This window comes from Oratosquilla oratoria, chromosome 16 (genome assembly GCF_046742065.1).
Source record: "Oratosquilla oratoria isolate Oo_2021 chromosome 16, ASM4674206v1, whole genome shotgun sequence".
In the NCBI taxonomy this organism is placed as follows: domain Eukaryota; kingdom Metazoa; phylum Arthropoda; class Malacostraca; order Stomatopoda; family Squillidae; genus Oratosquilla; species Oratosquilla oratoria.
This window is the reverse complement of record NC_134792.1, coordinates 285,272-345,000: the sequence shown is the minus strand read 5'-3', so window position 1 is coordinate 345,000 and position 59,729 is coordinate 285,272. Positions and strand designations below refer to the sequence as shown.

The following is a 59,729-nucleotide window of genomic DNA, read 5'->3' as shown; positions in this document are numbered from 1 at the left end:
ATATATATATATATATATATATATATATATATATATATATATATATATATATATATATATAATTATATATAAATACATATATACATATATATATGTATATATATGTATAATCACACACATATATATATATATATATATATATATATATATATATACACATATTGATTTTCTTGGAAAGCATTACAATAAACATTCAGTTATGTTGTCATATTCTCATAAGAATGTGTATCTAAAAATCTAATGATAAAGGAAATTTTATATATGAAGTTAACGAACTATTAACGAAAAGTTAAAGGTAATCCGTTAATGAGAAAACCTACTTCGTTAATTAACGATTAACGGATTAACATTTCTAAATAGAGGTAAATAAAATTAGTATATATTTATAATTAATGTTTCGTTGTAAAATATAGCATTTAGATTAGTTCCAACGTGTCCCTATAGGTGTTTCTGTGGATCTATGGCGCAGCGACGAGTCAGACCGACAGTTAGTCCAGTTTTGTCTTTACTCTGAATTATGGATTTGGTAACTGACTTAATTTTACAGCTGCGTCTATCAGCCGAACCTTCCCAAAATTCACCCTAGGTTAGCTGTAAAAGTCACTAATAATTGAGGATGCTTTTTACCTAAATGCCAACAAAAAAATTTCCCCATTCACGCCTGCAATGACCATTTTGTCAACAAAATATTCTAAGTTGTTCTTTCATATACGTTATCACTACGTGCCGGTCAAAGAAACATCCAAGTCTTCTTAGTCTCTTATATTCACAGTTTATACACCTTACAGTCATTGCCCGAAGTCTCTCATTCGCAAGACTGGCGATCCTCCGACCGGCCTGGGTGTCCAAAGTCAAACTGCTGACCTGGCATTTCGGGTTGCATGGGTGCCAGGTTTCCATCCACTATCAATATAAATCCTATTACATCTTTGCCTCAGCCGTGGCAGAGGTTTACATCTTATTAATAAATGTGTGTGGTTGTGTTTGGTGTGAAGCCACGTATATATATATATATATATATATATTCATATTATTTATATATTTATATATACATATATATATATATTCATATTATATATATTATCATATATATATATATTCTCTTGTAAACAAACGAGGTTGAAGGCTAAAGAGGATTCACTGTTGATTATTTTATTACGTGTAGCTTCGATACAACGTACAATCTTTTTGTCTTCAAATTTGACGTATCTTAGTAGTTGTCCTATTGTGGCCGACGTTTCGGAACTTCCTAGTTCCATCTTCTGGGCGATCTGATGTGCAGTGTCTGTGGATGTCGTATTTATTCATGGAGTTGGGATCATAAGGCTTCTTGCAGGAAGAGGTCTCCTCTGATTGGTTGCATCTGCCCTGTGTTGCAAGATGATTGAATATAATATTCAATCTATTATGTGTCCAGCGTGCACTCGCGCACGTATTTTAGCTATAGGACGTCAGATCACGACCTCTCCAGAAACTCCACGGGATCACATATTATGTCGGACCTCACCCGCGGTCAGTTTGGCTGAGAGCGAAAGGTATCTGCGTTCTCCATTACCAACTGTAAGTCACCATACGACCGATATCATTATTACAATGTTCAGCATTGTTTGTATATAAAAAGCGTACGAATACTGAGTGTCCATACTCAGTTCGTGTATTGTACATTGTAAAAGTAAATTAAGCAGTAGATAGTAGAGAATAAATAGTACATAACATTATAATTTGGCAATAACCACCATTTGAATATTGTATGTAAAATTGTACCATTGGCAACAGCCAGTGTTTTCCTCGTGTACTGATTTGATATGTAGATCAATCTAGTCACGCAGAGATTAAAGAGAACAAACCACAGTTTCGTTTGTCTCAACACCTCCAAACCCAATGTAGACAACAAAGAAGTCCACATTTTTTTTTTTTACATTGGGTTTATAGATTGATCTACATCTTAAATCAGCACACGAGGAAAACAATGGCGGTTGCCAATTGTACAATTTCACATACAATATTCAAATGGTGGCTGTTGCCAAATTATGTTATGTACAATTTATTCTTTACTATCTACTGCTTAACTTAATTCTACGATGTACAATACATGAATTGAGTATGGACAGTCAGTATTCACACATAGTTTTTTATATAAAAGCAATGATTAATGCATGATAGGATCCTTTCCCGTGCGTGTACACGTGATGACTATGCATCATGGTAATGCGTGGATGTGCATTTTATGTGTATAGTTGCAGTCCCATACGACTCGATCTCAGTATCCTCCAGCCTGTCAGCCATCTGCTGAATAAGATCTTACACAGTTGTGAGCTCTTCATCATTGGCCTCCAGATCTTCAACCATTTTCAAGAAGGCCTTCTCTCTGTCAATAGCAATAGGTCGCTCTTTTTTTTACTGATGAGTCCTTGTCACTGTCACCGTCACGTTGAAAACTTACGGAATTTGTCTGAATATTCTAAAGTTTGCACTATATAATTGGTGATAAACCGTATCAGCTGCATGTAAGTAGATAATGGGGAAAATTAATGCTCAGTAGCAGTTTTTGCCCATTTGGCACCTCGCTCTTCATATTTATTTCTTACATTGTCCTGGAAAACCATAGTTCGAACGGGAATGAGGATATGGTCTTTTTCTTTCCCTTGGTATTTGCCACCATTTCCACAGAACAGTATTCTTTAAATGAAAATGTTGGTTCACTTGAACGCAGATTTTGACAGGAGTCATCGGTTGATTTACGTTTATGTCTTTCGCCGCCTCTGTTATAATCCCTTCGACATTCTGTATACACATACTGCCCTGGTTGAACCCGTATATCATCATTGCACAAGGTACTGGTCTCCGTAATTGTGTTACCTTTTTGTTTCAACTAGGTCACCTGGGATCTATTAAGAAGCGATTCATCACAAAATACACATTCACCATCAAGTGTTCATGTTTTTTTTAAAGAGGGATATAAAATTTACACATGGACGAGGACCCAATTCTAGGTTTCTATGGTAAAGAATGAGAAGTTACATATGTGCGCTAATTCGAGGGTTCATTAGCCATGCAGAACCTTAAAATTCAGCCTTAGAAATCATATTGTTCCAATACTTGGACAGATTGTGATTTTTATATGTTATTTGCAATATTAATACACACTAAATACACGTGGTTTTATTTCTATCACAATTAAACTCTTCAATACGAGTCAAATTCGCATGCGCAGCATCGGATGCCTAATGTACGATGCATCACACTATTCGCGTTATAGAACATAAAGTCACTGCTGTATTACTCGTTTTCTTTCATTATGAATAATAGTAAACATATAAAATGTGATCAAACCAGTTCACAGAATTCGAGAGTCACTCAGCCACAACTGCCCACTCACACCTCATGACGCCTACGTAGGCGTCATCGTATCGATTGTGGGTTTGGCCATTTTTGCTCCAGATTGACTGGACTACTCTGGTTGGGAGTTTCTTTTATGTCTCTTCTACGGAATGTGCATCATAATCCAAGCAACCTAGACGGTACATTATGCATGTCTACCTTGTGGGTACTTCTTGGTCTCTGACTCAGGTTTGGCTGTGATGCAGGGTGTTGTGTGGTTTATGTACTTCTCTCGGAGTACCCCGGCCGTTACCTATGATGTACCTTTCATGTAGGGGACTGACAAATTTCCCTTCTAAGCTGTGCCCATGTGCGCGCACACACATGTTTTATAACTAGCGCACAAAGAAAAAAAATATGTGCGTACACAAGGTTTTCAAGGTGAAAATTAATCTTTTTAATCAAAGAAATTAATCGTATAATTTCGTAATAATGAATTGAAAACAAAGAAAGGTGTGATTTTGAGAATCTGTCAATGACCTTTGAAATGTAAATGTATAATTTCGTAATTTCACATGTAAATTTAGTTTTGAGATCGTTTGTAGTGTGTTCGGCGGTCATTCTTTACCAGCACTTGTTAAGTGAAATAAATCAAGAAGCATGTTATCAATTTCGACCCCTCAAATTAAACAGTCCTGATGGCCTGATAAATCTGAAAACTTGATTAAATTCCAGTGTTTTATCTTAAATATATCAAATTATATTTGGAATAGAAAAAATCGGTATAGTTTCGTAAATGAATAACAAAATGAGCAAAGAAGATAAAAGCGCAACACTGAAATAAAACCAAAGCAAAGACAGGAAGCCAAAAAGTATGATAAAAGAAAAGGGAGCCATTGGAAAGGTCCATTCCAACTTGCTACTTAACTTTACTAGAAAAGTTAACAATGAAAAACAAAACATGGCAACAACCACGGTCGGTAAATAGTCCAAATACTCTGTATTTTGTAACCATTTGTAGATTTACAAAACAATATATATATATATATATATATATATATATATATATATATATATATATATATATATATATATATATATATACACAAAGGGTTTCCCCCCCTTACAAGGGAGGTAGCCATGTCAAAGGGACGCACCAACTCCCACCCGTTCCACTCCCATCCACGACCTTTTCCCCTTTCTCATCTTAGCTTCTCATGGATGATGGGTCATCTCTGTATCCTGTCCACTACCCTGAATCAGAAGCAATGTAGCAAGACACAATACATCCACAGCAAGGCCGCTTCGTTTAATCGGCGACCACTCCTCTCCGTCCTCTCATGCAGTTTTTAAAGAGAAGACGGGGAGAAATCCCCTCGGGATACGTCAAAATATCATTCAGACAGAACAACCCCTCCCTTCCTTACCTAACATTATCATCTATACACAGCCACTCTCCACTCATCCTATCTCCTGCCTTCTCCCTTCCTTGATCAACAGACATTTCCCTCTTTCTCAACGCTCCCTTCACCCCATCCATCCAACTCATCCTCGGTCGTCCTCTCAAGTTCATTCCCCGCACCTCTGGCTTCTACACCTCTTTTACTAACCTTTCTTCTCTCATTCTTTCCATGTGTCCAAACCATCCCAGTACTCTTTCATCAGTCCTATCTGCCATCTCATTTTCCACTCCCGCTCTCCTCATTTCTCATTCTATCCAAGCTAGTAACCCTTACCATACTTCTCAGATATTTTATATAAAACACATTCGATTTTTTCCTCCCTTATGTTCCATGTTTCTGGCCCATATAAAGCCGTCGGCACGATCACCCCTTCATACAACTTCCTCTTTGCATCCATTCCCAGATGTCTATTTCTCATGACACTTTATTCCCCCAAGGTATTTACTTGCTTCTCTCAATTTACAATTTACCTCTACCTCCACTCTTCCTTTACCTGCCACATACGAACCCAAATACCTAAAGCTATCCACTTCCTCCAACCTCCCACCTTCAAGATTGACTTCCAACTCCCATCCTCTCTTTACATCTCATCACCTTGCTTTTACCCACATTTACTCTCAACTTTTTCCTATCGCATAACTTCCCAAACACCGTCACTAACTCCATTAACCCCCTCTGACCCTGCCACAAGGGCAGTTTCGTCACCAAATAGCAACATCACCTACAATTTTTCTCAGTTTTCTTTAACCATCTCCAGTGCCCTGCCCATTACTTTCTACTGTACCGTCGGCACTACCCCATCCATGTACACATTGAATAGCCACGGCGACATGACACATCCACTGACGCAGTCCTACCTTTACCTCAAACTAATCGCTCTCTCCATTTTTCAACCCTAACACAGGCTCTACTACTCTCGCAAAAACTCTTGACTGCTCTTAACAACTTTTCTCCAATCCCATATATGTACAGTACCTCCCAGAGTGCCTTCCTGTCTACCCTGCCATAAGCATTTTCTAAATCCATAAAGACCCACAAAAAAACATACTTACCTTTTCCTGAAACTTTCTCACATATCTACCTTATCACAAAAATCTGATCCACTTAACCTCTGCCTTTCCTAAACCCATACTGTTCCTCACCAATTACTCCCTCTGTTACTCTCATAATCCTCTCAATTAAAGCCGTCCCATAAGCCTTCCCAACTACACCCAACAAACTGATTCCAATGAAACTACTACATTCACATTTGTCCCCTTTTTTCCTTGTAAAGCGGAATTATACAGGCACTCCTTCAGTCCTCTGGCACTCTACCCTCCCTTAGACACACATTAAACAACCTCACTAGCCGGTTCACTAGTACTGTACCTCCCTTCTTCAGACATTGGATGACACCCATCTAACCCAGGTGCCTTACCTGTTCTCATAAATTTCAAAACTATTTGCTCCTCATATTTTCTTATTTCTCCTCCATTTCCTTCTCACATCACCACTTCCTCTTCCGTTAATATTTATCTACGCCTTAAACGTTTTCTTCTCTATTTGGTTCACTTCCCTTTCCTCTCTTAATTTCCTTCCAAAGCATTTTTCACTGCTTTCAAATGTGTCATGCTCCTCCCATTTTGCATCTGCTCTCACTTTTGCCTCCTTTAATTTTTGTTTTGCTTCTCTTTTTTTTTTATACCTCATATTTTTCTCTCGTACTACTTTGCGACCAATCCGTGAATGCTCACTTCTTTTCATCTACTACCTTCTTCACTTCATCATTCCACCACTTACTACCCTTCCTTTTATTCCCTCCCATCCTCCTTATTCCACATACCATCTTTGCGCACCTCGTCACTTCCTCCTTGAAATACCCCCATTCTTCTTCCACTCCTACCTCTATTCTATCCCTCATCACCTCCTGTAACCTGTAAAAGGTGTTTACATGTGGGGTAGTGCGAGCGGGCTCTTCGTATGGCATGGGTACTCTTGGACCACCGCTGCCGGCAATATGTAACCTGTAAAAGGTGTGGTTACACAATAGGATGTATTGACAGCGGTGTTCTATGAATGAATTCCTTAAAACGGGGTCGATGATGTCTTTAGTTTATTTTCAGGTACTAAAGGTAACAAAGGGGAAAGATCTCCCCTGGTGAGATAAGGGAGAGAATCTCCCCAGTCTCTCCTCCCAGGTGCCTGACCTAGGCTCCCTCTATGGCGAGCGCAGTCGCCTCATGTAGTAAGATTAGCCTAGTTAAGCATTTTTTGAGTAGTTGTCACACGGGAAACGTATTTGTGATAAAATGTACATTATACGGGTGTTAGTTTCATTGCATGGAGCTTAGTTATATCACTGGTGGATGCGGCTAGTTATGGCATATATATTGAAGTTACGATAATGTAGTTGGGGTCATTGAATTGTCTGGTGACATTAGGTACTTTCTTGTTGGGTAACGACGCGATGATATTGTTGTGATACATTGCATTCCTTGAGTCATGTGTTTTGTGATTGAGAAATGCGAGGTCAGCAAGATTGGAGGTCTTGGTAAAGATGAGTACCATACTGCATGCATGTGGATCACGTGTCAGCGTGTGGCCTATCATTATGTTAGTGTTAGTAATAGATTCACTCCCACACTTTTCTCGCCTTCTTGTACTTCTGCTCCTTTTCCTTCTCATTTAAACAGTTTGCTCTAAGCACCTCACTCCCTTCCATCTTTTCCCTCTTTCTCCACCTATCCTCCACTCTCAGCTTACTTCCCACCAGAAAATTACCTGATTTTCCCCCACTCTCTCCTCTTAGAACATGGACATTCAGAACTCTTTCTATTCTTCTTTTGGATGCCACTACATAGTCCATTAAAGCCTTGTCAGCCACTCTTCCATCCACCACCCTCTCCCATGTGTACTCCTGCTTGACTTTCTTCCTAAACAATGTGTTAGCTACCATCAACTCTCTAAACACATTTCCACCATCAACTCTCCACTATGATTTTTCCTGGCACTCCACACTTTACAACCACTCCATGTATTAGTTCATCCTCTACTCTAGCATTGAGATCTCCCAATACCACTGCATTGACATTCCTCCCAAAACTCTCTAGGCACCCATTTAATCCTTTCCAAAAAGCTTCTTGTCTACACTCTTCTCACTACCAGGCACCATGGAATTACGTAAAGCTCCGATGGAAACAAATCTATATTTCATATTATGTCTTCATATTTTTAGATATGTTACAAGAAATATATTTTCAAATTACAAAAATCTACTTAACACAAACTTACAGGGGCTGAATTTTAGAATGACCACAGTCGGACGAAAGAAGGAGTTGAGTAAGCGAAACTATATATTTCGATTGCTAACTGCAATCCTGTTCAATGGTACAAAATGGAAGGAGGATGCTGTCTTAAATAGAAACCCCTTATAAAGGGAAGGGAACTTGAAAAAGAATAAATGTCACTACCTCAACCCTTATGTGACCTGAGGATGACATGAGGTCGGGTCAGGGGGAAGGAAACTTGTTGACGTACCCCTGATATTATATCTGGGGTCCGTTGGCCCTTGGAAATATTCACCGTGGGCAAATATTCAATTAATGTGGATTTCACCATTTTCCTTCTGAACCCACAGCCTGATTTAAGGTCGGATTTTTTCCAATCCATCCGGTGATTAAATTTATTTGCGTGTTGAAAAACGACCTTATTTATAAATCAGGCTGTGGGTTCAGAAGGAAAATTGTGGAATCCACATTAAATTAATATTTGCATACGATGAATATTTCCAAGGGTAAATGGACCCCAGATATAATATCAGGACTATTCATCACCAAACAAATTCTCAACGTGCTTCGGATTTTTCCCAGTCCATCCGGTGATTAAATGTATTTACGTGTTCCAACACGGCTGAACTTTCTTGACCATACTTGATCGACCTCTTGTGTTCATTCAATCTTGTTGATCAAGTATGGTCAAGAAAGTTCAGCCGTGTTTCAACATGTAAATAAATTTAATCACCAGATGGACTGGAAAAATTCGACCTTATTTATAAATCAGGCTGTGGGTTCAGAAAGAAAATTGTGAAATCCACATTAATTGTATATTTGCTCCCTAGTGTCAATGGACCCCAGATATAATATCAGGATTTTTCATCACCAAACAAATTGTTAACAAGATTCCTCCCCCTCCCCCTGACCCGACCTCATGTAATCCTCAGGTCACATAAGGGTTGGGGTAGTGACATTTATTCTTTTCCAAGTTCCCTTCCCTTTGTAAGAGGTTTCCATTTATGACAGCATCCTCCTTCTACTTTGTACTACTGAACAGGATTGCAGTTAGCAATCGAAATATATAGTTTCGTCCGACTGTGGTGTTTGTTGTGATTTACAAATATGTTACTACATTTCTCACCAGTGGTATATGTGTATGTGTATTTATATATATATATATATATATATATATATATATATATTTGTATATATATACATATATATACATATATATATATATATATATATATATATATATATATATCGTAACAAATAAAATTATAATAAAAACAACAACACCCTTCAGACCATAACAAAACAAAGCTCTAAAAACAATTACAGGGTGCACAAATACAACACTTACAGACCATCTACACTATGAAACAAAAGTCCTCAAAGTCAAGGATCACCTTCCTTGACATGAGAGGCACACAAACACTTGCTGCAACCTCCACAAACACAGCACACCCGCTACACTACATAGCAGAATACCCACACACACAAAAAGAATAAATAAATAAAAATAATAATAAATAAAATTATATATATATATATATATATATATATATATATATATATATATATATATATATATATATATATATATATATATATATCATACACAAATACTCTCTTCTCTTCCTCCACAACCACCAAATACTAGCCTCCGGAAACATATTCATAATCATATCACTCAGTGATCCATTAACACACTGAAAGACAACACATTGCTGCATGCCCACCATGATATCCATCCCTTCGAATCCTCTCTCCCACGAAAAGACAGATTCCACCTAGCCAGACTGTGGTGCGGCCACCACCCAGCCCTTCTAAGCTACCAGAAAAGGTTGGATGACCACATTGTGGGCAACTGCCCAAGATGTAACACTTCACCCCATACTATTGAACACATAATAGAAGACTGCATTATACACAATCACGCATGCAAACACAACATACAGTCTATAAAAGGATTTGTGGGAAAACCCAGTTCTGGCCATGGCATTCCTTGAGGAGACGGGACTGCTCGGACAGACAGTCTAAGGCCGGCCACACACGTGCAGTTTAAACTGACAGTTACAACTGTTCAGTTATAACTGTCAGTTGAAACTGCACGTGTGTGGCAGGCCCAAGAAACATTAACAACATAGCCTACTGTCTCGCCTCTCATATTCAGAATGACTCGCTGACCTGCATTTTCGACGACTACGAGCTGATGTCACCCAAGTCTTCAAGGTATTGAAGAACATTGACCAGATCAACTATCAACGAGAATATAATTCCTGTGGCAAAACGATATTTCAGCCATCACTAAGCACCACCACTAGAGGATATAAGCTAAAACTACAAGTGCATCATCAACCAGGACCAAGGAAACACTTCCTTTCAGCCAGAGCTACTGAAGACTTTTAAGAATAAACTTGTAGAAGGTGAGCATAAGGCAGAATTAAACCAGTATAACTTTTCATACTAAGTATATGCCAAGTGATACAGGATCAACATTCAACCTTGGTATGTGGTCTTATTTCCCGTGAAGGTACCTAATGACCAGCACTAAAGGTAGATACTAATGGTAAATACAAATCACAAATGCTACAAGCACCAATAATTCACCTCAGTACTACCAACCACTCGAGCACAATCAAACAAAATACAGACCCAATTCGCACTGTTCACATCTACTCATCTACACACTGCGGCTTACTACGAGCATAGCTCTTCTCCCGCAAAATACAACTAGGTAAATACAAAACACAACTAGGGAAACACACAACACCAGTGCACGTGCAACACGTTTTGAACACACGTGAGCTTTACTCGTTGGCTCCTCTAACTCACATTGAGAACCCAGGACACCACTGACTAAATTTCTGAAGCCAAAGATCAGAACCAGGACCAAAACGAAGCATAAACAAAAATTGTACGAGATATCAAGAATATATGAAACAATAGAGAACGTAAGATTTTTTAACACTAACTAAAAAAAAAAATAAGATAATTATATCAAAAAAAGGAAAATAAATGTTTTGCTTTCTCATGGTAAATATACAGTACCATTGCACCGGCTATCAGGTCTCGTAACCCTTGGGGGTACAGGTACCCCCGATTAAGAACCACTGGTTTACAGGATGAATTTGTTCAACACTGACATTCATTAGCTTACACGAGTCTGAGATGACACCTTAAGATCTATAAAATTCACGAACCTGTTTTACATCATACATACACTTGCCTTGGGTAACTTTTGAACCAACTTGGGGCATTTGTGAATTTTCGTCTCACCCGGTCAAACAGCAATTTGTTAGGTTATTAAAGTTAGGTAGGCTAGGGTAGGTTAGTTACATTAGGTCGAGATGAAACTTAACAGCCACAGTAGTGAAAATAATGATTGGGTTTATTTGCAAAAAATCGAGTTACCTGTTCACATTTAGCTCTATGTTGACGTATTTTACCCTGTTCGCCTGCACAAGATATTTGATTTGATTTCATTTATGACATTTTTGGGTTGGAGGCCAAGCGCCGGAGCCGGTAGGCCATTCACCGCATATACAAATATCAAGATATTTGTTTTCCATAACTGCTTATCAGAAGGTTTATTTTCTTCAACCTGGCCTTTTATGTTTTGTTCTAAACTTTATTGTACTTATTCCTTTCAGCTTTAAGAAAACTTGTGTGGCTTTGAACATAATTAGGGGTAGTATACATTTACCGAAACTATTGACAGTTTTGGGGGGAGGTGTAAAATTAGCCAAATAAATAACAGTACTTATGCATTTGAAGCCAGACTGTTTATGTAAATTGCCATACCACTTGACTTTATTCGCACTCAGCTCTGAACAGTGAACTTCTGTAGTCGTATTAAAAAATCACTGATTTCCTCACAAAAATAGGAGTCAATTTGGGTTAGAAAAGCAGTTTCGGATTCAATAGTTCCGAGAGGAACCGATTTTTAATTTACACTTGGTTTGAGGTATATTCTCATACGTTTATCAATTTTATTTTTATGACTGAACCATATGTGGGCGGAGTTCCAGCATGGTGTTGATTCCTTTACAGTACATATTTTGTAGTTTTGTCCACATCAATTTCCTTTCTATTTTCTTGCAGAAAATTCAAACTGTATTGTCTTAAAATTAATGCAATCAAATACAGCTAAGATATGTGAGTTAACATTAGGCAATATCATACGAATGCAGATTCCAGAATCTATAGGTGGCAGCACCATGCCAACCATAAAACAGCTGACAGAGAAAAACAAAAATAGTACTGAAACCAATGGGATTGTGTGTGTATTTCATAATACATAAACTTTACATTCCTTCCTTTAAATGGCGAAGGGGTGGGATTTTATCAACGTAAACGTCATTGAGAAGGTAAGGTGTAAGTAGATGTTTGAGATCATTGACGAAAAGAATAGTAATGCGCTTACAGAGAAAAACAGACTGATATAAATATTTACCACTGCCATGATGATGAAGTATCATAGTATGTACTATGTAATAAAATCAGCATTGTGACTGCTTGATGTCAGCGCTAGATTTGCACCCCAGGTTATTTTTTCACCATATATGTCGTTTTTACATGTTTGCAAGATTTTTCTTTACAGATAATGGATACAGTTTACTGATTATAATGTAAACAGCTTAATTTAATAACTGAGAAAATTCCCGTAGGTTATGATTATGATTATCATGGTTTTTCATTAAGCACATCAGTTACACCTTTACAAGAATTTTCATCTCAATAAATGTGTTGCAAATTACTCCATATGGTAGACATTGCCTTTTAAAGTCATAGCTCTGACAAGTTGAGCCTCACTATGAAAAAAATAAATTGATATTTTTTGTATTATTTTAGTTGTGCACACCTACACGACATAACATTAAAAAATTAGATATTAATTTTGTAAATTATAACAAATGAACATAGTATGTGATTTTCTTGGCGGAAATAAAAAGTCTTGCTACAAGCAAATCTACTAATTAATGAAGTCACTAGGATATGATACAGACTCCATGCTGTCATCTGTCCAGTCCAGTCATTGTCATGTTGTGGACCGGGTGTTCAACTTCAGGTGTCATTAATAAGCGGTGTTACAAAGACAATATGGCTTCCTTGGACTTTATGAGAGAACACGGGGTGGTATTTGATTCAGTTGTGCACATGGATATGTTATATAATGTTAGAAAATTAAATATTAATTTTGTAAATTATAATACATGATTGTGAAATTTGATTTTCTTGGTGGAAATAAAAATATGAAATACCTTGCTACAAGCAAATATACTAATGAATGAAGTCGCTAGCATAGGATTGGGAAGCCATCTTGTTATTTGTCAAGTGTTGTCTGCCTGGTCCAGTTGAGGACTGGTGTACACCCTCAGTACTTCCGCCAGTACCTCGCAAGCTATATATTTTTTAAGGAATGCTATGGAGCTGAAATCCATGCATTCCTTCAAGCTATGAAAAACCTATATACCCCGCAATCAGAAAGAGTAATTGAACAAGCCGCCAACATTCGTGATGACGACAATCCGGATGACCCTGAATTACAGGTACTGATTTACTAAATACACGTTAGGTTAGACGAATTGATCATCCTTTCATTTCTTTGACGTCGGCATCTATCATAACAAACATGGCGTACCATTCATCGGGTGCAACTCCGTTGCTTACAAAATCTGTTTTAGCAACTTTTTTGCTTTTTATTTCTGCCAAGAAAATTGCATATTACATTGATACATTATAATTTACAAAATTTATAATTAATTTTCTATTGATATATCACGTCCATGTGCACAACTGAACATTTACCCACAGGATTCTGCTATTGTCTGTTAATTGCCTGAGGTTCAATAATAATCAGGCCATCAGCATCTGTGATGATGATGACGACCTGGATGATCTTTAGAATTTGAGGTACCAAATTACCAAATATAGGTTAGGTTAGTTAGATTAGGTTAGAATCAAGGAATTTATCATCCTTTCATTTCTTTGACCTTGGCATCTATTAAAACAAACATGACGTATCCTTCAACCACCACGACTTCGTTAGTTAGTAAATTGGTTTTAGCAAATTTTTTGTTATTGATAATAAGATAATTAGATTCATACTAAAATTACCTCAACGTAGTCATATTGGTATTGAAGAATTTAGCAGAGTAGGATTGTTACCTGTAAAATATCGTGTCCAGCAGCTGAAACTAAACCAGGTTTACAATGTCATTCATAATTCTGCTCCCTCATATGTGAGCTGTAATTTTACATTATCGGCTGAGAACCGAACCCGGAACAGTCAAGAGTCTCTTATTGTACCTCATGCAGGTCCCTTCACCAAAAACAGTTTTCACTTCACAGGTGCTCAACTATGGAACTCACTACCTGTGTCCATTAAGAAGTCAAATAGCAAGGTTACCTTCAAGAAAAAAGTCAAGGGTTACTATATGTCTCAGCTATGGACAGAGAACAGCCTTGATTTTGTGTACTACTAGCTTAGTGAGGGATACCTGATTCCATGAGTAATACCATCCAAATCTGCGTTCACTCATAACTGTTCTGACCTCCCCCCTTTTTTGTTCTTCAGAAGTTTAGTTTAGTATAACAATGATTGATGTTTACAAATTGGTTTCCACCTTTGTTTTGCCAGTCATAATATGGTATATGTCTCAGGTAGGGTCCGAGAACAGTTATGATCTGACCTTTTTCCTCGTTCTCCTTGTTGTTTTACTCATTCGAGTACTGGTCCCCTGTACCCTACCTCTGGTGCTTCAGGTTATAATGTACTACTCCCTAGTGCTCATACTAATTGCCCACTCCGTCCTGAGATCCAGGTTAAATATTAGATTTAATTAATAGGTGACCTTAGCTGCAGTGTAGCATTCACTATAACTACATGTTGTTACAGTTGTAGAATATTGTAGTATACCATTAATGGTACTACTCTGATATAGTACTCACTCATACATGTTGATACAGCTGTAGAATAATGCAGTATATCATTAATGGTACTACTCTGATATAGTACTCACTCATACTGTTTTGTTACAGTTTAACATTATTTTGTTGTTCCTTTGCTTAATGCAATGTTCCTTTTTGTGATGGTGCTCAAATTTTTGGTCTTAATATTCCTATGTGTACAAACATTTTAGTAATATTAGCAAAACTATAACAATGTTTTGTGTCATATGTGTTGTCATATGTGTTCTGACTGGTATTACTCATGATTGTCTCTGGTCCCCTTAACCCCCTACGTATGTTGTCAGTGTGACTTAGTGTAGAATAACAATCTGATGAGGACCACAGTGGAAATAAGCATACATGCTTTTTGTGTTATCCTCGGCAATTTGCATTTATTATTCCGAACTATGTGTTCTTGTCATTATTTGCACTTCATGTACATTGATTCATTGCCAAATAAAGTCTATCTATCTATCACCAAGAAAATCGCATATTACATTGATGTATTATAATTTACAAAATTAATAAGTGATTTTGGTAAAATTTTAGTTGTGCACACGTATGTGGTATAGCAATAGAAAATTATTAATTTTGTAAATTATAATATATCAATGTAACATGCAATTTTCTTGGTGGAAATCAATAAAAAAAAGTTGCTAGAACCTATTTTCTAACAAACGAAGTCATGGTGGCTGAATGATGCACCATGTTTGTGTTGATAGATACATACATACATACATATACCAAGGCTTTTTCCCCCTTACAAGGGAGGTAGCCAAAAAGGGAAAGGCATAAAATCATTTCCACCCATTCCATCCCTGAATACTCTCCACACCCCTCCACCCTCCCTCTTATCTTGGCACCTCCTGGATGATGGGTCATCCCTGCATCTTGTCCACTGCCCTGGGTCAGAAGCAGTGTTGCAAGACACAGCACATCCACAGCAAGGCCGCTTCATAAATTTGGCGTCCCCTCCTCTCCATCCCCTCATGCAGAAAAGGAGATGGGGAGAAATCTCTTCGGGCTGTGTCAATTTTTTTTCTCATACATACTTCCTCACCCCCTATCCCCACCCACTCCCACTCATACATCACAGCATTATCCATACACAACCCTTCTCCATTCTTCCCTATCTTCTGTCCTCTCCCGTCCTTCCTCAATAGACATTCCTCTCTTTTGTAATGCCCCTTTCACCCCATCCATCTATCTCATCCTGGGACGCCCCCTCATATTCACTTCTTCCACCTCTGCCTTCCACACCTCTTTTACTAATCTTTCTTCACTCATTCTTTCCATGTGTCCAAACCATCCCAATACTCTTTCATCAACCCAATCTCCCAGATCCCTTTCCGCCCCAGTTCTCCTCCTCACCTCCTCATTTCTCACTCTGTCTAGCCTAGTAACCCCTATCATACTTATCTATATTGAGGCTTTTAAACTGCAGACATCAATTTAATGGGCATAACTGATGAAATATGCAGATAGATTATTTTATAATTCGTTAACAAGAAGGACAGGAGGAAATAGAAGGAAGGGTAGTGAATGGTGGGATGAGGACACAAAGAAGGTTGTAGAAGAGAAGAAGCGAGCTTTCACAGATTGGTTACAAAATAGGACAAGGGAGTCATATGAGAGGTACAAAGAAAAGAAAAGAGAAGTAAAGCAAAAGGTAAAGGAGGCAAAGAGGAGAGCAGATGTGAAATGGGGTAAGAGTATGACAGAAAATTTTTAAAGTAATAAAAAGATGTTTTGGAAAGAAATTAAGAGAGGAAGAGGAGGTGAATCAAGTAGAGAAGAAAAGGTAAAAGGTGCAGATGGAGAGATGATAATGGAAGAGAAGGCAGTAAGGAGAAGATGGGCAGAATATTTTAGGGAGTTGCTAAATGTGAAGGAGGATAGGGAGGGAAAGATAGTTGCAGTGGAAAATGCTAAGAAAATGACCGTGATGAGTGAGGAAAATGGAGGAGAAATAAGGAAGGATGAAGTGAAGGCAGTTGTTAAGATGATGAAAGCAGGTAAGGCACCTGGTCTGGATGGATGCCATGCAGAATGTCAAAAAAAAAGGAGGTACAGTGATGGTGGACTGGCTGGTGAGGTTATTTAACAAAATCCCGAAAAAGACAAGACTTTCCCAGTGTCCAGGAACCTAACCCCCCCAATTACCATCATTTCCTATGGGAAAAATATGTTTAACTAACGCGATTTTGATTAACACGACGTCTCCAGGAAAAATGAAAATCCATGTGAACAAGTTGTATAGACACGGTAAAGGAAACATGGACTGGAGGTGAAGCTTTTTATTCCTGACGTTTCGTCGAACGAGAAAGTCGTTAGACGAAATGTCAGGAATAAAAAGCTTCACCTCCAGTCCGTCTCCAGGAACATAACCCTCATGTTAATTGAGAGTTGACTGTATTAAGGGAGAGAGACTGGAGGAAGTGGATAACTTTAGATACTTGGGTGTGAATGTGGTGGGAAAGGAGTGGAGGTGGAGGTAGAATGTAGACTGAGAGAAGCAAGTAAATGCCTTGGGGGAATAAAAAGTATAATGAGAAACAGACGTTTAGGAATGGCTGCTAATAGGAGATTATATGAAGGGGTGGCTGTGCTGACAGTACTGTATGGGGCAGAAAGATGAAACATAAGAGAGGAGGAGTTTAAGTGTGAGATGAAATGTCTTAGAAGTATGGTAGGGGTTACTAGGCTGGATAGAGTGAGAAACAAGAAGGTGAGGAGGAGATTGGGGGTGGAAAGGGAGTTGGGAGATAGGGTTGATGAAAGAGTATTGGGATGGTTTGGACACATGGAAAGAATGTGTGGAAGGCAGAGGTGGATGGAGTGAACATGAGGAGTCAACCAAGGATGAGATGGATGGATAGGGTAAAAGGGGCATTGGGAAAGAGGTGAATGTCTATTGAGGAAGGAAGGGAGAAGACAGAAGATAGTGGTGAGTAGAGAATGGCTGTTGGCTGTGTATGGATGATGTTGTCTTAGAATGGAGTGGGTAGTGGATGGGGGGATAAGGGAGTGTGTGTGAAAGATGTTTTGACACAGCCCAAAGGGATTTCTCCGTCTTCCCTTTTCTGCAAGAGAGGATGGAGAGGAGGAGGGGGACACCGATTAAATGAAGTGGCCTTGCTGTGGATGTGCTGTGTCTTCCTGCATTGTTTCTGATCCAAGGCAGTGGGTGAGATGCAAGGATGACCCATCATCCAGGAGGTGCCAAGAAAAGAGGGAGGGAGTAGTGGTGAATGGGAGTGAAGTATGTGGGGATGAAATGGGTGGGAGTGGATTTATGCCTTTGACATTGGCTACCTCCCTTGTAAGGGGGGAAAAAGCCATTGGTATATGTATGTATGTATTTACTAATTTAAGCCAGTGGTAATTTTGTAGGAAGAAGATTCTTTGATATGTTAGTTGTAACCAATATTTTTGTTTCTTTGCAGATTTAAATGCAAGGATGAGGCGAATGAGGATACGAGCTGCTCCAAATATTGGAGGTGTGCCCAAGAAGGCACAGCCAGCTTCAAAGGCCCCAGGAACAAGCAGCGATAATTCATATGATGGTGTTCCAGATACAAAATCACTGGCATCAGAAACAAAGGTTGTTCCAGAAAATACCAATGTTTTATCCCCACCAATGAATTTAGAGGCAAAACATGAAGTTTCATCATCATCCTTAAGTTCTGAAAGGACAGATTTAAGACCAGTCTCTCCTAAATGTATAGAAGAGACTGAATCTTTTCCTCCCTTATCTACTTTGGATAAGTCACACCAAAGTTTAAGTGACTTAAGCAAAACATCAGATAATTCTGAAGGAATAATTAGTTCAAGTGATATAGATAAGTCACACCAAAGTTTAAGTGACTTAAGCAAAACATCAGATAATTCTGAAGGAATAATTAGTTCAAGTGATATAGATAAGTCACACCAAAGTTTAAGTGATTTAAGCAAAACATCAGATAATTCTGAAGGAATAATTAGTTCAAGTGATATTGTTAGTATTTATTCTATTGATGACACAGTCAAACCTGCCTGTGGCTCTCAAGGAAGTATAGAATTCAAGGACTCAGGTGAGATACCTGTAGATCCTGTGCAAATAGCTCAAACAGCAGGGACTGGAACAAAAATGTCTTTTATGAGAAGACAAAAGATTAAAGCTTTACCACAGATTGGTAGACCTAGGAAAGGTCCTCCACATGGGGATTCCAAAACTTGTGTTGTTGAGCAGAAAAAACAAGAAAAGGTGAACACTACTGTTGCCTCAAATATTAAAAATGAAAAAACATTATGTTATAAAGAAGTAGGTGCTTTTGATACAGAATTAGATGTTCCTGAACAAGAGGATAGTAACAGAAATGAAAAAGTTGAATGTGTGAAAGAAGGAGGAACCAGTTATGCAAAGTCACATGTCAACAAACAAAAGAAAGTTACGTTTGAAGACGAGATAGTTCCATCAGCCATTCAGACCATAATACCTACTGTTCCTATGGAGTTAGTAAATAGTAATCAAGATATTGGTAAAACAATTAATGATTTAACACTCAATCAACCTAAAGTTAGTCCTCACAAATCACCTGTTTCATTTAATAAAAAGGAATCTGCAATGGACACATCAGTGAATGTTGATAGCTCATCAGCTGTGTGTCACAGTATATTACCAGAAAGGGATTTAAAAATCACAAAATTGCCTGATAAATCCTCAACAAAACTTTCAGAAAATTGTAGCAGTAGTGAAAACTTTGACACAAATAGTGTGAAACTTGGTAAAGAACCAGATATTATATGTGAGGATCCTAATAGAGATAGTAGTTCAGTGCCAATAGAAAAAGTGCAGGAGTCTCTACCCAGCTCAGATGTTGATACTGTATTGAGTTCCCCACATCCCTTAAGCCTGCCTTCTCATAGAGCAAGGAAGCACACTGTCCCTGCCCTAAGTTGTAAAAGAACTTTTGGTAAGAAAGACAGATTTGCTGGGGAGAATAGATTAAAAGAAGGAGAAGCTGTATGGAAGGAAAGGCCAGAGGATGGGAATGAAGATTTTTCTGAAGAGGGTACTTTTGATGGGGCTGTAAGATCCAGAGACAATATAAAGGGTACAGTTATTAATGCACAAGAAATTACAGATAATGGCAAGAATAACATTATTACAATTGAAAAGTTACCAGAAGACCAGCTCACACCTTCAAAAATTACCTCTGAATCTCAACTTAATGAAATTGGTAGCATTTCATCATGTGTCATAGAAGTACCAGTACAGAAGGCTAACAAGTCATCATCTGATGAACCCAAGTTAAAGAAAAATGTTATACAAAGTAATTCAAAGCCATTATTACCACTAACAAGAAGACGAAAAGTGAAGGCATCAGTCAAAACACCAGGTGGTCATAAAATGCTTCCAGTAGAATTAAAGCAAGAATCTAAAGGAGAAATGATGGAGGGTGAAGAAGTAATTTGTAGTAGTGATGATGGTATTGGTGATAAAGAAAATACTGGTAGTGTGCTCATGGTTGAAAAGAAAGTAGCCAGGAAGGGAGGTAGAAATAAAGATAAAGATAAAGTAGAGACAAAATCCAGGGAGATCATAAACATAGCAAAAGAAATAAAGAGTAATGTTAAAAAGGAAGGGAAAGCAAATATTTCAACCCCACTGCGTAAAGTTAAGTGGCCTAGTCAAAAACACAAAAGAAAATTAAAGCTTGGTTCTCATGATGAGGATCTCAGTGAGACTATTGAAAAGAAGTTTTTTAGGGAAAGGAAACAAGAATACAGAAAAAAAATATCTGCTGGTAGTCTTGAGAAAAGTAAAATGACAATGTTTGATCTCATATTTTGGAATCCCCAAACAAATCCTATGCCTGGACGGACAGAAAGTCCAAAGAAAACGTACAAAGACTGAAACAGAGGAGACTGATGTTGTTTCAGAAAAACTGGAAGAAGAGAGGGTTGATGATCTTGCCCTTGATGTTGTTGAGACTCCTGCAGAAGAAGCAGTGCCTGCTGAAGTTGCAATAGCTGATCAACCAGATTCTTCTCATGCACATGAAAATGCACCACCTGATGTACATGAAGTTCCTGATGATGGATCTGCTGATAGGTTACAAGATGAAAATAAAGAAAGTTTGGCCTTGGATACTCCTAGCCAGGACTCACAAGATACCAGTACACATGAAAATGAAGAAGATTCTCAACCAGCTGATGAGTTTGCACCTAGAGTTAAGATTGGCCCAGATGGTAAGATTATATTAGATGAAAAAAGCTTAACTATAAAAACTACAGCAGCAAAGAACAGGGATAAGATTCTTAGCAGTACTAAAGTGGTAGAGGAGAATGTAGACAATACATCTAAGTATGGTTTGTGGACAAAAAAAAGGAAAAGGTCAACAGAATGGACCATGAAGGAGACTGCAAGATTTTACAAAGCTTTGTCTACAGTTGGCACAGATTTTTCCTTAATGGAAACCCTTTTTCCATGGCGCTCAAGAAGTGAACTGAAAACAAAATTCAAAAAAGAGGAAAGAATAAGCTGGGATTTAGTGGATAGAGCATTGAGAGATTCAACTCAATTTGACTTCTCCATATTTGATGAGTCAGGTAAGTTCTTTTACCCATTGATTTTCTTTTTTCTTCTTTTTAAACTTTATAACATTAGAAATAGGCAGATGGGAATGGATGCAAAGAGGAATATGAAGGGATGATTGTGCTGACAACACTGTATGAGGTGCGGACTTGGAATTTAAAAGAGGCAGAGAGAAGTTTAAATGTAATTGAGATGAAATATCTGAAAAGTATGGTAGGAGTTACAAGGTTGGACAGATTGAGAAACGAGGAGGTGAGGAGGAGAGCAGGGCTGGAAAAGGAGATGACAGATAGGGCTGATGAAAGAGTATTGTGATGGTCAGGACACATGGAAAGAATGAGTGAAGAAAGATTAGTAAAAGAGGTGTGGAAGGTAGAGGTGGAGGGAGTGAACTTCAGGGAATGACCAAGGATAAGATGAATGGATGGAGTGAAAGGGGATTTAAGAACATAAAAATGAAGGAGACTGCAAGAGACCATAAGACCTACACTAGGTAGTTCCATGTCCATTACCACCTGTCATCTCCATCCATAAAACTGTAACCATTTCTTAAAACAACTGATAGTTTCAGTGCTCACTACATGATTACTAAATCTGTTCCATTCATTAACCACCCTATTAGTAAACCAATTCTTGCCTATTTCCTTCTTAGATCTAAATTTGTTCAATTTAAATCCATTATTGCAAGTCCTGCCCTGTTGTCTAAATATGATGACCTTGTTTACATCACCCTTGTTAAAGCCTTTGATCTACTTGAACCATTAGATCACCTTGTACTGTGCATCTTTCCAAAGAGTGTAAGTTAAGGTGGCTAAACCACTACTCATAAGGTAAATTTCTGAGACCATGTATCATTTTAGTCATTCTCCTCAGTACTGATTCAAGTAAATTGATGTTCATTCCATAGGACGGGAACCAAAACTGTACTGAATAGTCAAGGATGGGTCTAATGCCAGATAGAGTTTGATAATTACCTACGCACTTCTATTCATAACCACCCTAGCAATGAAACCTAATGCTCTGTTAGCTTCAATGATGGTACTAATGCACTGTCTCCTGGATTTAAGGTCAGGACTCACTAGAATTCCCAAGTCTCTCACTCAATTTTCTCTAAAAACCTGTTATCTAAGCTATATCTGCTTTTGGGGTTGTGTAGCCCTACATTTAACATGCCACACTTTGAGATATTGAAGTCCATTTGCCATTTCACTGATCATGTGAACAATTTGTTAAGAATTTCCTGTAGATTCTCAGCATCTCCTGACTAGGCATCCTATTTTAGTGTCCACAAACTTACTAACATCACTATTAATCCCATTGTCCAAGTTGTTTATGTACTCAGTAAACAATAAGGGACCCAAAACCTAGCCCTGGGGAACTCCTCTAGAAACACTCCCGCACTTGGATTTTACACCATTTATGGTGACCCTCTATTTTCCTGCGCTTGTAGCAGGATCAGAGGAGGGATTGAGGAAGTTAGTGAGAGTTTGAGAGGGTGTGTGAAAGAAGGAAGCTGAAGATGAATGTGGGCAAAAGTAAGGTGATGAGATGTACAAGGGGAGAGAGTGGCAGCAGGCTGGAAGTGAGCATTAAGGGTGAGAGACTGAAGGAAGTGGATAGTTTTAGATACTTGGGTGCGAATGTGGCAGGAAAGGGAGGAGTGGGGGTGGAGGCAGAATGTAGATTGAGAGAAGCGAGTAAATGCCTTGGTGGATTAAAAAGTGTAATGAGAAATAGACATCTGGGAATGGATGCTAAGAGAAGGTTATATGAAGGAATGATTGTGCCAACAGCACTGTATGGGGCAGAAACATGGAACATAAGAGAGGAGTATGAATGTGTTTGAGATAAAATGTCTGAGAAGTATGATGGGGGTTACTAGGCTAGATATAGTGAGAAATGAGGAGATGAGGAGGAGAATAGGGGTGGAAAGGGAGCTGGGAGATATGGTTGATGAAAGAGTATTTGGATAGTTTGGACACATGGAAAGAATGAATAAAGAAAGATTAGTAAAAGAGGTGTGGAAGGAGTGAATATGAGGGGGCATCCTAGGATGAGATGGATGGATGGGGTAAAAGGGGCATTACAAAAGAGAGGAATTTCTGTTGAGGAAGGACAGGAGAGGACAGAAGATGGGGTGAATGGAGAAGGGTTGTGTATGGATGATGCTGTGATGCATGAGGGGGAGTGGGAGGGGGATGGGGGGTGAGGAAGTATGTATGAGAAAAAAATTGACGCTGTCTGAAGGGATTTCTCCCTGTCTTCTCCTTTTGTGTCATCATTTCTCTATGAACAGAGTTTTACTCTATCACAGACAAAATGATGTGTGGCTCTGGTCCATAGGGGCACCCTATATAGACCCTAAAGTATCAATTGCATGCTACTTTGCCACAATAACATGCAGCCAATACCCCACTGAGGTATGGCTTTATGTGTTGGACTCGGTGCACCATGCTGGTGTTTGCATGGTAACTGGTGCATTCTTTTTGTCTCCAATACCTAGCTTATCGGTGGATGCAGGTGTCCTTCAATTAGACTTAGGGCATCAGTCCTTATTGTTGAGATGCTGATGAGTCCCAGTGTGATAGACCCGTGTGAGTGATACCTTTTCCATTGTTGTGGGGAGTATGGAGTATTCTGTATCTCATAGATATTTGGCCCTTTCCCTGGGAAATGAGGTGCATCTGTTATAGAGAACTGGTCTTTTTAAGGAATGATAGCTCCACTTTTGAATACTTTTATTATGATTATCTCTAGCTCACATCATTCCCTATTTGCATGCTCACGTCTTTCATACCTTTTGATTATTTTGACCATACCAAAATTTCACATACCTTTTGATTATTTTGACCATACCAAAATTTCATTTGTAATGTACATGTTTCAGCCTACCATCTTTGCCACCATAAAAATTTTGTAGCAGTGTCATATGACCATGATGTTGCGGCACCCAAACACAACAAATCAGTCAGTCAGTCATATATGTTTTCAGAGCCCCTTCCGTTCACCAGTGGTGTTACCACTTACCACTCTAATCTCACTTTTCCCACACCAATCCCACTTTTCTTTAAGACTACTCCTGTATGTAGCAACTCTCACAAATTTGCTCAGTATATTAAGTAACCAACTCTCATTCATACATATCTAGGCATATAAATGTAGAATACCTATGTCCCTGTACTCCACATGTGCCACTTATACAAAGATTGATTTCTACATATATTTTAAGAGTTTGATTTTTGTAATTTCTCACAGATTATGATCCAGAAGAAGATCGTAAAGCTACCAAGGGAGCTGAGAAGGAGGAAAAACGGAAAAGACGACAAGAACTCTTAAGAGTGGAGAGAGAACGAAAGAAAGAACAGAAGAGGCTTAATCGTTGTACCAAAAAAATTTTAAGAAAGCTTAAGAAAAGGCGAAAGAAGAGAAGAGGTAAGGTGATATAGTACATCCTCATAATTGGTGGGATTTAAATACCCAAGATACTTGTGTTTACAATTGCTATTAATTTTTATTTGGTCAGGAATCCTTTTGTTTTAATGTTGTTGTTGTTGTTTTTTTGTTTTTTTTTATTATTATTATTATTATTATTTTATTATTATTTTATTATTATTATTATTATATTATTATTATTATTTTATTATTATCTTATTATTATTATTATTATTATTATTTTATTATTATTATTATTATTATTATTATTATTATTATTATTATTATTATTATTATTTATTATTTATTATTTATTATTATTTATTATTATTATTATTATTATTATTATTAGGAAACTATGACAATACCAACATAGAATACGCCTGGCTACAGATTGAAACTGCCCCAGATATAACCACCACAAAGAAGAGACAAAACACCTCATACTACTATGCCTCATATAAATGATACCGAGACAACAACACAATATCTCTTCGCTAAGTGATTTATGGTCCCAACCAGAGGCTATTGCCCATATCCTGGAGGCTGCAGATCCTCTGCAAGAGAGACCAGCAAAGAATTGATTGATTGATCCTTGTATATATCCTCCCAAACTTCAATTCAGTCTATCCTCTGACTCAACAAATAGCTGGTTGCCCTCCCACTTCCCTCAACTATCACTCTCTAACTCCAAATCCTTGCCCAGCATTTTCATGTTTATCTCATCACTCCACCCATTAAAAAATTGAACAACCATGGTAACATGACAACCCTGGTACAGTCCTATATTCACCAAACCACTCTCAACATTCTCTACCCTCACACAAGATTCACTACTCATATAAAACATTTTGACTGTCATTAACAGACTTTCCCCTATTTTATACATATGCAATAAATCCCATAATACATCTCAGTCAACCCTGCCCCTTCCCCAAATCCAAGAAAATCCAAAAGACATCCTTAACCTTTGCCAAAAACTTCTAGCATATTCGTTTTACCACAAAAATTTGATCTACACACCATCTTCCCTAAATTCACACCTCCAGAATTACTCCCTCTATTCCCCTCTAAATACTGTCACCCAATATCCTCCCATACACCTTACCAACTACACTTAATAGGCTGATACCTCCAAAACTACTACATCATATATGGCCCAATTTGCCTTATATAGTTGAACTATATGTGCACTACTCTAGTGTACTGGAACATTACCTTCCTTTATGCACACATTAACCACTTCACTACGGGCCAAAATCTCACGGGCAGCATTAGCTGCCAGACGTACGATGTTTTGTCATAATACTTACATCATAAAAAATAGTCACCGCTTATATCGATAGTTCTCTTTCACCCGTGAATTTTGATAACCATAGAAAATGTGATGAAGACATTTTAGAGAGTATGTCATTATGCAGGGGCAACTACAATGAATATAATCAAGACGCCGATATGGCAGCCTCGCGTATCCACTTGCTCCTCATGCCACCTACGTAGGCGGCACCGTATGGAAGGGGTTAAACATCTTCCCTAGCCATTCCATGTGACCACCATCTAACCCAGGTGCCTTACCAGCTTTCATTGCTTTCATTGCTCTTTTCCTGTAGCCCTACCATTCTCCTTCCCTATCAGTCATATTTTTGCTATCTTGTATGTCTATGGTCAAAGATTCCCTGCCCTCAACATGCAACAAAGTCCCAAAATATTTCACCCATCCTCCCCATACATCTTCCCTTCCATAGGCATGTATCTGTCAGCACCCTTTGCTTTCTCCCCTATAAACTAACCCCCCTCTCTTCACTTTCTTTCAAAACATCTTTTTACTCCTTTCAAAATTTTCCATCAAACACCTACCTTCACTCTCTTTTTAACCTCCCTCATATTTCATTTTGCTTCCACCCTTTTTATTTTGTATATCTCATGACCTTCCTCATTTCTTCTTTGCAACATATCTTTATATGTTTGTATCTTCATTGCCACCACAACTATAACCTCTTCATCATACTATTGACAGCCTCTCCTTTTGTTCCCTCCCAGCGTCCTTATCCCACATACCAACTTTGCCCTTTTTTTTTTTTTTTTTTTGTAATTCCTTCATTCTTCCTGAACTCCTTTATTTTTAACAACATCCAATACTCTCAGCTTCACGTGGTGCTTTTTTCTGTTTCTTTTAATTTCCTCACATGCAGTATTTATGTGCCTCTCTCCTTTTTCTTCTTCCTCCACTTAACCTTCACTCTCAAATTACCTTCTACCAAGTACAGTACTGTAATGATTTGACAATCCACTGCCCTATTTTATGAATACATTTCTATATACTAAAAGGTTTCTTTCCCCTTACAAGGAACGTAGTCAGGAAGGCATGCACCCACCCCCATCTGTCAATCATTTCCCCTTTATCTTAGCTCCTTGTGGGTGAAGGGTCATCCCTGTCCATTGCCCACTGCTCAGATCAGGAGTAGTGCAGCAAGATACAGCACATATACAGCAGGGCCAGCCACTTTATTTACAGTGATCCTCTCTCCTCCTCCCCTCATGTGGAAATAGAGAAGATAAGTAGAAATCCCTGTGTGCCACATCAATTTATTTTCCATTCACACCTATCTCTTGCCTTCTCCCTTCCCTGCTTAACACACATTTCCCTTATACTCAGAGCCCCTTTCACCCCATCCTTCCACTTCATTCTTGGTCCCTCAGGTTTACTCCATTCACCTCTATCTTCCACATACTTTTTGCTAGTCTTCATTCATTCTTTCCATGTGTCCAGACCATCCCAATATTCTTTTATCTACCCCATCTGACCTCCCTTTGTACCCCTGTTCTCCTCATCTCATTTCTCACTGTATCCATCCTTGTAACACCCACCATACTTTTCAAACACTTCATCTCAAACACAAGAAAACAAGACACCGAAGTGAAAGGAAGTGCAGCGATTGAGCGTCTATCTAGCAGTTTTGTCACCAACACAAAGGAAACTAGTTGTTATTGTGCGAGATGTGTAGGCTATGTTTCTCATGTGACCGATAAAATAAAATCCAGTTCTTGAAGTAAGTATAGTTGGTACAATGGAGAAAGAAAAAGACGAAAGGATATTAAATGAACCAACAAAGAGAGGCCTGGATATAAGTAAGGTGGAATCTCCTAGAGGTGTCATCCCCAAAAAAACTTGTTTGATTGATACTCCAGGGATAAACCAAAGGTGGGAGAACAACAGTTTTTCAGGTTTTCAAAGAAATCCAGGAGAAATAGGTAAAAGCTTAGAGATAGAGAAGTTAGACATTAAGAAATCAGAAATCGTGAAGTAAACAAATTATTGGAAGAAATCATAGATTTAAAATTGGACTACCGAGCTTTACTTAGGGAATTGATTACTTTGCATAAGAGTAATGAGCAAACGATTAGAGAACTTAAGTGACCTAAAGAGTGATATTGATGTCTTCAAAAGAGAAAACAAAAGAATGAAAAATGAGGACAAAAATAAAAATTAAGAACTGAAAAAGGAGGTCAAAGAGCAATTACAGGTAGTGACCGGAAAGGTGGAAGAGTCAATTAAAGATATATAAATTGAACAGCCAGGGTGACAACACATCCCTGACAAAGTCCCACCTTTATCTCAAATCATTCACTCTCTCCCTTTCTAATCCTAACATGCACTCTACTACTCTTGTAAAAACTTTTGACTGCTCTTAAAAGCTTTCTTCCTATCCCATGTATCTGCAATACCTCCCACAATGTCTTCCTGTCTACCCTGTCATAAGCCTTTTCCAGATCCATAAAAGCCCCCAAAAATCCTTACCTTTTCCTAAAGCTTTCTTACATATCTGCCCTACCACAATATATCTGATCAACGCAACCCGTACGTTTCCTATACCCACACTCTTCCTCACCAATTACTCCTTTTATTCCTCACCTAATCCTCTCAATCAAGACCCTCCCATAAGCCTTCCCAACTACACTCAACAAGCTGATCCCTCTGAAACTACTACACTCACACTTGTCCCCCTTTCTCTTGTAAAGCAGAACTATACAGGCACTCCTCCAGTCCTCCGGCACTCTACCCTCTCTTAAACAAACATTAAATAACCTCAACAGCCAGTCCACCATAACTGTACCTCCTTTCTTCAGACATTCTGCATGGCATCCATCCAACCCAGGTGCCTTACCTGCTCTCATCATCTTAACAGCTGCTTTCACTTCATCTTTCCCTATTTCTCCTCCATTTTCCTCACTCATCACTCTCATTTTCTTAACGCTTCCCACTGCAACTACCTTTCCCTCCCTATCCTCCTTCACATTTAGCAACTCCCTAAAATACTCTGCCCACCTTCCTCTCACTGCCTTCTCTTCCATTATCATCTCTCCATCTGCACCTTTTACCTTTTCTTCTCTACTTGATCTGCTTCTACTCAAGATTAATAAATATAATACAAGAGAGAGATGGTTGGGCAGACTGTGCCTTTCTGGACCTACAAAAGGCATTTGATAAGGTACCACACAAGAAACTAATAATGAAAATAGAGTCAATAGATGGCATCAGAGGAAAATTATTGGAATGGATTAAAGACTTCCTGACTGGGAGGAAAATGAGAGTAAGTAATAACAGATAAATTCTCAAATTGGGAAGAAATGATAAGTGGTGTCCCGCTGGGATCAGCACTGGCCCCAATCATGTTTGCCATATACATAAATGACATGGATGAAGGAGTAGAGTGTTATATGAATTTCTTTGCAGATGCAAAAATACTAAAGAAAGTAAGAATGGAGGAGGATTACAACTCATTACAACAAGACTTGGACGAAATCTAGAAATGGACTCAAAAGTGGGAAGTGAAAATCAATATCAAGAAATGTAGTATAATGGAATTTGGAAAAAGGAAAAACAGAATATCAAGAGATTATAAAATTAGCGAAGAAGAGGTAAAAAAAATAGATTTGGAAAAGAATCTGGAATGATGATCAGCAAAGACATGACACCGAACAAACATATTAATAAAATAGTCGGAGAAACCTGCAATTTATTGAGGTCAATAAAAGTGGCATTTGTCTGTTTGGACAAGGAAATGATAAGAAAAAAAAAATTAACTACACTAATAAGACCAAAACTCGAGTACACAGCAACACTATGGACATCCAGTACAAAAAAAAATATAAAACAAATTAGAAAGAATACAAAGATTAACAACAAAACTGACACCAACTCTTTCCAAAATGCCATATGAACAAAGACTGTCCAAATTTGAATTACCAACTCTGGAACAAAGAAGGAAAAGGGGAGACATACTATCTATAGAATTATGAAAAGAATGGAAATCTTAGATAAGAATGATTTATTGAAATGGGACAATGGAAAAACAAAGAGGACATGAAAAGAAACTCAAAAAAGATAATTACTGAAGAGATCTGGAAAAAAATAGCTTCCCACACAGAATGATAGATACTTGGAACAAATTAGGCAAAGAAACAGTGTGTGCAAACACTATTCAAGATTTTAAGAAAAAACTTGATGCTGAAAGATACAAAGATGGGTCACCACGAGCATAGCTCCCTTCCCATATAATACAACTAGGTAAATACACACACACACACACATAATGGAATTTGGAAAAAGCAAAAACAGAGTATCAAGCCAATACAAAATTGGAAACAAAAGTAAAAAAAGTCAATTCAGAAAGGGACCTGGGAGTAATCATCTCAAGTGATTTGACAACTGATGAACATGTCAATAAATTATTTGGAGAGACTTATAACTTACTAATATCAATGAAAGTGGCCTTTGACTACATAGATGAGGAGATGGTAAAAGAAATAGTTGTTACTCTGATAAGACCTAAATTAGAATATGCTGCAACACTGGGCATCTAGCACAAAAAAGAACATTAGAAAATGAGAAATAATCCAAAGAGCAGCAACAAAAATGGCACCTACACTGTCAAATTTGACATACGAACAAAGATTGGAGAAATTACATCTGTCAACACTGGAACAGAGAAGAGAAAGAGTTGATTTGTTGACCATTTACAGAATTATGAAAGGGATGGAAATTCTCGATAGAGACAACTTATTAAAGTGGGACAGAAGAGAAACAAGAGGACATGAAAAGAAACTAAAGACAGTTACAGAAGAGACCTGAAAAAAAAAATGGCTTCCCACATAGTGATCGATGTCTGGAACAAACTAAACAGAGAAACAGTGAATGCCAGAACTATACATGATTTTAAGAATAAACTGGATGTGGAGAGATACGAAAACAGGCCACTACGAGCATAGCTCTCGTCCCATAAAATACAACTAGGTAAATACAACTAGGTAAATACATTCTCTCTCTTTTCCTTTTTCTCTCTCTCTCTTTCTTTTTCTTTCTCCTGCCCTCCTCCTTCCTCCCTCCCTCCTCCTGAACTTGGGGATGGACATGCTGAGGCTAGAACAAATTCAGGCACAAGCAACAAAACTTATTCCTGCCATTAGACACATGGGCTACCAGAGGTGTCTCAAGGCTTTGGGTTTTTTTTTTTTTTTCTTAGAAACCAGGAGATTGTGAGGACAGTTAATAGAGGTTTTCAAAATACTTCAAGGATTTGATAACATTGACTATCAACATCTCTTTAACTTGAAACATGAATGTCACTCGCAATTATGAGTGAAAGATCAATCCCCCTCATTACTCTTGTGACAATGTTGGTGACTTTTTTACCTATAAAATGTGCAACAATTGAAACAGACTGCCAAATGATGTGGTAAATAGTTCCTAGTTGAGCAGTTCAAAAGATAGTTAGACAAGGTGTTACACACATTAGTGTAAGTACTAGTATAAATCCCCTGTAATCTTTTAATGATACCTCCTTGGTATGGGTTACAAAACCTTTTGAGATACTGAGATTTCTTGTAAGTCTCTCTCTCTCTCTCTCTCCTCTCTCTCTCTCTCTCTCTCTCTCTCTCTCTCTCTCTCTATCATTATTTTGTATCTCTATCTCTTATCTTTCCGTGTCTCTCCCACTCCCCTGTCTCTCTCATTTTCTCTCTCCATCCCTTTATTTATCTGTATTACCTTTCTGTTTTTTCCTTCATTTTCTTCTTCTCTTACTGATTACTATTCAGTGATTAAGAAAATGAATTGGTTGTCTGATGTGTCATGACATTTTTCCCAAAAATTATCCTTTATATAGTTTTAATACACTTCATGATGGGTCTGGCATTGCAGCTTGTGTTAGCATATATTTCAATTATTTCAAACATGAGATCATCATGACTATCTGTAATTGTGAGGCAGTTGTTATTTATTGAAATAGATTGAGTGGATATGCATGCACTGAATATTACCCTGTTTATACATACATGTATGTGGAACCACTGTACGTTTTCAGTTTTGACCATAGTTTTGTATTTTATCATCCTAAAAGCCAAACCAGTAGTAGTGGGAAGTGAAGAAAAGGAAGAAGAACATAGAACAAATGGTGAAGTCGAAGCAAGAAATTGTGGAATAAGTAGTAATGATATACCCTCAGCAGATGAACTCGATGCAATTAGAACTGTAGGTGCCAATGAAGTTGTTGTTACAACAGAAGAAGAAGAGGATGAAGAAGAAGAAGCAGGATACAAATCGAAGATAAAGGAAAAGAGAAGGTAAAATATATTGTATTATAATGTGAATTAGGTTAATTAGTCTTAACATTTGTAATTGGGTGTCTTGAATGATGGTTTATTTTCTTTATATATTCATTTATCTATTTATTTATTTGTTATATTATTTATGGTGAGTATGTAAGACATGGGGGGTCTGCATGTGCAATACAGTCGAACCTCGAAAGCCCAGACCCCGAATGCCCAGACCCTCATATGACCGGTCGAAATGAACAAAGGGCAGACTTTTCAAGCAAAGTTCCCTATTTGTCCGGTTGGTGGCAGCGACGCCCGTACACGTGTACTCAAACCCGGCCCAGTCAAGCCGCCACCAGGGCTGCCATTTCGTAGAATTTTGTACCCAAACGTAGTAAAATAGCAGCATGTGGCAACTGCACAAGGACATGAGGAAATTTTTTCTACATATCAGCAGGCTGTTAAAAACGTTCAAAAACTCAAACTTTTGTTTAAAAATCATAGAACTAGTTATCAAATAATAAATGGTACATCAAAATATGACTTTTATTGGTAAATTGTGTTACCGTATTTTTCGGACTATAAGACGCGGGCAAACTCCTTAAAATCGGCCAAAATCGGGTGGTGCACCTTATCGTGAGGTGCGCCTTATGTGGCTTCAGTACAAAATAAAATGCCTCGGACAGTGACGTACTATTTTGACACGTTTCGTAGCTAGCCTGCCGATGGCAACAGTGCATAGTCCTAGCAAAAGTTACAACCAAGTTATAACCAAGATGCATGTATCTTAACAAGAAAATTGCAAAAACATCGACAGTTTTCGAGTCCATGCCACCACATTCATTCACGCTATCATGGCTATGACATGATAGCGTCCACAACACAGACAGCCATTTTGCATTGGTCTAGTCTCGCTCCACTCAGACTGTAGTCATTAGGATATTCTTTTAGTTTCGACCATGGGCGCAATATAGCAATAGAAAATTAATTATTAATTTTGTAAATTAAAATGCATCAACATGATTGTAATTTTGTGAGCGGAAATGAAAATAAAAAATGCCTTCCTACAAGCAAATATGCTAATGAACGAAGTCGGTAGCATAGGATCGGGACGCCATCTTGTCTCGGTACTTCCGACAGTACCTCGCCAGGTATATTTTTTTGAAGGAATGTTATGGAGAGGAGATACATGCATTTCTTCAAGCTGCAAGAACTTTGTATACCCCACAAGGTGAGTGGTTGAAAAGCCCGCCAACGTCTCTCACAATGACGACGAGGACAATCCAGATGACATTTAATTTCCAGGTAATGATTTATTAAACACAGGTTAGGTTAGGTGAGACGAATTTATCATCCTTTCATTTCTTCAACGTCGGCATCTATCATAACAAACATGGCGTACCATTCATCCGACACGACTTCGTTACTTACGAAATCTGTTTAAGCACCTTTTTTGTTTTTTATTTCCGCGCACAAAATTGCATATTGTGTTGATATATTATAATTCAAAAAATTAATAATTAATTTTCTATTACTATATTGCGCCCATGGTCGAAACTAAAAATTTACCTTCATTTGTAATCCTGTGTTTTTAAGTGAATAGAGAATTCCGGGAATAAAACTGCTAATGTTGGTTTAATTCCCCACAATTCCCGTAACGTGTTTATGTTGTTTTTTAGGGGTATTGGCAGGGTGGACCGCCCATGGAGGTGGTCTGATTTCACTGACCAAAATAAGAATATATATCATTTATTTTTGTAATTTTGCTAAATCCCAACCGATTTTTCTCATTCAACAATGAAAATGTTCAGTTCTGAAAGCACTCACAAATGCATGATTATCCGATGATGAGACCAGGTGCGCCTTATGTAAGGACAGGGAATAGCAAATTACGGCTGCGCCTTATGGTACAAAGTGCCGTATGATCCGAAAAATACGGTACTTATAAAATATTATACCCCAAAAGATACGTTTTTACCGTGTAGAAAAAAAAATTACGCTAAAGTTTCAGCTTTCTTTTAGCGATAATATTATTAAAAAAAAATTTTTTTATATCTTACTGAATGTTAGGGTATGGGGGCCTTATATACATTCAAGAATAAAAAAAAACTAGAACCACCATTTTGTCAAAGTTTGACAAGTATATCTTGCTATGAAAGTCTGCACACGCCCGAGAAAAATGTATGCCCCGGTATGGCAACACCCCCATTCTACATGGCAGTGTAGAAAACGCAGCAACCCTGGCCGCCACCACTGTCCCGCGTGCATACCTTCCTTATTTACAGTGTACGTAATAAAAAATATAGTACAGTACACTGTATATACAGTACATTTACATGCCTGTATTACAGTTATTATTACAGAATTTTTGGTATTATAGCATTATTATTACAGTGTTAGAGTATTATTCTTATGTGTTTCTATGCCATATACATTACCTATAAGTATACCGCTATGAAAATCTACGGTGGTTAGGGCGATATTTTCGATGACCAGACGTTTGGCATGACCGGACCACCCTTCCCCCCAATTAGTCCAGGCTTTTGAGGTTCGACTGTATATAGGCCTAAGATAGCTGTTAAGTTAAGCTTAAGTTATTTTTGGGACTCCCCTCTGCGGCCCAATTGTTGGGATACTACCTACTCGTGGTGTCCCTGCTTTTACTGATTATATGTCCAGCGACCAAGGTATAACCCGGCTTGGGTGCGGTAAAGCCAACAACCTGCCCACCTTAAATTTATTGTTACTGAATCCAAAACAATGCCTCAATTGGACAGACCTACTGGTGACAACTCTCGCAATGGAAATGGTAGTCTTTTATGGAAATTCCCCTGACGAATTGCAACATGTAATGTGCGAAGTCTTTATCAAGCTGGACATGCAAAGAATGTTGTGGATGAATTAAAGAAATTTAAGGTTGATATAGCGGCTTTACGGGAAGTTAGATGGCCGGGAGTGGGAGAGTGCAATGTGGAAGGTCATACAATTATATACAGTGGATGCGGAGACAAAATCCACAGAGAAGTGGCACTAGTGGTGGGTCCCAGAGCACAGCAAGCCCTTATGAATGTGAATTTTATCAATGAATGGCTACTCATTGTCTGTTTCAAAGGGAAATGGTTTAACATGTCAATCATGGCTGTATATGCACTAGCTGAGGATGCAGATGACAACGACAAAGAGAGACTGTATGGAAAACTACAGAGTATAGTAGATGGAATCCCAAGGCATGATGTACTACTCATACTTGGAGATATGAATATGCAAGTCAAGAGGGAGGAATGCTTTGCATCAATCGGAAAAGAAAGTCTACATCCCACATCCACTGAGAACAGCTTGAGACTAGCTTCCTTTGCTGAAGCAAATAATATGATGATAGGGGGTCCATGCTTCCAACATAAAGGACAAATACAAATACACATGGATATACCCAGATGGGCAAACAAGAAATCAAATAGACCATGTGTTAATTAACAAATAACACAGAAGGTCATTGCAAGATGTTGCGGAGCTTTAGAGGGGCCGATTGTGACTCATACATATATTACTGATAGCAAAAATAAAATCCCGACTAAAAATATCAAAGAAAACACAAAACCAACCACAAAAGAAATTTGATGTTAAAAGGCTAAATCAGCAGGAAGTAAGGACAAGCTATGAAGTGGATCTCGGAAATAGGTTTAAAGCATTACAGGGAATAGAGGAGGATGCAGATTTGGAGGAGGAAGCAAAGATACTGAAAGGAAGTATAATAGGCGCAGCAGAAGAGATTGTTGGGTAGAAGGAGGGGAGAAGAGGGAAAATGTGGTATGATGAGGAATGGAAGAATGAAGAAACAGAGGAAGAGTACCGCCAAAAGGAAAAAGAAGCAAAAAGGATAAAAAGAAGAAAAAAGAGAGAATTCATGAATTATAATCTTGATGAAATTGAGACACTAGGCAGAGAAGGAAAATTTAGAGAACAATATACAATCATTAAAGAACATGGTAAAGAACAAAAGTGGAAACAATGAAACAGGAGAAAAGAACATTTTAATGTGTTGGGAGAACCATTTAAAGAACTCCTTAACCGACCAGAGACAGAGAATCCACACAAGGAGGAGGAATGAGATGGAACTACCAGAACCATCCATTCATGAAGTAAGAACAGCGATAAAAGAATTTAAAAAAATAACAAAGCCCCGGGACATGATAGAATCCCTGGGGAACTTTTGAAAGTAGGAGGTAAATATTTAGAAAAAAAGATGCACTATCTATTGATAAGAATATGGAGAAAGGAGAAATTCCCTGACAGCCTTAAAACAGGCATTATTATACCAGTATTCAAAAAGAGGACAAAATGGAGTGCAGTAACTACTGAGGAATTACATTACTCTCCTGTATCTATAAGGTCTTCATGGAAGACAGGAGAGGCTAAATTGGAATTATTTAGGAGATCCACAGAGATTGATTATAAGACTAGTGATTTTTCTAGTAACTATGATGCATATGATTATCTGGTAGGCATATTTTCTGGTGCTTTTTCAACCATTCCTAGGACAGCTGGTAAACCTCGATGCCCAGTAGTCCCCTGGTGGAATGATGAATGTGCTTTAAGCAGAAAGATTACAAGAACTTGCTATAAGAGATATTTGAGATATCCTTGTTTAGTCAATAGGATAACGTACAGAAGAACTCAAGCAAACAAGAAGAAAATCTTTAAGAAAGCAAGGAGGGAATTACCTGAAAGAAAAAGAACTGGACATAATGGGAATTGTAGAGACAAAATTGAAAGGTCTATTGCCACCAAACAGTGTAGGACATGGTGCAAATAATTATTGGATTAGAAACAGAGAAGTAAAACAAGATGGTGGAGTTATGTTCCTAACGCCCTTGAAACCTAGCACAGACCTTCTTCACAACCTCTTACAAAGGATTACAAAGGCGGAGCATGCCGACAGGAGACCTTTAGATCCATATCTAGGTCGGATGGAAAAAAAAAAAAAAACTATAATAATGTAAAAATAACAAATAAAATACATAAATAAATGCATAGGTATAGTTGAATAACAAACAAACAGGTAAATAGTAAATGATTATAAATTGACATATAACTAATAATAAATGAAAATCAGACAGACAAATTATAACAAAACAAAAACAAATAATATAACATAAATTATAATCATTACAGCATCTTACTTAGGTATTTATCTAAATGATTCTTAAAGTTTCGAACTGAACTACATTGCACTACCTGTGCAGGAAGTTTATTCCATTCATTAACTACACGGTTGGCAAAGTTGTTTCTACCTACTTCCAAATTGAATCTATTTCCGGACAGTTTGAGACCATTGTTTCTTGTCTGATTCTCATTCAATGTGAAAATTTGGTTACTTTTGATGTTGTCAATTCCCTTTAAAATCTTAAAGACCTGTATCAAGTCACCTCTGAGTCTACGCTTTTTTAGGGAAAACAGATTCATGTGCTTAAGTCGATTTTCGTATGATTTATTTTTGATATTTGGAATCAGTTTTGTGGCTCGCCGTTGTACTTTTTCCAGTCTGTCAATGTCTTTAATGAGATTCGGTGACCATACGGAAACAGCATATTCCAAATGTGGACGAACTAACGATTTATATAGCTTGTTAATGAGTGATGGACTTTTGAAATCAAAAGATCGCGCAATCAATCCCAGAATCTTATTTGCTTTCTCAGAGGCTGAAATACACTGCTTGGATGATTTGAGGTCGTTACTGATAATTGGAGAGATTGGCAAAGACTACCTTGATCAGACTGATCAAATCATCCTTACTCTTGTATGGGGTGCAGTTAGTATCTCATTCAATTGTGCCCCATACAAAATAGTCCATAGGGTTGAGGTCAGGTGAGTTAGGGGGCCACACATCAGGGGCAACGAAGTCAAAGAAATTGTTGGAGAGCCATTTCTGAAATTTCCTAGAGGTGTGACATGGTGCCAAGTTTTGTTGCCACATCTAGGGTCTCCCAGCAGCTACTTCCTCAATCCACAGTTTCACATAGGTCTGTAGGATGTTGATGTACACTTTGTTGCTCACCCTGAGCCCCTGGGGAAAGAAGAATGTGGGCATGACATGGCCCTTGCTGCAGACTAACTCAAACACCATGACAGTTGCAGGAAACTTGGTTTTCATGACTCTTGGCACATCCTTGGGACAGACAGACAACCACCTGTTGTTCTGAGAGCTGTGGGATTGATCCTGGCAGAAATTCTTTTCGTCTGAAGAGAACCAGAGCATGTCATTCTCCAGAGGGTGATTCAGTTTGTTGAGCATCTTCTTGAAGCAGTTCTTCTGCATCTTTGCAGAGAGGAATTGACTCTTACACATCTTGTATGACTTGTATCTGATATCTTCATGCAAACACTTCCTTATGGTGCACTCAGACACTTGTAGCTCTCTGGCAGTGGACCTCATGGATCGGCTGGGGTCTTCATCAACCATGACTTGCAATTGAGTGACAAATTCAGCATCCTTGATGGTGTCCAATTGTTGAGAATGATGTTTCCTCTCAGCAACATCTTCACAATCATAGTCATTAGAAATTAACCCCCTGATGGTCCTGATGAACTGCTCAGTCACTTTTAGTAGTTATGCAGTTGCTGCTGCTGTGTCCAGCAGAGATTAACATAAGTACTACATGCCTTTCCCATAGATGAGGAAATATAAAGCTCTCAATGGACACAGGGTGTTGCTGGGACAAAGTCTCAAGATATACTGATCGGTTGCTTTTGTTTTGAGTGATGTGGTTACCCACATCTTTCCACACTGTATCCCTGAAACAACGAAACAATTACCTACGCACCCTGTATATAATATATTTATATATATATATATGTATATATATGTATTTATGTATGTGCAGACACTCCTCAACTTACGTTTTAGTTACGTTCCAAACGGCTGAACGTAACGTGAAAATGAATGTAAGTTGTTACTGTACGTTCCAGTAATGTATGACCGTTCATACTGTACTATACATCCATAAATTCTATTACCGTATCTTATAAAGCACCCCTAAATCATTAATTGTAAACATAACATTGTAAAATAATAACATTAATTTTAAATAAATTAAATTCAAGCAACATAAAGTGAGATGGTGGAGGAGGGGGAGGAGGCAAGGCAAGGCACGTTCAGTCTGTCGTTTGTGCCATGTAAACAATGGACGCAGCATCATGCGTAAGTATCGTTTGAATGTCTCGTACTGCAGAGAGCGCGCTAAACTCAAAAATTCACTAAAAAAAAAAATCTTACAATTTTCTTTTCTTTTTTTTACACACAGTTCAAACGTAAAATTGAAAAAACGTAAAACGAATGAACGTAAGTAGAGGAGCGTCTGTATATATAATCCATACTGACTGTCCCTATGACTTAGCCTCCAACCCCTTTCCTAACTTTGTTGGTTGAGATCTTGGTTAATAAACATTAAAAAAAAAAAAAATCCCTCACAAAGTTTCAAATCACTTATTGGCAATAGTTGCTTGTTCACACTGCTATCCTTCATTTTTAATGGACCATTCCTCATCTATCACAAAATCCAATCCTGCGAAAGCAGGTGGTCTTCTAGACAGTCCATATCCAGTTGGCTGACATCATGTATACCTCCAACAAAAACCAAAATGAGCAGTGTATGGGTGGGCACTTACAAATTTTGCATTTACATAGAGGCAGGCATGGGTATTGTAAATCTACAAATGTAATGAGGAAAAAAGCAAAACTTTAGCACCTCATCAACCTTGGCCAACTTAGGTTTTTTCATAACTAAGTTCACTTGATGAACCACTTAAACCTTTGGATACAAACTTGTATTTACCTAGTTGTATTATACAGGAAGGGAGCTATGCTCATGGTGACCCATCTTTGTATCTTTCAGCATCAAGTTTATTCTTAAATTCTTGAATAGTGTTTCCGCACACTGTTGCCTTATCTAATTTATTCCAGGTATCCACAACTCTCTGTGGGAAGCTATTCTTTTTCAGATCTCTTCTATAATTATCCTTTTTGAGTTTCTTTTCATGTCCTCTTGTTTTTCTGTTGTCCCACTTTAATAAATTATCTCTGTCTAGGATTTCCATTCCTTTCATGATTCTATGAATAGTAAATAGATCTCTTTCTCTTCTTTGTTCCAGAGTTGGTAGTTCCAATTTGGACAATCTTTGTTCATATGTCAATTTGGAGAGTGATGGTGCCATCTTTGTCATTGCTCATTGTATTCTTTCCAATTTCTTTATATTCTTTTTAGTACTGGGTGTCCATAGTGTTGCAGCTTACTCCAGTTTTGGTCTTATCAGTGTAACTGATATTTTCTTAATCATTTCCTCATCCAAATAGTCAAATGCCACTTTTATTGACCTTAGCAGGTTGAAGGTTTCTCTGACTATTTCATTGATATGTTTGTCCAGTGACATGTCTTTGCTGATTATTACTCCAAGGTCTCTTTCCGAGCTCACTTTTTTTACTTCAACAATTTTATAATTTCTTGATATTCTATTTTTACTTTTTCCAAACTCCATTATACTGCACTTCTTGATGTTAAAGTTCTTTCCACTCTTGAGTCCATTTCCAGATTTTGTCTAGGTCTATCTGTAATAATTCACAATCTTCCTCTTTACTTACTTTCTTTAGCATTTTTGCGTCATCTGGGAAGAAGGTCATATAACATTCCACACCTTCATCCATGTTATTTATATATATGGCAAACATGATTGGAGCCAATACTGAACCTTGCGGGACACCACTTATCATTTCTTTTGTTTCTTGATATTGTAAGTCATGGAAGTACTCATGTTGAACTCTTATATTAATTTATTGGGACACCAGCCCCTAACTTTAATAAATCCAGCTTTCTTGAAATAGGAACCATCTTATACTTTGACTATGATGAAGGGACTGAGGGAGGGTGCTGAACAGTGGCCAAAAATACAATAAACTCATTCACTCAGTACTGGCCACTTAACACCTCATCCACGAGTGCAAGTAGCTAGCCAATGAGCCTAGTGGGAGGAATAAAGGCTGTCACATCACTACAGAGGACAACTGACAATCTTTGCACCCTTTTTAAAGTTTCTTTGTATTGCTATCTTATAGAAAATGTGCTGAAAGATCAGAAAATTCTCTGAATAGAATTACTGTATTTCTTATAAGTACTGTACAAATTATTTTCAAAACACTGGATCCTGAGAGAATGGATTTACTGTACAAAGGTATTATGAATATATATGCTGTACATTATAAAATGAAATGTGCTTACAACTGTGTTGTTTTTAATCCATAGGAAAAGAGGATCAAATTCGGGAAGATCTTTAGGAACAAGCCTTAGCAAAAACATGCAAAGAAAGGGCAGAGGACAGAGACCTAAAGTAGACATAGATGCTGTAATTCCTTCCACTAGCTCTCACAAGCAAAGGGAAGAGGAATCAGTTCAAGTTACTCAAGTTGAAGGTAAGTTCAGTTGGTATATGTTTAAAGTGTTCGAAGTTTTAATTCTTTTTATTATGTGCTTGCCTTTAAGAAACAGATGTAATATAATGTATGTTTTTTAAACTTGTATAATAAAACTATGAATTCTCTTAATCCACATGGTAGGAAAACTAGAATACCACTGTCATGCTCCTTTGTAGTTCACCTACCGTATATGCTCGCGTATTTGTCGCACCAGTGGGTCACACCACTAGTTTGCGGTTGTCAAAGTGGTTTTTTGCAGTTGACCCGCAGATAGGTCACACTATAATCTGGCAATTTACAAGACCCATTCAAACATAAAAATGATCAGATATTTACCTTTATTTCAAAACTTTACTCACAAAATTTTAATATCAGAACACATGTAGATTGTCTGACTGTCACGTGTGCACATAATGCAAACTTACATAAACAATGATTGCGTTTCTAAAACTATAATCGTAAAAAAATTCAGTTACTTAAAAATTTTTATTGTCAACTTGACCAAAAAAATCAATAGAGTTTAACTGTCAACTGGACACTATAGAACAGTAAATAAGAAAATTTCTTTAAGCTGATCTTTCTGCTTTCTCCATCCCCTCACTACCTTTTCTGAAACCCCAAACTCCCTTTCTGCAGATCTGTTTCCATGTTCTTCTGCGTAATCCACCATTTTCAATTTATACCTACTTCATAGTTCTTTCTCTTACCGGTACTCATGATTAGGGTTTGCAGTTTTTAGGCCTAAAATTCCATGTAATCTACCGTAGATCTAACAGTACGGTAGGCCTAATGGAAGCTTATGAAAATAATAATTTTTATTACAAAAATCATAAGTTTATTTAAGTTATGTTACGCTACGAAAACATAATTTGCACACATATCATAGAAATGCAACCATGAGTGAAACAGGTGATGTATGGTAACGTACGGTAAACAAAGGGCCAAGGTCACATTGCTTAGAAACACTATAAAACATATGAAAGAGTTGGAAAAGAGAATATTTTATGATTTTATTGTAATTGATATATGATTTTCTAGCACCATTAGTTCAGTTTAAAGCAGAGAGTCGGTAGGAACCTTTGAAATATATATTTTATGTGTACAAAAGGCTTGAAAAGATTTCCAATGCATATTGTGTGAACACCACAGAAATTCTGTGTCATTGTCACATTGAAATCACCAATTGTTGCAACTTCAGTGACAGAGTAGTGCTGTCCCTCATTAATGCCGAGTGGATAGGTTGCACCCCTGATTTTGGCGAAATATTTAGTTAAAAAAAGTGGAGCCTATTCATGAGTATATACATACATACATATACCAAGTCTTTTTCCCCCTTACAAGGGGGGTAGCCAAAAAGAAAAAGGCATAAAATCATTCCCACCCATTCCATCCCTGAATACACTCCACACCCCTCCACCCTCCCTCTTAACTTAGCACCTCCTGAATGACGGGTCATCCCTGCACCTTGTCCACTGCCCTGGGTCAGAAGCAGTGTCGCAAGACACAGCACATCCACAGCAAGGCTGCTTCATTAAATCGGCGACCCCCCCTCTCCGTCCCCCCATTGCATAAAATGAGAGGACGGGGAGAAATCCCTTCTGGCTGCGTCAAATTTTGCTCACACATACTACCTCACCCCCCATCCACCCGCCCATTCCACCTCATGCAATCACAACATCATCCATATACAACCATTCTCCATTCACCCCTGTCTTCTGTCCTCTCCCGTCCTTCCTCAACAGACATTCCCCTCTTCCCCAAAGCCCCCTTCACCCCATCCATCCACCTCATCCTAGGATGTCCCCTCATGTTCACTCCCTCCACATCTGCCTTCCATACCTCTTTTACTAGTCTTTTTTCACTCATTCTTTCCATGTGTCCAAACCATCCTAATATTCTTTCATCAACCCTATCTCCCAGCTCCTTTTCCACTCCTGTTCTTCTCCTCACCTCCTCATTTCTCACTCTATCTAGCCTAGTAACCCCCATCATACTTATCAGACACCTCATCTCAAACACATTCAAACTCCTTCTCTCTTCTTCTCTTATGTTCCATGTTTCTGCCCCATACAGTGCTGTTGGCACAATCACTACTTCATACAGTCTCCTCTTAGCATCCATTCCCAAATGTCTATTCCTCATTACACTCTTTAATCCACCAAGGCATTTACTCACTTCTCTCAATCTACATTCTACCTCCACTTTCACTCCACCTTTCCCTGCCACATATACAGTATGTATTTTCCCTCCACAAATAACCAAGGTAAGCATTTGGATCGGAATGTATGTGGTGGTAGAATGTATAAGGAGAAAAGGGACATTGGTAGTATATTTGTGATTAATATGGCGTCTGGAGTAGAGTTAAGGGAGAGGACTGGCTGAATTGATATTTGCCTTGTTGTATTTACTTTATTGTCTTGGAGGAGTGAAAAATCATGAGAAATTGGTATTGAATAAACAGGTGATTGTGCCCATGACTGTGAGGCAGAAACTTGGAATTTAAGAGCAGGAGAAAATAGGAGTTTAAATTTGTCTACACAGTATTTCTCCCATGTGTATGGCCCCAGTTACTTAGGAGCTGTGGATTTCCTACAAGAGAGACCTGGGGCAATGATGTGAATGATTGATCGTTGCACTTAACCCCTTCCATACGGTGCCGCACACGTAGGCGTCATGGACTTAGATCTCGGTGGCAGCAGCCAATGCCAGCCGTACGACGTGTCGTAATAATACTCGCATCATAAAATATAGTCACCGCTTATATCGATCGTTCTCTCTTCACCCGTGAATTTTGATAACCATAGAAAATGCGATTACAAAAGAATTAGAAAGAATGTCATTATGGAGGGGCGACTACAATAAATATAATCAAGACGCCGATATGGCAGCCTCGCAAATACACTCGCTCCCCATGACGCCTACGTATGCGGCACCGTATGGAAGGGGTTAATAGATACAAGAAACATGGGTTTTGTACATGTTGAGAGCAGTACATGTGTTCATCAAGTGAATAGATATCTGCAGTGTGGGGAATTGATTCAAAGGTTCTTGTAAGAGGCCAGTAGTTTGAGGTAGACATTTAGGTAGATAGAGGGGTAAGTGGAAAAAGTATTCATTTCATTAGCTGGATGTTTTGAAACAATGGCCAATAGGAAGTGCAGAGTTGCATATTCTCGCTTGCCGTCTGGTGTTTTGTAAATATAGGCTAGGGTGTTGATAGTGCTGATATGACGAAATGTAAACATTTAAGCCACATTCCACTTGTGACATAAGTGCTCGCATAAACAGTATTGCTAGTGACAGTATAACAGTCTTTCTGATTGGAGAAAAGGGTGGAGGAGAGAAATCATTGGTACATGGAGGTAAAGTCACGCCCTTAAAGGGTGGCACTTATTTGTAACATTATAGGTTATTGGATGAATTAAATAGTGATGTCGGAGCAGACTTGGCTTGGTGGATGTACAAGGATTCCAAGTGGGAGTCCCTTGATGTAGCTTTAATAACCAAGTGTAAATAATTGGAAGAAAAGAAGAAAACTATATATCTATTTTAATTCACCCCATCAGGAAACATTACGAACTGGTTATAGAAGATTTGGTGGAAACATACTTAAGAGTTTACATAAAGGTAATTCATTCTTTGCACTGATGCATCTGACATAGGATTAGGAGGAATACTTGCAAGAGAGAAATGGAAATTTGAAACCAATAGCTTACACATCAAGACTTTGTTGTTGTTGTCGTTCCCTAGACTGTCTGTCCGAGCAGTCCCGTCTCCCCAAGGAAGGCCACAGCCGAAACTGGGTTTTCCCACAAATCCTTTATAGAGTGTATGTTGTGTTGTGTGCATGCATGATTGTGTATAATGCAGTCTTCCATTATGTGTTGTATGGTATGGGGTGAAGTGTTACATCCTGGGCAGCTGTTCATAACACGGTCGTCCAGCCTCTTCTGGTAGCTTAGAAGTGCTGGGTGGTGACCGCATCGCAGTCTGGCCAAGTGGACTCTGTCCTTTCGTGGGAGAGAGGATTCAGAAGGGTGGATATCAGGGGGTCTGGCATGCAGCAGTGTGTTGTCTTTCAGTGTGTTAATGGAGCGGTGAGTGATATGATTATGAATATGTTTCCGGAGGCTGGTATTTGGTGGTTGTGGAGGAAGAGAAGAGAGTATCTGTGCGTAATAAAGGTCTTTGGGTGTAGTTTTAATGTTTCTTGGTGTGTGTGGGTGTTCTGCTATGTAGTGTAGCGGGTGTGATGTGTTTGTGGTGGCTGCAGCAAGTGTTTGTGTGCCTCTCATGTCGAGGTGGTCCTTGACTTTAAGGACTTTTGTTTCATGTTGTAAATGGTCTGTAGGTGTTGTATTTGTGCAGCCTGTAATTGTTTTTAGGGCTTTGTTTTGTATGATTTGAAGGGTGTTGTGGTGTGTCTCACTGAGATTAGGAGCCCATGCAGGACTCGCATAATTCATCACTGAGCGTATGCATTGTTTGTATATTGTTATATTAGTTTCTTTGTTTTGTCCAAATGTTGTTCCAGTGATTGACTTAAGTGCGTTAAGTCTAGGTGTGCATTTGTTTTTTATGTTTGTGAGGTGTTGTTTGAAAGACATGGATGTATCGTATGTTACACCAAGAATTTTCGGTGTGTTTGTGTGTGGTATTAGAGTGTTGTTGATGTAGAGATGAGGTATGTATTTGTGTTCTTTTGTCCAGTTGGTGAGAAGTGTTGCTGTAGATTTGGTTGGAGCTATTTTGAGTCTGTTTGTGATGAACCATGTGTTGAGTGTGTCAAGGTAAGGCTGGATTATTTCTGCAGCTTTGTCTGTGTTACGATGTGTGCATGTGATTGTTATGTCGTCTGCGTAGGAAGAGATTTGTATTTCTGAGGTGTCTGGTGTGGGTAAGTCATGCATGTATAGATTAAATAATGTGGGGGATAGAACTGAGCCCTGTGGTACTCCGTTCTTAATGTTTCTGATGTGCGATGATTGGCCATTATATGACACATGAGCATTCCTGCCTGCCAGATAATTGGCCAGCCATCTTTTGGTGTTATTGTGCATGTCTGTGTTATATATTTTATTTGTTAGGTTGTGGCGGGGGATAGCATCAAAAGCTTTACTAATGTCCAATGTTATAAGAAGTGTTCTGTGGTGGGGCCTATCTGAATTGATGCCATCTAAAATTCTTTGTGTGAGGTTTGTCAGAAGAGTGTTTGTGGAGTGTAGTGGCCTAAAACCGTGTTGTGAGTCAGCAAGGGGAATATATGGTGTGACAAGTTTAAGTATTAGGCGTTCAATGACTTTAGAGGGGGTGCAGAGAAGTGTGATTGGGCGGTGCGATGTTGGGATTGTTGGGTCTTTGTTCGGTTTTGGAATGGTGATTATTTTGCCATGCTTCCAGATGTCGGGTATAGTGTTGTGTGAATAGCTGTAGTTTGCAATGTTTGTGAGTGCGTGTATACCTTGTGGTCCAATGTGTTTTAGGTGGATGTTGCTTATGTTATCAGGGCCACAGGCAGATGAGTGCTTGAGATTATGCATTATGAGTTTTGTCTGACTGTCTATGAAGGGTGTATAGTCTGAGTCTGTGGGGAAGTCTTTCTTACGTCGAATGGTGCGTCGGTCGTCAGGGTGAGATGTAAGATGGCTCGTCTGTGCAAAATGACGTATGAGTGCGTTTGCTTGTTGTCTGTTTGAGGGTAGATTATCTGTTGTTGTGATTATTGCTGCGTGAGAGCGTGTAGTGTTAGTGTTGGATAGTGTGATGCTGTTGAGTGTTTTGTACAATTTGCTGGTGTTTGTTTTGTGATCAAGTGTATTGATAAAGTTTTGCCAATTTTGGGTTTTTTGTTCATGTATTTTATTGGCAATCACAGTGTTTAGTGTTTGTATTTGGTCTGCTATGTTTTGAGGGATAGGTGTGGGGGTATCATGTTTAAGTGTGTCACGTTGTCTGATGAGGCCTTGGATTTCTGGTGTGAAGTTGGGGTTGTGTGATTTTCTGTTGCCTCTAGGGATGTATTTCTTGTCTGCGTTTTGTATGATTGTATTAAAAGCGTGCACAGCATTGTTTATGTTTGTGATTGGTGTACTGTTAAGTGTTTCAAAATGTTGTTCTGTCTCTTCAGTAAAGGCTTCCCAGTTAGCTCTCTTGTAATTGGTGTAAGTGTGTCTGTGGCCAGCTGGGGTGCATCTTGTTTTGGTGGTGATGATGATTGGAAGGTGGTCAGAGCCAAGGGCTCCGACCACTCTCCATGATGTTGTTGGGGTTAGGCAGGGGGAGCAAAAGGTGATATCAGGAGAGGAGGGAGTGTAGAGGGCTTGGTATGGGATATGTGTATGATTATGCGTGTTGTTCATGATAGTCAATGAGTCGAATTGAGTCTGTATATCAAGCCCTCTGTCTGTGTCAGGGTTGTCGACATACCAGGCAGACGACTTGGCGTTGAAGTCACCACCCATGATCAGGTTGGGGATTGAGGTTAGTTGGCTAAGTTGAGGTCTGAAGGTGTTTGGAACTGTGGGGGATGATTGGGGGGGAATGTACATGTTAACTATTGTCAGTGTTGAATTGTTGCCTGTGTGGATACGAATGGATTGGGTTTCTGTTGTGTTATCTGTGGTAGGGAGGAGAATTTTGGTTGTGGCACTTGTGTCCACAAAACAGATGGAGTGGTGGATCAGGGTGATGAGTCCACCGCCATTGCCGTCAGTCCGGTCTTGTCTGACGGTGGTGTAATTATGAAATGATGGTGTTTTGTGTGAGTGTCTTAGTTTTGTTTCTTGTAAAATCGCAATGTGTATGTTGTGTTGTTTAACCCCTTCCATACGGTGCCGCACACGTAGGCGTCATGGACTTAGATCTCGGTGGCAGCAACCAATGCCAGCCGTACGACGTGTCGTAATAATACTCGCATCATAAAATATAGTCACCGCTTATATCGATCGTTCTCTCTTCACCCGTGAATTTTGATAACCATAGAAAATGCGATTACAAAAGAATTAGAAAGAATGTCATTATGGAGGGGCGACTACAATAAATATAATCAAGACGCCGATATGGCAGCCTCGCGAATACACTCGCTCCCCATGACGCCTACGTGTGCGGCACCGTATGGAAGGGGTTAAGAAAGTGTTCAAGTTCATGTTTTTTTAGTGTTAATACCGTCAATGTTGTGTTGTAATATGTTGATGTTGTGTGTTTTGTATGTGTTGTATGTTGCCGTTTGGGGTTGAGGTTGGGGTGGTAGTGGGGAAGGTGTAGGATCTGGGTCAGAGGGGGGGAAAGGAGAGATCGGGGACAAAGGAAGGGGAGTACTAATCGGGGGTAAGGGCAAAGGGAAATTGGGAGTGGGTAAGGGTGTTGGCTGTGGTTGGGGAGGTGGGAGTGGGGTTACTGGAGGGCAGGTAGAACATGTCCAAGTGTTTGTGTATTGGTTTGTGTCAGCAAGTGTTGTACAAGTGAGGTGGGCCCAGTTTTTGCACATATTGCACTGAACTGAGCCCTTTGTCTGTCTGCTCGAAGTAATGGGTTTAGAGCATGTTGGGCATGTGTATTTTGTGGTGGGCCCAGGATTGCTCTCTACAACAACAACAACAACAACATCAAGACTTTGTAATAATGCAAGAAGAGACACTTTTCAATACTATTCTAACTCATATTGCATATTGCTAACATCTTTGAAAAGATGATGAAACATTCTCCATTGAAATCTAATGTTCTTAATCAAAGTAGTGAGTTTTGCAAATCTATTTTACATTTCATTTTATCTGTGTTGCAAATTATTTTGGGATATGCTTTACCATTTTGACATGTATGTTATTTACCATTTTTCTGCTTGAATTATTATTGTGCATTTTGGGGGGTTGCTTGTTTCTTTGATATGTATATGTTTGATATGTTTTACTGATACCATTTTACCAGTTTACATAAAGGTAGATTAGCTTCTTATATATGATGATTTCCAAGTATATACTAGCAAGCTCTGTAAGAGGGTAGTAGAAATAATTGGTCAGGTCAACCAAGGGTAGCTGCTGAGTCCTGTAAGAGGCTGGTAGTTTGAGGTAGATATTTAGGTAGATAGAGGGGTAGGTGGAAAAAGTATTCACTTTATTACCTGGATGTTTTGAAACAATGGCCAATAGGAAGTGCAGAGTTGCATATTCTTGTTGTCTGGTGTTTTATAAACATAGGCTAGGGTGTCGATAGAGTGCTGATATGACGAAATGTAAACATTTAAGCCACGTTCCACTTGCAACATAAGTGCTTGCATAAACAGTATTGCTTGAGACAGCGTAACAGTCTTTCTGATTGGAGAAAAGGGTGGAGGAGAGAAATTATTGGTACACGGAGGTAAAGTCACGCCCTTAAAGGGTGGCACTTATTTGTAACGTTCAAAGTTATTGGATGAATTAAATAGTGACGTCGGAGCTTAGTGGATGTACAAGGATCCCAAGTGGGAGTCCCTTGGTGTAGTTTTAATAACCAAGTGTAAATAATTGGAAGAAAAGAAGAAACCAATATCTCCGTTTTTAATTCACCCCATCAAGAAACATTACGAACTGGTTATAGAAGATTTGGTGGAAACATACTTAAGAGTTTACATTAAGGTAGATTAGCTTCTTATATATGATGATTTCCAAGTATATACTAGTGAGCCCTGAAAGAGGGTAGTAGAAATAATTGGTCAGGACAACCAAGGGTAGCTGCTGAGCCCTGTAAGAGGCTGGTAGTTTGAGGTAGACATTTAGGTATATAGAGGGGTAGGTGGAAAAAGTATTCATTTTATTACCTGGATGTTTTGAAACAGTGGCCAATAGGAAGTGCAGAGTTGCATATTCTTGCTGTCTGGTGTTTTGTAAACATAGGCTAGGGTGTCGATAGAGTGCTGATATGACGAAATGTAAACATTTAAGCCACATTCCACTTGCAACATAAATGCTTGCATAAACAGTATTGCTTGAGACAGTGTAACAATTTTTCCAATTGGAGAAAAGTGTGGAGGAGGAGAGAAATTATTGGTGCATGGAGGTAAAGTCATGCCCTTAAAGGGTGGCACTTATTTGTAACATTCAAAGTTGTTGGATGAATTAAATAGTGATGTTGGAGCAGACATGGCTTGGTGGATGTGCAAGGATCCCAAGTGGGAGTCCCTTGGTGTAGCTTTAATAACCAAGTGTAAATAATTGGAAGAAAAGAAGAAAACAATATCCCTATTTTAATTCACCCCATCAGGAAACATTATGAACTGGTTATAGAAGATTTGGTGGAAACATACTTAAGAGTTTACATAAAGGTAGATTAGCTTCTTATATATGATGATTTCCAAGTATATACTAGCGAGCCCTGAAAGAGGGTAGTAGAAATAATTGGTCGGGACGACCAAGGGTAGCTGCCGAGTCCTGTAAGAGGCTGGTAGTTTGAGGTAGGCATTTAGGTCCTTGAGTCCTTAGTTTGATTTTCATTGGCCTATAGTTTTTTCTTTAGAGTTTGTACCCATCCTATGCATGTTGTCGATATCCTTCTCCAATTTTTTACCCTCATCCTGAACCACTTTCAGTATTTCCTTCACAATTTCTTGCTCTTCTTTTTCTCTTTGGTATTTGTGCACATTATGTTTTTCTTTGATACTGTAAACCACAATGCACTTCTTTTTATACACTGTCTCTCTCACCCAGTTTTCCTTTTCTTTGATTAATTGCTGTTTGCATTTTCTTCTACCTGCTGTTGTACTATTTCTTTGAAAGAGATTTTTTGATTTTCACATTCCTGTTTCCACTGATTTTTGTTATTTCAATAAGGTCTGTCTCTTTGATTGATTCTCCCATCTTTTTGGTCACTGCTTGTAATTGTTACTTTTATGCATGGGGGACGGAGAGGGCTGTCGCCGATTTAATTAATTGGCCTTGCTGTGGATGTGCTGTGTCTTGTGACACTGCTTCTGACCCAGGGCAGTGGACAAGGTGCAGGGATGACCCGTCATCCAGGAGGTGCTAAGATAAGAGGGAGGGTGGAGGGATGTGGAGTGTATTCAGGGATGGAATGGGTGGGAATGATTTTATGCCTTTTCCTTTTTGGCTACCTCCCTTGTAAGGGGGAAAAAGCCTTGGTATATGTACAGGTAGTCGTCGACTTACGACCGAGTTCGGTTCCGACAGACAGGTTGTAAGTCGATCTGGACGCAAGTCGGTCTTTATATATATATATATATATATATATATAAATATATATATATATATATATAAACAGAATATATAAAACTAAAAATTTTTTTTGTTACTGTATATATATATTGTATATTATATTTAGCATACTGAAATAATCTTAGCATCTTTGAACTGTTGTATAGTATTAACCTTTTTATAATTTTATCTGATTTTCTTTGGGAAACGTAGCCTAGGCCTAAGCATACTGAATAAAATCCTATCATCTTTAACCTATGACATCTAATACTGTATGAGTATTTTCTAACCTTTTTATTATTTTACCATCAGACTTTCTTTAAGAAACGTATGCATACTGAATAAAATCTTATTATCTTTGAGCTACGTTGTTTAATATTCATTAACTTTTTTATCATTTTCGTTAGGAAACGTAGCCTAGGCCTACGCATACTGAATAAAGTCCTGTCATCTTTGACCTACAAATTCTTTTTTGTTGGTTACATTAAAATCATTGCAAGGCAAAATTAGGAATTTTTTAAATTTCAAAACCCATTCTTTTCGTTTACGTACTGTACTGAACATATTGTTATCGACAACAGACTAGGCATAAACAAAGTTTACTGTTACATTCTATTAATTGCAAAACATATAAAAATACAAAATGCAAGGCAAAATTAGGAAAATCTTTATTTCAAAACACATTATTTCCGTTTACATACTGTACCGAACATACTGTTATCGACAAACTAGCCTAGGCATAAAAGAAAAAAAAAATTATTGTTACATTTTATTAATTGCAAAACATATAAAAATACAAAATGCGATGCAAAATTAGGAAACATTTTACTTCAAACAAAAATTTGAAAGAATATTTAGCTGGCTGGGATGCTGACGCTGTCAGCAGCCTGCCAAAACTATCATGCTAGCGTCTCGCGGCGTGTGAAGTAATTGTTCTGCGCTGCCAGGCATAACATTGCAATTCTATTACTCTATTCAATTTTAGATATTATTGCACTATCTCGTGGTCGTAAAGTCGATCAGTCATAAGTCGCATAGGTCGTAAGTCGACGACTACCTGTATGTATGTATGCTTGTAATTGTTCTTTGACCTCTTTCTTTGTTTTTGTTTCTATCCTCATTTTCCTTTTTTTCATTTTTTCTTTTAATCTTTTAATCATACTTAGTTCATGTTTTAGATAATTTAATTCTCTGATTAACTCGCCGTTGGTTGTGCATAAGTTTGACATCACTAATTGCAAAGCTCTATGGGCTAATTTTAAATCATTTCATCTACCAAGTCGTTGATGTCTCGATTCCTTAGTGTCCTACTAATCCTAGTTTCTCTTTCTGTGTCCATAATTTTTGCTATTGCTCCCCTTTCCCTCTGAAATCCTGAAAAAACTTTATCATACCTCTGAGTCATCTTTGGAGTGATGTTTATACATGTTCTCTTAGGGATTACTCCCAGTGGTGACTCCACTCAACTCATGTCTAATTCTCTCTTTGTTGGTTTATTGATTCTTTTTTCTCCTTTACTTTCCTCCATTTTGTGCTAAAACTATACTTATTCAAGTACTGGATTAGATACCTTAACCGGTCACTTGAGAACACAATGCTACATCCCAAAAAACAACAAGGCGTTTTTCCTGAATCCAACAACAAAGCGCTAAGTCGGAGCTCAATCACTGGCCCTCCTTCCTCTTCAACGATGAAGTAGTGTGTATAAACAGATGAATACAAGTCTCAGTTTTAGCAGAATATATACAATTTGAGGGTGAAACCTTTAATGAATGTACTGCATTTAGCTCAGTAGAACTTTTTCAAGTGTTTGAAAAAGTTCCAGTGCATGAAACATTGTGTATTCAATAAGGGCTTCTTTCACAAAGTGTGTTTACTTTGCCAAAAATGTCAGCTGTTACTGTTTTCAGACAGCCAGTTTTTTTCTCATGAATCAGTGGCACATCCTAAGGACCATTGTTGGCATTAGTTGTTCTTATTTAGTTAAGTATTATATTTTAGAAAAAGAAATTAAGCATAGTAATATATCTGTGGTTTTTAAAAGATGTTAAGATATCAAACATTTGCTTTCAGTGAGTATGTCAGTGATGGAACAGCCACAGCAGATTTGGCACTTCAATTCTTCACATGTTCAACAGTTACCAGATGGCACTGGCACCATCACAGTACCAACTTCCAAAGGTAAGAAGGAGGTCAAGGTGCCAGTGTTGCCCCAGGGGTCAAGCAACTTGATGGTGGTAGCAACAGCAGACCCTTGCAACCCAGGAGAACACCTATATCATGTGTATTTTGTCTCTCCCATGGTAGACAATCAAAATGTGACTATAACACATTCTTGAAGAAATTTCCATCATATCTCTGTATCAAAGTCCTAAATATGCTGTTTGCTTGTGATATTGCATTATATATTTTTCAGTCCCAAGGTTGTGGTAATCTGTTTATATCTTTAGAGTTTTATTTTGATGATGGTAATATATTTTTTGTTGGATACAATTCAAGATAACAGACTCATTTCTTGGAAAAAATCTTTATAGGTGAAATGTGTTCAATTAAATTTTGCTAATTAGTATTGACCTAATTGTAGTGTACAGGAAAAGAACAACACTTGTTGGGTCCCATCTTCTACTCTTCAGTACATCATACCTAATCTCAAAAGGAGAGAGGACAGAGGAAGTGGATAGTTTTAATATTTAAGGTTGCATGTAGCAGGAAATGGAGGAGTGGGGGTGGAGGTGAATTGTAGTGTGAATGAAGTAAATAGATGCCTTAGAGGAATGAAAAGTGTCATGAGAAATAGGTATCTGGAAATAGAGAATGTGTGAAAGATTGACAGATCGGGGTGGTGCATGCCTTGGCTGGCTATCTCCCATTTGGTATATAGATAGATGGATAACATTTTGTTTGTAGTGGGCTGGTGGATGATTCTTCTGTACTGCAGCTGTGTATTTTTTGGGGAGGTTCCAGGCTTCCATCACCTCAATGTCACTACTTGAAGGGGCCATTCCTTGACACATTAGTTATGTGATTATTTGAATACTGTGATTCAAAGAAGGACCCAGTGGTCAAATTAAATCACCAACCTCTCTCAATGAACAAAAACCCTAAAATACTTGGCTTTACATTTGACACAAAAGACCTTGAAATTAAGACAACTAAGAAATTTAATATACACAGAACAGTTACTGGCATGGAATTTGCACAACAGAAAGAAATACTCATCACCAGAGGCATGTTACTGCTGGACAGGTACTGTGTTACCTAAAAATCTGGTGTACATTTCCATCAGTGCATTACCAATTTTAATTTCCTGAGAGCGGTCTGCATTACTGCATATTTACCCAGTTGTATTTTACAGGAAGAGATCTATGCTCATAGTGACTCGCTTTTGTATCTTTCATCATCCACTCTGATCTTAAATTCTTGTATAGATTTTGCACTCTGTTTCCTCATTCAATTTGGTCCAGATATCCACCACTGTGTATTTGTATATATATATATATATATATATATATATATATATATATATATATATATCGCTTGTTTGCGAAAACGTCGTCATAACTCAAAAAACTGAATTTTTGAGTTATCTATACAGACATATTCATCTTCAAACACGGATTTTTTTGGTAACAGTGTCATATCTGTAGCTCAAAAATTGACCGCAAGGGAGTGCTAAATGTCCCAACGACATAACCTTACATGTTCCAACTTGTTCCAACAAATATTTTAGACTTAGTAAAGATTATGATTGTTTCAACTTCTATAAACTTTAGAGGCGTATTTGATGCTCCAAAAAAATTTCCACCTATAGTGTTTGAGGGTTTTTTATAATATTGAGAGCGTTTTGAAACTTTAAAATGCCTCTCTTGAAAAATTTGATATTTTGAGTTATGACGACGTTTTCGCAAACAAGCGATATATGTTTGTGTGTGTGTGTGTATTTACCTAATTGTATTATACGGGAAGGGGAGCTATCCTTGTGGTGTCCCAACTTCATATCTCATTTTGTCTAGACTGCTTTTAAATTTGTGTATTGTTTTTGCACACACCACTTTCTCATCTAACTTGTTCCAAACATCTATCACCCTGTAGGGAAAGCTGTTCTTTTTCAGGTCTCTTCCATAAATGTCCTTCTTGATTTTCTTTCTGTGTCCTCGTGTATCTCTGCTATCCCATTGTATTAGATCCTCTCTGTCAATAGTTTCTATGCCTTTCATGATTCTATAGTTATCAAGTCTCCTTTCTCTCTTCTTTGCTTTAATGTCTGTAGTTCAAGTTTTGCTAGTCTCTCTTCATATGATAGTTCTGAGAGTGTTGGTGCCAGTTTCGTAATTACTCTTTGTATTCTTTCAAGTTTTGTTATACTTTTTTTTTCTTGGTGACCACGTAGTCGCTGCATACTCCAATCTTGGTCTTATCAAAGTGACTAATATTTTCTTCACTATTTCTTCATCTAGGTATGTAAATGCCACTTTAACTGATCTTATTAAAATATAAGTTTTTCCATTTTTTTATGTTTCTCAGGGGACATATTATTCATAATAATGACTCCCAGGTCCTTCTCATTTTCTACTTTTTTAATTTCTTCCTCTCCCAATTCATATGATCCCACTATTCTTTTTTTGCTTCTTCCAAATTCCATTATACTACACTTCTTAATATTGAATTCCATCTCCCACTTCCTACTCCATTCCCATACTTTGTTGAGATCATTCTGTAGCAACTCACAAGCTTCTTCAGAGTTCACTTTTTTCAACAATTTTGCATTGTCCGCAAAGAAGCTCGTATAACTTTCAATTCCTTTATCCATATCTTTGATATATATATAGCAAACATTATTGGGGCCAGAACAGTTCCTTGTGGAACTCCACTTATCACTTCATCCCAATTAGAATGTTTGTCTCTTATCACCACTCTCATTTTTCTTTCATGCAAGAAGTCTTCCATCCATTTCACCAGTTTGCCTTGTATTCCTCCTGCAGTTTCTAATTTCTTTAGCAATTTCTTATGTGGCACCTTATCAAAAGCTTTTTTCAGGTCTAGAAATGCACAATCAGCACATCCATCTCTTACCTGTATTACATCTATTAACCTTGAATAGAAACACATTAGGTTTGTGACCCATGATCGTCCTTGTCTAAATCCAAATTGTCTTGGGTTTAGTATGTTTTTTTTTTTTTCCAAATACCTTACCCATCTAGTTTTGATAATTCTTTCACAAATTTTAGCTATTGTACTTGTGAGAGAGACCGGTCTATAGTTGATAGGGTCTTCCTTGTTCCCCCTTTATATATTGGTACTATATTTGCTCTTTTCCAATCTTCTGTTTTCGTATATCTCCACATCCAGTTTGTTCTCAAAATCTTGTATAGTTTTGGCACTCACTGTTTCCCCATTTAGTTTCAGACGTCAATCACTCTGTGTGGGAAGCTATTCTTTTTCAAATCTCTTCTGTAATTGTCGTTCTTTAGCTTCTCGTGTCCTCTTGTATCTCTTCTGTCCCAATTAGGAAGTCTTCCATCCATTCCAGTAATTTACCTCTGATGCCACCTATTGATTCTATTTTTCTTATTAATTTCTTGTGTAGTACCTTAGTAAATTCTTTTTGTAGGTCTAGATAGACACGGTCTGCCCATCCCTCCCTCTCTTATATTATTTCTAATAGTCTGGAATAGAAGCAGATCAGGTTTGTTGTACATGATCTTCCTTGTCTAAATCCAAATTGATTTGGATTCTGTATAATTTTTTCTTCCAGATGTTTAACTCATCTACTTTTGATAACTTTTTCACCTATTTTTGCTACTGTGCTTGTTAGCGAGACCTGTCTGTAGTTAGTTGGATTTTCCCTGTTTCCTCCTTTATATATTGGTACAATATTTGCATTTTTCCAGTCTTGTGGTACCTTTCCTTTTTTGAGTGAGCATTTGATTCCATTGTATATTTTATCTGTTAACTCCTCTATGCATTCTCTCAGTATCCAATTTGCAATTCCATCCAGACCATATGATTTTCTAACAACAAGGTTTTTTATTTGGTCGCTGATTACCTTTTGTGTTACAGTTATTCCCTTCATTGGGGGGTATTTCTGTCTCTCTATTCCCTCACAGATAGGTGAGTTCTCAATTGTGAATACCGATTAAAAATGATTGCTCATAATTTCTGCCATTTCTTGTTCTTCTGTATATTCATAATTTCCCAGGTGTAGCTTTTCTATCTCTTGTTTGTGTTTTAGTTTACCATTCACATATCTGTAAAAAGTTTAGGTTGTTCCTTGCATTTTTCTATTATTTCTTTTCCATAGTTTCTCTTTTTTATTTCTGTATACTTTTACATAATCGTTTCTTAGTTTGATGTATATTTGCCAATTGTTTTTTGTTTTTGTTTTGTTTTTTCCATTTTCTCCAAGCTTTGTCTCTTTTATCCTTAGCTTCACTACATTTTTTGTTATACCAGTTCTTTATGTGTGTATTTACCTATTTGTATTATACGGGAAGGGAGCTATGCTCATGGTGACCCGTCTTTGTATCTTTCAGCATCAAGTTTATTCTTAAAATCATGAATAGTATCTGCACATACTGTTTTTTTTCATCTAAGTTATTCCATATATCCAGCATTCTGTGTGGGAAGCTATTCTTTTTCCTATCTCTTCTATAGTTGTCCTTTTTGAGTTTCTTTTCATGACCTCTTGTTTTTCCATTGTCATTTTTTAGTAAATCTTTTCTGTCAAGGATTTCCATTCCTATCATGATTCTATATATAGGCAGTAGCTCACCTCTTTCTCTTCTTTACTCTAGTGTTAGTAGTTCTAGCTTCGATAATCTTTGTATGTTAATTCAGAAAGAGCTGGTGCCAAATTTGTTGTTGCTCTCTGTATTCTTTCTAGTTTCCTTATATTCTCTTTAGTACTGGGTGCCCATAGTGTCGCTGCATATTCCAGGTTTGGCCTAATCAATTTGACTAATTTTTTTTTTTATCGTTTCTTCATCTGAGTGCACTTTTTGTATTTCATTTTCATCAATTTTGTAATTTTTTTAAATTCTGTTTTTGCTTTTACCAAACTCTATTATGCTACATTTCTTGATATTAAAGTTCACCTCCCACTTTTGAGTCCATTTCCAGATTGTGTCTAGGTCTGATTGTAATGAGTGTGTATATATGTATATATATATATATATATATATATATATATATATATATATATATATATATATGTGTGTGTGTACATATACTTATACACATACACAGTAGCACGGACTGCTCTAAGGAAATTAAAATGTGTAATGCATTGATGGAAATGCACCCCTGATTTTTTGGTAACACACTACCTGTCTGGCAATAATGCACAAAGGAAACCAGTTGTCATTGTACGGGATGGGTAGGCTGTGGTTCTCGAGTGACTGATAAAAGCAATCCAGTTCTTGAAAAAAGTATAGTTTTGGCAAAATGGAGAAAGAAAAAGAAGAAAGAATAATAAACGAACCAACG

At 37.9% G+C, this 59,729-nt stretch overlaps 1 pseudogene; it reads left to right on the top strand.

Moving 5' to 3' along the window:
- Positions 1–12,258: 12,258 nt before the first annotated feature.
- On the top strand, positions 12,259–55,752 carry LOC143033804 (uncharacterized; annotated as a pseudogene).
- The last annotated feature ends 3,977 nt before the right edge of the window (positions 55,753–59,729 follow it).